This window comes from Nilaparvata lugens, chromosome Y, assembly GCF_014356525.2.
Source record: "Nilaparvata lugens isolate BPH chromosome Y, ASM1435652v1, whole genome shotgun sequence".
NCBI lineage: Eukaryota > Metazoa > Arthropoda > Insecta > Hemiptera > Delphacidae > Nilaparvata > Nilaparvata lugens.
The window spans coordinates 1386591-1439246 of record NC_052519.1 but is presented as its reverse complement, the minus strand read 5'-3'; the positions used below and the strand labels follow the sequence as shown (position 1 = coordinate 1439246).

At 35.7% G+C, this 52656-nt stretch overlaps 1 protein-coding gene across 1 annotated transcript; it reads left to right on the top strand.

Moving 5' to 3' along the window:
- Positions 1–4281: 4281 nt before the first annotated feature.
- LOC120355168 (putative U5 small nuclear ribonucleoprotein 200 kDa helicase) lies at positions 4282–47089 on the top strand. Its single transcript, XM_039443492.1, has 5 exons — positions 4282–4293; positions 8296–8472; positions 13480–13722; positions 16465–16588; positions 46822–47089. Exons 1-5 carry the CDS (start codon positions 4282–4284, stop codon positions 46905–46907), a joined length of 642 nt encoding a protein of 213 aa, XP_039299426.1. The 3' UTR covers positions 46908–47089.
- Positions 47090–52656: the final 5567 nt, after the last annotated feature.

Genomic DNA, 52656 nt, shown 5'->3' with positions numbered 1-52656 from the left:
ATAAAATTTTTATATGGAAAATTATAGTAGGTACAAGAATAAAAGCATTCTACTAGCATTCTACATTCGAGTAGCCTACTTAAGCTAGTAGTAGATTTGATTTTTATTGTAAAATATAATACTGTACATAAAATTTTCATATGAAAAATTATAATAGGTACAAGAATAAAAGCATTCTACTAGCATTCTACATTCGAGTAGCCTACTTAAGCTAGTAATAGATTTGATTTTTACTGTAAAATATAATACTGTACATAAAATTTTTATATGGAAAATTATAGTAGGTACAAGAATAAAAGCATTCTACTAGCATTCTACATTCGAGTAGCCTACTTAAGCTAGTAGTAGATTTGATTTTTATTGTAAAATATAATACTGTACATAAAATTTTTTGTCTTGGATTGGAAGTTTTCAAGAAAGACTCTATTATGCTATTCAATCTATCTATCCATCTATGCATGTAACTGGTTCATGAATTTGAAACATGAAACACCATTATGTAATGCACTTACCAAATGCAGTCCCAAAATAAGCACTACCAAATGCACTTCCAACTGGACAGTTGGGTTAAGCAAGCTTCAAGCTAGTTGAAGGTTAGCTGACATTCCCCTACACTTATGGAGGCTTATAACATTAATCCATTGTACCTTGTTGTTCAATATTGTTCTTTCTCTATAATTAAAAAAAATAAAATAATTTTTTTCTCCACAGATGCAAATCTTAAACCACAACCACATCTGCAAAGAAAATTAGTTGTAAATAGGCTACAATAGGACATGGTTGACGGCATCAATTCTACTTACTTATTATAATTCACTCTATAGTATTCACTGATTTTCCAGATTTGAATGGAATAAAAAGCTTTTCAAAAAGACAGAATATAGGTTCAAAGTTTCGATCAGTGATTTACTTGTCAAGTGGTCAAATTGACTATATTGATTGTTTTTCATAGAGGGATAAACTGAGAAATAATAAATACAAGTTTTATAATAATTGTTCTGTATCAAAAATTTGCCTGAAAACAAAATTATCAAAATAATCTATCACTTTTAAACAAAGTAGGCTATATATATATATATATATATATATATATATATATATATATATATATAGACATAGCATGTCACATTATTATTGTATCAACGGTAAAATAATACTATTAATTGACAAAATTAAATATCATTTGCATATTTTATGTAGTATTGAAAAGCAGTAGTAATCTACTTAATTGCTTCTTAATTGCATATTTCTTTGATAAATTATTCTTCTTAACTAAGTAGGAATATACAGCCATCTATTATAGAGATATTCAGTTGTCAAGAATCAATTAGTACTCAAAGAAAAATCATGTGTGTAGGCCTACTGGCCTAAATACTAGTGAAATATTAAAAGAAAGATTAATTATTAGTAAGATGATGAATAATAAAGATCAATTATAATGGGAATTATTGATTACACAAAAAATATAAGTACACATTTCAATTTTATTATTATTATTATTAGCTTATGGCTTTGAAGGGCGGGGAGACCAAGGATTGTTCCACCTCGCCGTATGTAGTACAAAGTAAGGGGTTAACCAGACACTATTATAGGAAGCTATCACTTGAAATTTTCGAAGGGAAAAGTGAAAATCAATAAATTAACTTAATATGCTCACCTAAATCAGGGGGATCTGGAACTTGTCAAAAAATCTAAATGGTCGAACAAAAAATACACAGCCTACAGTAACAAATACACAACACACAGGGAAAGAAAACATTATACCATTCATGCCAGAGCTTCTGTTGCATATTTTTCCATTTTCATCGAAAAAACACACTGGCGTCTGCCGAACGTAACTTTATCACAATGCAGCATCTTGCATTTTCCTTTGATGTCTCTCAATAGAATTTGTTGAACTATTCAGTTGGAAAAATAACTAGTAGTTCTGTGAACAATAGACCTCGCGCAGTTAAAAACCACAGCTTCCATCAGGGTGAATTATGTGCTGTTATGATGTGTCGGCGAAATATCGATGTCTAAGCCACTAATGGCTGTTTGAAATGTATCGTCAATAATTATTGATATTAAGTATAATTATTATAATTAGAATGATAATAATTTGTTGTAAAAAACTTCTATCATACCGAGTTGAAATACCTACTTACCGAGTTGAAAGCAGAGAAAAGTCGAGAGAAAATAACAAGCTAACTACTTTAAGTTATCAATATTGAATGCCTCATCGCTTGCAATAGTTCACACGACAGCTGATTTCTGCCAAATAACATTGGGATATTAATTGCATGCATCATTTCATGCAATTAATAGTCCACTCGACAGCTGATTTATGATGAATATATAGTCTATAGTCTATAGTCTATAGTCTATGATGAATATCTATAGTCTGATTTTCACGGTAATACTGGCGTTTGAAAGAGACTCTTTTTCCTTTTGTTTTATCCTGGAAATGCAAAATTTCAAAAAACCTTGTATATATATACGTTGACGCGCAATTTAAAGAGTAACATACCTGTTAAATTTCATTGAAATCTAATGCCGCGTTTCGCCGTAAATGCGGAACATAAAAATATTTGGACATAAAGAGAAATGCGAAACCGTCGACTTAAATCTTAGACCTCACTTCGCTCGGTCAATGAAACTTTGGATATCTGAGTTCTTTTTAAAGTACTATTCTATTCTACTTGTTCTACTGAGCCAGTACCATTTTGATTTTTTTTTTCATAGTACATGGCACTATTGAAATTAACTGTTCTATTGATTTATTCTAACTTTGTCTACAGAATTGTGAAACTGCATATGAGGAGTATTGTATGTTTAATTTGTTTGTTATCCACGTCTGCATCTATTTTCAGTTTGAAGAACTGGATATCAATCTTGATTATTCAAATTTTTTATTCTTCAACATACACACACATTATTTACATAAATAAAAAACAAGATGATACACAATTCTTCTAGAACAATAATGCTCAAGGTAAAAACCTGTGAGGGGAGAAAAATCTAAATTTTCACATGAAAACGTCACTCGAGAATAATTATATCACCCGGCCTCACAACAGAGAGTCTTAGAGTCCTTGACTTAGAATAGTTAATCTCACAGTTGTACAGTCAGTGTGAGTGAGATTTTCTGCACACATCATGCGTGAATACGCCGGATGGATCGACTCGTATAATTTGAGGATGGTGATAATGATGAGGAAACATGGTTCTGTTAAAAGGAATAGTCTCGATCTCCATTATATTCTTAGGGATTTGCTTGTGATCATGTTTCTATAATTTTATCAATTCGATCAGCCTTCAAAAATTTAGGTCAACTTATACATTTCAACTCACGTTGCTACACGTTTCAACTTAGCAAAAGGACAGAGGGGATTAGTATTATTATTCTCTAGAGCCCTGGAAATATCTCTGTTATTGTTCTTGGTACCTTATACAAAAGGGACTCCATAATACAAAAACAAATCAGTCCTTGCCAAACAAAGCTAGATGAAGAAGAAAAAGAAGAAGAAGAAGAAGAAGAAGATGACAGGAGAAGAAGAAGAACAAGCGAGAAAAAGAAGAAGATAATAGAAAAAGGAGACAGAAGAATAAGAAAGAAGAGGAAGAAGATGAACAATAATAAGAAGAAAAAATATAGATAGGAGAAGATTATAACCGTTGAGTACACTATTTTATCTATAACCACTCTTTTGACGAATTGAAAACTTATAAATTACTGGTGGTACTCCCATACAGTAACAGTCAGGGGTGTATTCGAATACCGTTGGATAACATCTTTCCAATATTGTTACATTCATCTAGAAGTATATAATCTGTTCTTTCTTACATTGATATCACTTATGTATAAGTTACTGCAGAATTAAAATTATTTTATATTGACTGAACAATTAAAAGTCACATTGAAATAGTAATAAAAACATTTACATGGAACTCAATTTATTCATTAAAGGCAATCTACATAATTCTAATAGGTTCTGATAACACATAATGATAAAATAGGTGTTCAATGAATTAATGAAGCCTAACAACTTGAAATATATATCAAATTATTTAAGATTAAATTGATTCTACCTCGGTGCAAGTCAGCTTCACATTTGTATCATTGTATCGAATTATTAAATATTTGATGATTTTGGTAAAACAACATTTTAATCCTGGACTAGTAGTTCTATGAACAGTAGACCTCGCGCAGTTATAAAACACAGCCTCGTCTCATAATGTCCATAAGAGTAAATCCTGTTTGTATGTTGTGTCGGCAAGATGTCGGTGTGAAAACGCCTAATGGTTGTTGGGGTTAGTGTATCAAAAATATGCTAACATCAAAATCTAATCTCCTTCAGCTTACTGGCAACAGGTCAGACCGAGTTGAAAGCAGATAAAGGTCGAGAGAAAATACTATGTTTTCTTTCCGTTATTAATTGCATGCGTCATTGCATGCAATGAATAGTCAACACGACAGCTGATTTTTTACTAAGTTACATTGATATATTAATTGCATGCGTTATTGCATGCAATTAAAAATCCACTTAACAGCTGAATTATTATGGATGATTCTATTCTGATTTTTACTGTAATATTGGCGTTCGAAGGAGACTTTACCTATTGTATTAACCTTAAAATGCAAAATTTTCAAAAAACCTTGTATATACGTCGAGGCACAATTTAAAAAGAAATATACCTGTCAAATTCATGGTAATCTATTGCTGCGTTTCGCCGTAATTGCGGAACATATAAACATAATGAGAAATGCAAAGCCGTCGACTTGAATCTTAGAACTCATTTCGCTCGGTCAATAAATTGAAATTTTAATAAACCACAAATATCCTGGATGAAAAGGGGAATCAATTGTTTTGTATAGATTTGAATCTGAATGTATAGGATCCACTAAACAGTCTACTAAGTTCATCATTTTTTTCTCCACAGGAGAAACGTTTAAAGCTGGCTTCAAATGATGTCACCACATTATTAACATATGTAAATTATATATTTATATATGTATGTCACGTGGATTGAAGGAGCGTTGTTTGTGACGTTGTTTGTTGATTGAAGGAAGATTCTATTTTACTATTAAAATAAATCATAATGTAATTTACTTATCCACTTCGAGATTTACATAGTGATAATAAGTAGGAAATGAAATGTATAGCAAACACTTCAGTTGCTATGTAGGCTACTGTATTGTATTCTGTAGTGTCTTATTTTTACTGAAGTGATGAAGTATCAGAAAATACTATCATTCAGCATTGTTATGTATTATTTTCAATGTCATTTTTTTCTCTTTCTTTTCAATAATTTAAAATTTGTTATTATTTTAAATAAGTAGATAACTTAACTATTGTTTGTTTTTAATCATATTATTTGTATTCATTTTTTTCGTATTGTTATAATACTTGATAGAGAGTTGAGTGTAAGAGAGGGTCGACTGTGCCCTAACTTCGCTTTCTAAGAAAAATAAAAGCAGTCATTCTATTCTATTCATGTCACCATAATATATATGTATATATATTAAAAAACAGATGACATCCAATTATTAGAGCAAATGGAATGCCTTCATCTTCATGTGTAGGCAACACACCACACCAACCTTGTTCCTGTGAGGCTGACCTTGTCTCTGTGACACTACACTTGTTCGAATAGGACTCTACCCCTCTTCTTGTTCCACTGACACTACTTGTTCCAGTGAAACAGACCTTGTCTCTGTGAGACTCACCTTGTCTCTGTGAGACTCACCTTGTCTCTGTGAGACTCAACTTGTCTCTGTGAGACTCACCTTGTCTCTGGCCTACCCTCAGTTGAATGTTGTAACCTATTTGGAACGAAATTTATTAACTCTGAACTAATATAATGTAATTGATTCTTGAGAGTGTTCACACATCGGCCAATATGAATAAAACCAGAGCAAATGCTCATGAGCAAGAGCATGGAGCATAAGATTTTGCTCTGAGCAAAAGGTAGAAGCAAAAGCATTTGCTCATTTTTATATGAATAAGCTTTAACTTATACTCTTACCTTATGCTCCTGAACTCTGGAGCCAATGCTCACTTATTTAAAGATTTTTCATCAGCTGATTCGCCACACTTTGTTTTATAGCTCACGGAAGCGCTAAATATGCAAGTAGGGGGCACCGCTTGTGTTTGCGTCGTCTGCTCTGTTTTCTATTTATGAATAGAGTTTTGGGTTAGTTGAGTTTAGAATTTTGAAATATTAGCGTGAAAAAATGTCATCTCTATTATAATCTTCAGCATATTCTTACATCTCTATAATAATCTACAGCATAATCTTATAATATCAATAGCCTTCTTATAATCGTCTACACTCTCATCTTCTTAAATGCCTATTTCCTATTCTGTGATGGTTATCTTCATATCGGATATCTTTTGTATTTATCCTTTTGCAGGAATAATTATGGTGATATATATATCATGGTTGAATCTAAAAAGAGTTTTATAGTTTTCAACTATTGGTTGTGATCGTATCTGGTATAGTTTCCTCTTACTCACACGAATTAGTTGAGCCATTTCACTATGAGCAAAAGGTGAAAAGCTGCTCCAGAGTATACTCACCTTTTTTTGAAGCATTTGCTTCAAAAGTTGAGCAAATGCTCTAGTTTATTCATACAATTTTGAGCAAAAGCTTTTACTCTTGAGCAAGTGCTCAAACTATTTTTTTGATGAGCATGAGCAAAAGGTTTTGCTCACGTTAATTCATAGAAAATGAAGCAAATGCTTCATATTTAAGAAGTATAAGCAAATGCTCAACTCTATTCATATGGCCCATTGATAAAAAGTTTGGCAGAGCTCATTTCTTCATTGTAAAGGAGGCCCTAGATGGTCTTCTATCATCCTCATCAAATGTACAGCAGTAATAGGTTTAGTAACAATAAAGCTCTGTCCTCATAATGCTGCTGCAATTTCAAGCCATTTCCCGTGACTCTACCATTGATTCTTATGAGAGTGTTCACACATTGAGAAACTATTCGGCTAATCTTTCTCAATTGTAACGAAGGCCCTAGATAATTTTTCATCAAAAATATGATTCAATAGATGATTATTCTGTAGAGAGGATTATAGATTAGGGAAGTGGTTAGACTTAGTGGATAATCTATTGCTTAGATAAGTTAAGAGTCATTGACCTGGTACTCCCGTTGGAAGGGTGACCACTTGAGCCAACTCCTCTGAATATGATTCATGAGTTGATTATCATCCACTAGCAGGTATCTTGACTTGACTTGATAAAAAATATTAAGCTGTTTCCATACTTTTCATCGATTCTTAAATGACTCTTAATGACTCTTATTTTTCGACTCTTAATTCATCGACTATTTAAATGTCTTCTTCTCTAAGCGCTACAGTCCTGGGTGGATCTTGGCTTTCTCAACTATTTTCCTCCATTCATCTCGCACCACCGCTTTTCATCTCCAGCCTCTCACTGACATTGACGGCAGGTCATTCTCAACATCTTCCAGCCATCATCTCCCACGGTCTACCTCTCTTCCTTGTGCCCAGCTTCCCGCCTTCAAGCATCTGTTACTCTATTCTATTGTCGCTCATTGACTCTGTATATAGTATAAATATGGAAAAAGAGGACCTAGATAGAAGAAGAATGAGAAGATATAAAATAAAACCATTGAATACACTATTTTATCTATGAACACTCTCAAGCAAAGTATAACAAACTGGAAGCATGACTGATTGAAAACTTGATGTAATAAAATCTTAAAGAATTGAAAATAGGCCTATAACCATCCTCGGTAAATTGAAAATCTATATGCAAAATTTCAAGTTCATCAGTCCAGTAGTTCAGACGTGATGATGCGCCATTCGTGAATTTCCTATCCCGTACGCACGTGTATTTGATTTGATTAAATTTTCTTCCTGGAGACTCTTAAAAGAGTATAGGAAATCGTCAAGAAGGACTATTTGTAAGAAATAAAGGAATACACATAAACATATATATATGCATCACATTCTACAATGTACATTTCAATTTAACCCTCCCAAAAGCCTCATTCTCCATCCATAAATTCTTGAATACTGTAGTATACCCCGTTTGCTAGATATTTTTTCAATAGCTTTTTGAAAATATCCTTATTCTCATTTTCTCTCAAAGACAGTTCTATCCTTTATTATATTATAGATAATGTTCAAGTATATATATATTTTTTTCAATAAAATAGTAGGCCTACATAATTCTCAATTTAAAAAATAGTTGAAATTAGTCACAAATCAAATCTCAACATGAAATAATACTCAATTGAATTCTCAATTTAACAAATGCATGTGATTTGTTTTCCAGGCGATTCGGCTGATACAAGCATGCGTGGACGTGCTGAGTTCAAACGGTTGGCTGTCGCCAGCTGTGGCCGCCATGGAGCTGGCACGAATGGTCACCCAGGCCATGTGGAGCAAGGAGCTCTACCTCAAGCAACTGCCGCACTTCACCAGTGACATTATCAAGCGATGCCAGGACAAGATAAACTAGTTATCAACAAATTTCAGTATTAATTAATTTAATTCTAAATACTATTTCAATAAAAACAGTATTTATATATTTTGAGATCCCTCTAGCTATTAGCTATCTACTTATTAGCTATCCCTATGCTCAAGCGCCTCAGCAATATATATTTCTTTACTGAGGTGCTCTAATAAGATATTTTCGCCACACTGCACAGGAAGCAACTGTTTTCCAGTCCCTACGTAGATCTGAAAGACATTGTTTACAGACGACTCTCGTCTGACGTCAGAACAGGTTTCTTTCCGGCCTAGGCCGGAAAGAGTACCCTTTCCAACCGCTAATGGAACTAAGAAAGGTGATCAAAAAACTTCTCATTATTTGTGTTCATTATTCAATAATTGAAGCATTTATAATAATATCATCTTATTGTCATTTGAAAGAATAAAAAAGTATAAACTCAACCTCTAACATAATTGAACATCATCTTTTAGGTTATTTAGACAAATCAGAATAAAAAATAGAAATACTTGGACAATTTCCTGATATTTAGATTACTTCAGATTTGCTAGAGCTATCACCTTCCACTTCTGCTTTCGGAAGTGCTTAGTAAACAACTATTCTAATGTATATATTGTTTATTTTTGTGTGTGGCGAAAAATAGCGTTCGCACCACGAGCAAAAATGTTTTTCCGGCTCTCAATCTTTTCTAGTCTAGACTTGAAAACCGATTTCGAGCCGGAAAAATCTCATTTTCTGCTCTAGGTGCGAAATATACTATATAGCTTTTTGGTGTGAGGACGGGCGGATCACCATTCTATAGTGAGGTCCACGTTATAATGGCAGTGTTCGATTAGCAATGATATTGCTGATATGATCTCTTCTATCATACCCCTTGGTTCTGCGAAGAAATCTCATCTCGGCTGCCTGCACTCTACTCTCAAGTGGTTTTGTTGTCAGCCACGATTCGCTGCCGTAGAGGAGGATTGAATCTGCGATTACCCTATAAAATTTCATAATTGTGTCTTACCCAGCTTCTTTGCCCAAGGTCCTGCTGATATTTCCACAAATTATTTGGAACTTTCCTATTTTCTTTTCAGTATCCAATTCTTCTTTGTAACTTATATCACATTCTAGATATGTGTATTCAGCCACTTGTTCCAGCACTTAATTGTCGATCTCATAGGATATTTGCCTTTCTTTGTCACCTGGTCATATGGGACATGTATATAATAATATATATATCTCATATTGATCAGGATTTTAGAGTTTCAAATTTATAATTCAATGAACAGTAATTTTTCATTGACAGTAAGTTTGTTTATTTGTTTTCGCTACACTTGGATGTAATTACGCATGGTTTACGTGCGTCATATGGAGGCCGAAAGTGATTGTTTTCCGGTAAAACTTTACGGCCCTAGGGCTGTAAAATGACCTTGAATAACAGCTGATCGTGTTCGATCTCACAAAAATCATAGAGAGATAATCTCATAACGACTGTAATAATCTATATAATTATGTATCGTGAATTGCGGTATTATGTCTATAATATATTTTATAAATTACTGTTTCATAATTTAATATTTATTATTGTGTTTTTGATATCAAACAATAGAGTACGATGATATCTCCATAGCCTTAAAACAATATAATGTTGGCTGCATTGTCCATTGTCAGAAAGGTACGTATCACAAGTATTTAAAAGTGAAGAATCAAATTTGAAATCAAAGTAAAATAATTGTATCAATATTTAAATATTAGGTAGAGTAATAATTGTTTCTTTTTTATTATCGAATTCCACTTCTTAATAAAATACAATCAACAATTATAAGAGGAAAATACAGCAGAGATCTGAAGTTTAAGGTAAGCCTACTGGTGAAACTCAGCCTTGACTGAAAAATTCCTAGTAATTTTTCCGTAATTCATTATTAAAACTTTAAGATAATTTTTCTTCAATATCAAACCATATAGAGAAAACATTAGGCCCACTCAAGATTGAATCTTCGAATGTTTTCTCTATGATTTAACTATTTTCAGAGCAATATTTTGTTGTGAAAATGCCGGCAAATCAGCTTCAAGTTTGCCGCTATACACTATATTATAGTAGCCTACATACGTTACCTGACTTACAGGCCCCAATGGCCGAGAGCGTGAAGGCGTAATACATAAGAACTCAATGCTCAGTGAGTTACAAACATGATCTAGGTTCGAACCTCGGTCAATGACATTTTTTTTGTCGATGAATTTCGACTTTTATTAGCTATTTTTTATATTAGTTACCGTAATTTAAATTTCAATCAATTTTTTAGATATATATTTTGAGACAAAACTGTGAAATATGCAATTATATTAATTTTTTAATCACATTTTCTCAAAATAGTAATGAAAATTCTATTCTTCCATCTATCCATGAGATATTGCACCAGGCGCAAAGCGCGAGCTATAAAAATTCAAACAATTATTTGAAATATTAATAATAGTATAAAAATATTGTCACTATTGTAAATTATTAATTAGTAATATTGAATTAATTGACAGTGAAAGTTGTCATAACCAAGATTCAAACTATCAAAATAGGCTGTTTGAATTTTATTTATTTTTCAATTTCTTATATATTGGGAAGTTTTTTTTTTGGTGTGGCGAAAAATAGCGTTCGCACACAGGCAAAAATGTTTTTCCGGCTCTCGAACGCTTCAAGTTCTCGACTTCGTCTCGAACTTGAAAACCGCGATCTCGAGCCGGAAAACGTACATTTTCGACCCTAGGTGCGAAATATACTATTTCGCCCCACTTGGATGTAATGAGCTGGTTTCCGTGCGTCATATGGAGGCCGAAAATGATTGTTTTGTGACCAGGCCGGTAAAAGTTTTACGGCCCTAGGGCTGTAAAATAACCTTGAAGTCAGCTGATTCTGATTTGATGTGAACGTGTTTACAAAATGCTTTATGAAACTGAATCAGTTTATGCTTCTAGAATTGAATAAGTATTCTGCAATTAGATACTATCATTTTATTTGGATGAATAAAATACAGATAAGATATATATCATAAACTATTCAAATTCGATTCTCAGAGTAGGATAGAACTACTAACCTAGACTTCCGAAGTCAACGACAACAAGCATTGTTGACGTTGACATTCAGATTACCCAAATTTCAAGTGTGCTAAAACATCTGATCAAAAAACTTTTTATTATTTTGTGTTTATTATTCAAGAATCAAAACATTTATAATAATATCATCTTATTGTCATTTGGAAGAATAAAAAGTATAAACTCAACCTCTTACATAATTGATAATTGAACATAATCTTTTAGGTTATTTGGACAAATCAGAATAAAAAATAAAAATACTTGGACAATTTCCTGATATCCAGATTACCTCAGATTTGCTGGAGCTATGACTTTCCTGTTTTGCTTTCGGAAGTGCCTAATAAACAATTATTCTCATATTTATATTGTTTATTTTTCTGTGTGGCGAAAAATAACGTTTTCACCATGGGCAAAAATGTTTTTCGGGTTCTCAATCTTTTCTAGTCCTCGGCCTACGGCCTCGAACTTGAAACCCGATTTCGAGCCGGAAAAGTCTCCTTTTCGGCCCTAGGTGCGAAATATACTATTTCAATATAATTGTTAAGATCATTATATGAGTGAGAAAAAGTGGAAGTGAAATTTTCAAGTGGTCTAAAAAGCGAGTTATGGGTTGTAACAAACGTGCGCTTGTAATAGATAGAAAAATTTTATTGTATACTCGAGGTGACTTTCAAGTTTGGCATTGACTGATAGTTTATTTATACCCAAAAATTATATTTTTTGGAGAGAGCTCGTTTGATAGGACTGACAGTAAGTCCGGCTGATCTAGTGAAAAGGATAGGCTTGTTTTTTTATAATACAGTTTTTCTGTCACAGTTCGGGCAGTCTGAAAAGAATTGTATTATTAGAGGAGACAAGTTCTGAACCCTATTCATTAGTTCAGATAATTTGGTTTTTTATATTAATTGTAAAGTCGCGTTCATCAGTGAATTCCAAGCGGAAAGCCATCTCGAAAGGTAGGTGCTTTGTTAAGATCCATTTCATTTCATTTCCACAAAAATTTAAATCTTTGCAGCCAAGCGAGTAGCGTTCATATTTATTTTAATTAAGAATTGTTTTTGTTTTCTATAATTATATTTCCATTTGAAAGAGCCCAATCTTCATATTTAACCTTATTATCATATTTAACTAGTAGTTCTGTGAACAGTAGACCTCGCGCAGTTATAACGACGTCCCAAACCATAAGCACTTCCAAACTGATACACTAACTATTTATTTGATCAGATCATGCTTACACAAGATTTAATTATCATATAACGCTTTCTTAATGTAGCGCGAGAAAACCAGAAGACATCTGGGCGCCCAGACGAGCTGTTATAAGTTCTTTGCATCCTATTTAATAGTGCATAAAAATTGCATGCAATGAGGCATGCAATTTATAGTCAACTCGACAGCTGATTTGTGATGAATAATTCAATAGTCTGATTTTTACGGTAATATTGGCGTATGAAGGAGGCTCCTTTTTCCTTTTATATTATCCTTGAAATGCAAAATTTCTATAAACCTTGTATATACGTCGACGCGCAATTCAAAAAGGAACATGCCAGTCAAATTTCATGAAAATCTATTACCGTGTTTCGCCGTAAATGCGCAACATAAAAACATATAAACATTAAGAGAAATTCCAAACCGTCGACTTGAATCTTAGACCTCACTTCGCTCGGTCAATTAAGAATTGTTTTTGTTTTCTATCATTATATTTCCAATTTAAATAGCCCATATGAATTACCATATTTAACTAATGTTATCAATTTAATTAAAGTGTTACATATCATGTTCTCCCATTTTTGTTATCATTTACCCAGCTTACATATTTGGTGAAGGATTCTCTTCACCATTACACCTTTAAAAGCCATTATTTTAGTTTTCCGATTAGATAACTTTTGGTAATGTAGCTATTTATTATTTAATACCTTTTGTTACCGATGGATGTTTCAGAAAGTGGACACAGTGTTTGACATGATGGAACTGGAGGACGATGATCGCAGCAAGTTGCTGCAACTGTCCGACGCGCAGATGGCGGACGTTGCACGCTTCTGCAACCGCTACCCGAACATCGAGTTGAGCTACGAGGTGCAGGACAAAGATCGCATCAGCTCGGGTGCCTCGGTCAACGTGCTAGCCTCACTTGAGCGCGAGGATGACGTCACCGGCCCTGTTATTGCGCCCTTCTTCCCACAGGTCAGTCGATTGCTTGTCGCGGTTAGTGACGGGAATGTCAATGTAGCCGAATTCGTGCAGGTCAATCCGATTGCACGTCAGGGTTAGTGACGAAAATGTCAATGTAGCCGAATTCGTGCAGGTCAATCCGATTGCACGCCAGGGTTAGTGACGGAAATGTCAATGTAGCCGAAAACGTAACAAACTATTTCTGAAGTAGACTGACATACTTTGTCGTGGTTAGTGAAGGGAATGTCAATGGCCCATATGAATAAAACCAGAGCAAATACTCATAAGCAAGAGCATGGAGCATAAGGTTTTGCTCTTGAGCATTAGGTAGAAGCATAAGCATTTGCTCATTTTTATATGGATAAGCTTTACCTTATGCTCCTGAACTCTGGAGCAAATGCTCACGTATTTTAAAGATTTTTCAACAGCTGAATGGCTTTTGTGCCCTTACTTTGTTTTAATAGCTCACGTAAGTGCTAAATATGCAAGTAGGAGACACCGCTTGTGTTTGCGTCGTCTGCTCTGTTTTCTATTTATGAATTGAGTTTCAGGTTAGTTGAGTTTAGAATTTTGAAATAATAGCGTGAAAAATGGCATCTCTATAATAATCTACAGCATAATCTTATAATATCAATAGCCTTCTTTAATCGTCTACACTCTCATCTTCGTAAATGCCTATTTCCTATTTTGTGATGGTTATCTTTTGTATTTATTCTTTTGAGTTTTATAGTTCTCAACTATACACGATTTAGAGGTTTTGTTCACCCACATCACAGACTAAGCCTGCTGGAGAGTGGCCCGTTTTATATGGGAATGGAAATATTTAATTCAATCCCATCTCACATAAGAGAAATTGATGGCTTGAAGGAGTTCAAAAAAACACTCAGGGAATTCCTTATTGTATTGTGTCCGTACAGGTTAGCAGACTTCCTTGTTGAATAGTGTTTGATTGATGTATGTTATGTGGGATCTGTTGTGTTGAATTGAAATAGGAGGGATGGTAGATATTAGATTAAACTTTGATGTGTCATATACTGCGGGATCGTTGCTCCCTTAATGCAGTTCAGTAATTGTGATGAACAAGAAAAGTAAAGTAAAGTAAAGTATTGATTGTGATCGTATCTGGTATAGTTTCCTCTTCCTCATACGAATTAGTTGAGCCATTTTACTATGAGCAAAAGATGAAAAGCAGCTTTAGACTAGAGTCATCTTTTTTGAAGCATTTGCTTCAAAAGTTGAGCGAATAATGCTCTACTTTATTCATACAATTTTGAGTATAAGCTTTTACTTTTGAGCAATACTCAAACTATTTTTTTGATGAGCATGATCAAAAGGTTTTGCTCACGTTTATTCATAGAAAATGAAGCAAATGCTCCATATTTTAGAAGTATAAGCAAATGCTCAACTTTATTCATATGGCCCATTGTAGTCGAATCCCCTCAATTCAGTCGGATTGCATGTCGGGGTTAGTGGACGTGATGTTAATGTAGCCGAAAACGTAACAAACTGCTTCTAAAGTAAACTGACTTCGTTAGTGGCTTCCTTATATCAAAATGAAGAAAAATGTTTTATAGTGAGGTCCACTTTATAATGGCAGTGGAGAAAGATAGGAGGACAGCATTAGATTCTCGGTGTTCTAAAGAGGATAACAACTGATACCTGTATATCTGATGTAATATCAACTGTTCATCATTGTTTAAATTAATCGATCATATTTTATTTGTCAAGAGAATATATTCTTCAATGATGAAATAATGAATTTTCATAATAATTGAGGTTGGATTTTTTTTAATTAATTATGTCTCTACATTGTTGAGAACCGATCGGGCAACGTCGCGGAGCAAGGAAGGGAAATCATCATCTGCTTCGTCTAATGATGGACAAGGATAGCAACAAATACATTATAACGCCGACCTCACTATAGCTCCGTAATGTTGCCAGATCGTTATTCAACAATGTATAAATATGATAATTAACCAACTATCCGATCTCAATTATGAAACTTTATTACAAATTAGTTAATCTTGACGAATAAAATATAATTGATTATTGTGATCAGTTAATATTACAACAGATATACCAGTATCAGCTATATTTTCCTAGAAGAAGGCAGTGGCAAGGCATTGGCAACACTGTTCTCCTCATTTTCTACACTGCAATTATAACGTGATTCTCATTTTATACAGGTTGTTTCTGAAATGGACCGACGTACTTCATGAGTGGTTTCTTTGCATAATACTAAAGAAAAAAGTTTGAGTGACCGTGGGTCCTAAAATGCTTTGTTGTATAGTGAGGTCCACATTATTAATGACAGTATTTGATCAACTTTGGTTTTGCTATCCTTGTCTATCATTCAACAAAGCCGGTGGTACTATCCTTTTCTAGGTCCACAACGATGCCAATTATTTTTTTGACAGTGTAGAAATATAATTAATTAATGCAGAGAATCGGCATCGCTATTCTTCCACTTTATCCACTGCCATTATAACGTGAACCTCACTATAGAGATAATAATTGCAGAAGATTCCATATTTTTTTCTTTAAATCTTTCATGTTGTGTTATCTAAATTTGGGAGAAGAATAGCACAAGATTACCTTATTTTTCTTCTTCTCCCTATCATTTTGATGATGCACTTAATGTATAAATGAATTAATAATGTTATAAATTTTAACGGCCTCGTGAGGTACTATTCTAATGTTCTATACTGTTTTTCAATAATACTTGTGATAAAATGTTGGATTTTGTGTGGACAGAAACGCGAGGAAGGCTGGTGGGTTGTGATTGGTGATCCGAAGGCCAACACTCTGCTCTCAATCAAGAGGTTGACACTCCAGCAGAAGGCCAAAGTCAAGTTGGACTTTGTTGCTCCAAGTCCAGGTAACTTGTTTCAATGATAATTCTCTACTAGCTCTATGCGTGAAGCAAATGCAATTAATGAATAGTCTATACACAGTTTCAAATTACTGCTCAATGTGGAATTCAGCACGTTTAAAATTAATTGAATCCAGATTATTGCTGATTTTCAACTAATAATTATTACTATCCATATTATAATAAAGGAAAGGCCCAAAAATATAATAGGCTTCCTCAGGATATTAGAGACATGGCGGACTTGGGAAAATCCAGAGGATTGTGAAAGAGGCTGTTGTTTGAAAGGCCATACTATTCTGTGGATGAATTTCTACAGGAGTAATATATTGTTCCTTGTCTTTGATTCAACCCAGGCACCTTTGAATGATTGCGTTCTTTAGAAAAATATATTTTATGTAACTATTGTATAATAATTACAGTATTTTATGAATGTGATTGTTTTATGTGTTGAGAACCTTCCCAAGGTTTCTCTCTCTTACCTCTGTCCAATTGTCAGATATGTTTAGGATGCAATTATAAATTGAATTGAACTGGCTTATACACGTACGGGATAGAAAATTCACGAATGACGCATAATCATGTTTGAACTATTGGACTGATCAATTTGAAATTCTGCATGTAGATTCTTAATTAACCGAGGATGATAACAGGCCTATTTCAAATTCGAAAGATTTCAGAACGTCAAGTTTTTAATTAGACTCTTATGGATTCTATAGCGGGTTACCTGCTAGTTTTTAATAAAGCTTGAGCTGTTGCACTCTTCAAATGATTGTGTAAACGTGGTGCTTTCTGATTAGTTTATATTTTGTGACTTCTACAGACTCTATATCAGTACAAACTGACTCCATACGATACAGACTGGCTATATACGATACAGACGGACTTGACAATATAGAATGACTTTCTACAATACAAAACTATTATTTAAATTGAATAAAAACACACATATGTTCTACAAATTTTCCACACAATTCAACTGTGTTTTTATTTAATTATTGAACGTTTCTACAATATTGACAATGACTCAGTCGAATTTTTATTATTTGAATGAAATTACCCTCATAAATTAAATTCATTTTGGCTTCCTTTCTCCTTCCTCTTCATAAAGATCACTATACCCACTTGAAATCCCAACTCGAGTCTACGCAGAGGCCATAGTGCCCATGTTGGTTTATTCCGTAATCTATTATATGAAACCTCAATTTATGTACTTGATTATTTGTATTTCATATTATTTTTTAATTTTTGTACTTACTGTTTGTGAATAAAGACAATTCTTGATTGAGTGACTACTTATAAGACATATTGCTTTTAAACGGCATTTGATAATAATAATAATAGTGGTATAAAAAGGGGGAGTCTGGTGCACAAGTGCACCAGACTCCCCCTTTACCTCAAGGTCATCCAGGTCAACCACCCCTAACCTCAAGGTCATCTAGGCTAACCACACCCACCTCAAGGTCATCTAGGTCAACCACTCCACCTCAAGGTCATCCAGGTCAACCACATCCACCTCAAGGTCATCTAGGTCAACCACACCTACCTCAAGGTCATCCAGGTCAACCACACCCACCTCAAGGTCATCCAGGTCAACCACACCCACCTCAAGGCTATCCAGGCAACTAAACCTAACTCAAGGTCATCCAGGTCAACCAAACCTACCTCAAGGTCATCTAGGTCAACCAAACCTAACTCAAGGTCATCTAGGAGTGAAAGGAATAAACACTTCATAATGGAACAAATTCACACTGGACTAAGAAGAGAGTTCGCAGGAAATGATTTACACCACATATATCCTGCTTATATTTTTATTGGATGGAAAGGATATGCGGTCAAGAAGTAGTGCAATTTCTAGAACAGGAAACCATAAATAGCTAGAAAAAAAAAATTAAAAAAAAAATAAATAAAATAAAATAAAAAAAATAAAAAAAAAATTAAAAAAAAAAATTGAAAAAAAAATAATTTATTAAAAAAAAAAAAAATTGAAGAAAAAAAAATAAAAAAAAAATAGAAAAATATAAATAGAAAAAATTGAAAAAAATAATAAATAAATGAATAAAAATTGAAAATTGAAAAAAAAAATTAAAAAAAAAAATTGAAAAAGAAAAAAAAAATTAAAAATGAAAAAGAAAAAAAAAATTAAAAACACATAAAATTGGGAATAAATGGGAAAAAAGGGAGAAAAAATTCTCTCTGTATCCTGAACTGGGTATAAAAGGAGTTGTTCTTCAAGGAGTGGGACATTGTGTCTAGTGCAGTCGTGCCATCAGTACATGACCCTACTGGATGAGGAGTCGAAATTCGAAGGAAATTCCAGTGGATGGAGTTTGCTTATCATCAATGGATTGCTCATCAGAAGTAGACCTCAATCCATAACACAAGTCATCCAACCACAACCAGTCATCCAACCGCCACCAGTCGCCCCACTATCACCGCCAGTCGCCTCACTATCGCCACCAGTCGCCCCACTATCGCCGCCAGTCGCTCCACTATCGCCACCAGTCACCCCACTATTGTCACCAGTCATCCCACCATCGCCACCAGTCGTCTCACTATCGCCGCCAGTCGTCTCACTATCGCGACCAGTCGCCCCACTATCGCCGCCAGTCGTCCCACTATCGCCGCCAGTCGTCCCACTATCGCCACCAGTCGTCCCACCATCGCCACCAGTCGCCCCACTATCTTCACCAGTCGGAAGAAGTATCATATTCTATATAATTTAAGTCTTTAAACATGAATCCTCTATGGTGTTGTGGTTAGCAAGTCAGCTTCCCAAGTTGGAGGTTCCAAGCTCAAATCCAATGCGGTAAAGGTAAGTATTAAAGGTCAGTATCAACAGAACCAGAGGATATATTTTTTTGTATGTAGTGGGTAGACTGGCCACCACTACCAGTCACCCCGCCGCCAGTCGCCCGCCGCCGCCGGTCGCCCAACTGGTCGCCCCACCAGTCGCCCGACCGCCGCCGACCGCTGCCGGCCGCCGCCGACCGCCACTGGTCGCCCCACCGCCGCCAGGCATCCCACCGGCCGAGGACAAGAAGGCTTCAATTTTGTAGTAGCCCTCATCACACCAATCAGCTAATATTGAGTGTATTACCATTTGTAATATGTTAATGAAGAAATAAACCCTCATTGGCTGATCCACTGTCTAAAACTACTTTCATGTAATGATAAACATGTATGAAATAAACCTCATTTTATGTGTTAACCATTGATTGAGAGTTTCATTAATTCATATAGGTAAAAAATCACCTTACTTTACTTTAGGCGACCCCTCTCCACCTCCCTCTGTCACACGACCAATGGCCGCCAGCATTAAGGACTCTAGCTCAAGATGCTCATGCACAACCTGTCACTCTACATGGTCATGGAGGCCTATCACTCCAGATCAATATGTACATGGTAGACCTACTGGATCAAGATGTCCATGAGAGACTCTAGATCAACATGGCCATGCTGCTCTAGAGATCAAAATGGTATTGAAGATAGATATTTTCAATGACTCCCACTCCATGCTCAGACATGACATATTCTCATATAGGTAAAAAATCACCTTACTTTACTTTTGGCGATGCAATTTCAGCGACCCCCACTCCACCTCCCCTGTCATATGACCTTGGCACCACCCATCACTGCTCTTAGCCTGGATGACGTCACATTGGATTACAACCTTCTCTGCTCATATTGCACAACATTATGCAACAATTTTCTAGTTATCTTTGCACATGCGCAGTATCCTTCTCCTTAGCTGTATCCCTATAAATACTCCAGAATAATTGACATTTGCTCAGTTTGATAGTAGCAGCGAAGCAGTGAACATGGCTTCTCTCAAAGTGTTTAGTGTTTCACATTGGATTACAACCCTCTCTGCTCACATTGCACAACATTATGCAACAATTTTCTAGTTATCTTTGCACATGCGCAGTATCCTTCTCCTTAGCTGTATCCCTATAAATACTCCAGAATAATTGACATTTGCTCAGTTTGATAGTAGCAGCGAAGCAGTGAACATGGCTTCTCTCAAAGTGTTTAGTGTTTCACATTGGATTACAACCCTCTCTGCTCACATTGCACAACATTATACAACAATTTTCTAGTTATCTTTGCACATGCGCAATATCCTTCTCCTTAGCTGTATCCCTATGAATACTCCAGAATAATTGACATTTGCTCAGTTTGATAGTAGCAGCGAAGGAGTGAACATGGCTTCTTCCGAAGTGTTTAGTGTTTCTCAGCTCTGAGGTAATAAAATAAAGCCTACCAATGAGCGGTTTGGTTTGTGGCTGCTGACAGAAAATCTATGCAATGACAACCTTATTACAGACATTGAGAAAATTGATTACACTGCTGGAGAAGAACTGTTGGTGCAGGATGAATCAAATCTTGTGCCTATAACAGAACCTTTTTGTGACAATATTATGCTGGTAAAGGTTTGTGGTTTGGAGGACTGCCAAGAACTGGATAAAAGACGTTTTATTCTAAAGAAGGAGATGTGTGGATCATTCAACTTGTACTTGAGAGGAAAATTCTCCAAAATGGAGTCAGCCAAGCATGGAGTTAAAGCAAAGTTGCCATACTCATTGGACAGTGGAAGCAATATGTCAAAGAAGATTCTACAACTGCTTGGGGAGGACAACTATAGAGAAGTGCAGCAGAAGTACTACAATCCAGTGGGGATACCATACAAAGTAGAGCTTGCCGATGTCCTCATTGCTACATTAATGGAGGAGTTACCAACAATATTGGAGCAGCTTAGGAAGGAACATTTCTATCTCTGGACTTGGACATAACACAGGACTTGCTGGAATATTTAACAATAGTGGAATGTGTGATTTTCTAACTACAAATCATTGTTTTTGTTTCCAAGGAGAATATAAAGAAGACTATAATGTAATTGTGAATAATGATGGAACTGTTGGAATTGATTGCTTGACTTGGGTTAATAATAATGTGAGAGTAAAAATTTATAATAAGTTTATTTGTCAAATGACAAGCCCTGGTGTAAATAAGCAGCTAGGTAACCATATTGTAGACTTTATAGCCTGTCCAGATACAAGATTATATGAAACCTTTACCTCTGACTTGGCTAAAATGCATGGTATTACTCGTTTGGAAGCAACAATTTATAACTACAGCATTAGAAATAACTATAGCTCTAATCAATTTGACCCTATTCAAGATTGCTTGTCACTCATAAATGACAGTAAGAACTATTTCCAAAAAGCTCCTATATTTTCTGTATCCTTAGCTAAAATGTGGACTAAACTGACAAACAATTTAAAGAATAGTTGTTGTTTGGTTTTTAACAATCTCTTACAATATGTTTACTGGGGTAATAGCAATACCAAGAAATTGAATGGAAGTACAATTGAATCTGCCTACCAATCCACAACAACGAAATAAAATAATATCCTATGTAATCTCTGCATTTTGCTTCAATCTACTACCCATTAATTATGTGGAAATCTTTGAGGATACAGACAACAAGGACAATATTAGTTTTATACAAAAGTGTTATATTGAGAGTGGTGAGACTTATTTCTCCAAGTCAACCACAGCTTTCTCTAAAATATCCAAAGAGTTTAACCTAGAGGAGCTAGGTCTTGCAAAAACGAGTAATGTAACACCACAAGTTTTGAGAAAAAGAACAAATGTTAACTCTAAGCTTGCACCTTTTCCTGTTAAGGAGATAGAACCTTTGTCTCCAATCACAATACTATCTACCAGAAAGCGTAAGCTAGAGTTGGATAAGATTAATCTCAAACGTAGAAAGGTAGAGTTTTTAGAGGCTACAGAGAGCATAAAGAAGCAGCACAAACAACTTATAGAATTTGAGAAGGAGATTGAGAGCTTAAGAGAGCAACTTGAACCATATTTTCATTCATATTGGTGGAATTTTGAGCCTAGTGGGGTTTATAATGTGACTGCATTTTCTGTAAATAATAAGGGAAAATCTCCATAAGTAGAGGGAGGTTGATACTTTGAAGCCACTTTTTTGCTCGAAATCCCCTCCCCCCTCTCACCCCTCGTCCATCCCTCCTCCCCTTCCACCCGCCTGTAGGGTGGGGGGGTGTTCTAAAAATAGATTTCCCCTTCCCCCTGACCAGTGGTGGTGAGGGGGATAGAGAGAGAGAGATATATCTTTCTCTCTCTTTCTAAAAATAGATTTCCCCTTCCCACTGCCCAGTGGTGGTGAGGGGGATGAAAAGAGAGAGATATATATCTTTCTCTCTCTTTCTAAAAATAGATTTCCCCTTCCCCCTGCCCAGTGGAGGTGAGGGGGATAGAGAGAGAGAGAGAGAGAGAGAGATATCTTTCTCTCTCTTTCTAAAAATAGATTTCCCCTTCCCCCTGTCCAGTGGAGGTGAGGGGGATAGAGAGAGAGAGAGATATATCTTCTCTCTCTCTCTCCTTCCCCAGGTGAGGGAAAAAAAATTTCCCTTTTAGGAGGAAAAATTCCCTCTCTATAGTGACAGATTGAAGTGAATCCATATTTCTACATCTAATGCTATACTGACAGATTGAGGTGAATGCTAGATGAGGGAAAAAAATCTCTTTGAGAGGGAAAAATTTTCTACTGTCAATTAAAGTGAATCCATATTTCTACATCTAATGCTATACTGACAGATTGAAGTGAATCCATATTTCTACATCTAATGCTATACTGACAGATTGAAGTGATCCATTTCGCTCCAATGCTATACTATGATGCCAGACTCACTTTGAGAAATTCCTTTGGTGTCAGATTAAAGTGAATTCATATTTCTACATCTAATGCTATACTGACAGATTGAAGTGAATCCATTTCGCTCCAATGCTATACTATGATGCCAGACTCACTTTGAGAAATTCCTTTGGTGTCAGATTAAAGTGAATTCATATTTCTACATCTTATGCTATACTGACAGATTGAAGTGAATCCATTTTGCTCTAATGATATACTATGATGACAGGCTCGAGAGAGAGAGGAGGATACGGTCCCCCTTGCTTCTCACAACCAGCATTACTGCTTTCTTCTTCTTTTACTCGTGACATCTCTTTCCCGCACTCTTCTTTATTACGAAAGGCGAGTAAGGAAGAATGTTATACTAAGGAATCTAGATACGCTCCCCTCGCTTCTCACAACCAGCAGTCTAGCCACATGCTTTCCCCTTTTTTACTCGCTCCATCTCTTTCCCGCACCCTTCTAAATTCCTTTTTTTGCTATTACGAAAGGGGAGTAAAGGAGACAAGAAGTAACTATCTTCCATTTTGATCGACCGTTCCTATACTGGCAGATTAAAGTGAAACGTTTCTCTCTGCCCCAGCATTATGAAAGGTGAGTAAAGGAGACAAGAAGTAACTATCTTCCATTTTGATCAACTGTTCCTATACTGGCAGATTAAAGTGAAACGTTTCTCTCTGCCCCAGCATTACGAAAGGTGAGTGAAGGAGACAAGGAGTAACTATGTGCTCTGCTCCCTGTGAGGTCCCTTTCTAAGCCCGATAACTCCTGCATCGAAAACCGTTACATGAAAAAATGTCTAAATCGATTTATGTGACAAGTGTTTAGTCGTTAAAGCTACTTCTCTCAATCACACAAGTGTTTATACAATCAATCACGGAGGTGTAGACTGAAATTTGAAACTGCAGGTGTTCACTCTCTCTCATAATATGTCAACCTTTTACAAGATTTATGCATGTATCAGATTGCTATGTGCTTATAACATTGCTTGAATAATAAGAATATTATTTCAAATCTGAAAGGTGAATGCGATTTGAAAAGGGGAGAAATGATGCTTGGCCACCCACATCTGTAGGAACACCTGCTAATGTAGGAGGGAGCGAGCGCTTGCCTGCACGGCTGTGTGTGTGTGTGTGTGTGTGTGGTGTGTGTGTGTGTGTGTGGTGTGTGTGTGTGTGTGTGTGAGTGTGTGTGTGTGTGGCGGAAAAGACTAGTGAGCATGCTCACAACAAACTATAAAAGAGGCACTCACCTTATTTGAATATCATTCACAACAGAGCAGCTGAAGCATTTCTTCTTCTTCTGTGTGATATTCATTACGAACTTATCAACAACAACAACAACAGGTAAGAATTGAAAACAATTTTTATAGAAACAATATTACAATTTATTGATCTATTCACACATACATACAATTCGTAACACATAGGTCATATGTATACAGATATAAAAATTGTTAAGCAATAACAATTTTTATATTCGACCAATTTACCGACTTATGTGTTACTAGCAACACATAATTTTTACAGTTGATGTTAAAATGTTCTATTTTTTCTCTGCTAATGCAGGAAGCAAATCTTTGAGTCCCGCACCCTCCACCTCCTTCATTAACGGCACGAGTGAGGAGTCCTCGTCCATTACAGCTCGTTTCTGTTGAAAAATATTTGATTAGTGTCTTATTTGTTTCAGATCAAGATCTCTACATCAGATTATCATCGAATTGTCATCATCGAATTCTCTGCATAAAGTGAGTAATATCAGTTATTGAAATAACATTAATGCATGATTTATTACTTTAAACAATAATTTGTAATCAGTTCAAATAATATTCCTTTACATTCTAATCACTTCAAATATATTGGTAACATTTATGCATGATCGATTAGTTTAAACAATAATATCTCATAATACCATTTCTAATCAGTTCAAGGAAATATTGCTTGCATTCTAATCAGTTCAAATAATATTGGTAACAATGTTGCATGATTGGCTACTTTAAACAATAATATCTAAGCAGTTCAAATATATTGGTAACAATGTTGCATGATTGGCTACTTTAAACAATATATCTAAGCAGTTCAAATAATATTCCTTAGCATCAATTTCTATTCGGTTCAAATAATATTTCCTTTGCATTCCAAGCACTTCAAATAATATTGGTCACATTTATGCATGATTGAATACTTTAAACAATAATTTCTAATCAGTTCAAATAATATTTCCTTAGCATCAATTTCTATTCGGTTCAAATAATATTTCCTTTGCATTCCAAGCACTTCAAATAATATTCAGATCAAATAATATTCATATCAAATAATCAAAGACTCGTATGTGCACAGATTTTTTAACAATCAATCACGGGAAAAAATCTGTGCATACACAAGTTAATAATATTTGTTGAAACTAACCTTTGTTTGAATGAGCACGTCCTCCTCCTCTCCCCCGCTAACCACAGGCTTGTGCCCAAACACCAACTTCCTCTTCGCCTGCTTCTTCCTCTCATCACTTCTGTTTATATAGCATACGTTTCTCTCTCTGTTCCAGGCACGTGCGGGCGAGAGCGTGTCACAAGAATTTCTCCCTCAACAACACGTGCTCCCAGATCGTTATCAGATTGTAAGTATCCCTCACACGATCATTTTTTGAATAGCATCCATGTGTTAGAAGGCAAAAAAAAAAATCTCGTCTAGAACTCACCATGAGACTTCACCTGCTAGAAGCTGAAATCCCCCATGTCAACTCACTTAAACATATTTCTAATATTATTAAATATTTCACAACATTTCAAGATAGAGGCTCACTTTTTTGATTAGCATTCTCGAATGATTGATTTCAGTTCAGTTATTAATATTTCATGGCATTTCAACATACAGGAATAGCATTCTCGATTCAGTTATTAAATATTTCACAACATTTCAAGATAGAGGCTCACTTTTTTGATTAGCATTCTCGAATGATTGATTTCAGTTCAGTTATTAAATATTTCATGGGATTTCAACATACAGGAATAGCTTCTCGATTCAGTTATTAAATATTTCACAACATTTCAAGATAGAGGCTCACTTTTTTGATTAGCATTCTCGAATGATTGATTTCAGTTCAGTTATTGAATATTTCATGGCATTTCAACATACAGGAATAGCATTCTCGATTCAGTTATAAATATTTCACAACATTTCAAGATAGAGGCTCACTTTTTTGATTAGCATTCTCGAATGATTGATTTCAGTCAGTTATTAAATATTTCATGGCATTTCAACATACAGGAATAGCATTCTCGATTCAGTTATTAAATATTTCATTGTTTTCACAGCATTTTCTCACCTCTCAACTCGAGTTCCGAACCTCATAACCAGTTGAGCTCTCGTCGAGACAACACAGCTGAGAGGAATCAATCTGAAAGGAGTCAAAGGCGGTATCTACACCTGAGAGGAATCAATCATACCATAGACCGGTATCTACACCTGTAACCCGCTATCTACACCTGTAGCCCGCTATCTACACTCAAGGAGATTCACGCAGCATCAACCACTACATGTAAGTACATTTTTACTTTGATTTTATCCTCTGAGGAGGAAAATAGTCCTCCAAGGACAGTTTTTCTCCTCCGAGGACAGTTTTTGTCCTCCGACGACAGTTTTTCTCCTCCGAGGACAGTTTTTCTCCTCCGAGGAGAAAAAACCTTCTACAATATACTGCATGCATGCGATTTATCTTAGAATATGATAAACCGGTACATCCATGCCCCGCTCTTCTTTCTCACACTCTTCGTATAAACAAAACGGCAAATGTATTACTTTTTCAAATGGATTTTCCATAATATATTTGCAATAGACACATTGCAGATAGAATGGATTTTTATGTAAGAAATAACCATTTCTCGCAAAATACTCTGCTTTATTGCATAATGATTTACAAAAGTCACAATGATGATGCTTTTCAAAATACTCTCCTTGATCGGATGAATCTTCACACAATTAAAAGTTGAATATCTTTCTTCATATTCTCGTAGAATATATTATCGTAATTCTCCTCTTCAATTGTTATATTATCTTTCCTTCTACAGTTTGGACTGTACCTTGCATGTTCTATTGCTGGTATGTCACTTTCTTCTTCCCATTTTCCCAAATAAATGAACAAAATACACATCGCACAATGTCTGGTGGAGATGAGAATATAAATCCCTCTTTCGCCATGTTTTCCGCGGACAAATGCGGAGAAGATTTCAACCATCTTTTATCAAAAGATAATAATCTTAATCTTTCATGCAACATTATGTGATCTTGAGATATCATTTTCACACACCCTTCTTCTACCAATGACAATTCACAACTAAACATGTTGTTGTACTCTATCTCATCCTGATCGTTTTGTTTTTCAGAATCATGCCGAGGGAACGCAGACTACGCGGCATCAATTCAAGCGCAGCCCGCCATCGCATCACCCTCGATGACGAGGATATCGACATCACCAGCGTGCTTGAGAGCTTGAAACGTCGAGTTTTCGATATAATTAGGGAACATGCGGCACGCTATGATGGGAATGTTAAGTGGTTTATAGTCCTCAACGTTTTGCTGTATAAATTAGTGGTGATGGATGACAAGCAGGTTGGTGACTCTGTCTCATCTCTAATAAATCTACATAGTTACTCCAACATAGCGCTAAACGTGCTTGAGAACTATGAAGATTTTAATGAGCATTTCATGTTAGCTGTGAGAAAAATCCTCACATCTTTTGAAAATTTCGTAAGACATGGGAGTGGATGGGTGCTGAAGAGAATTGAATCACTGGATGTGAACGTGATTGAATTTAATCCTATATACACATCCAGTTTCATTCAAACACCCCAGTTTTTGAAAAACAAAAAATTGTATTATAAATGTGAAAAATCTCTCTGACGAAAAATGTTTTTTATGGTCAGTGCTCGCGTATTTCCATCAGAAGCCAAGGAACTCGCGCTTGACTGTAAAGTATTTGAGCAAGTTTGCTCACACACTTAATACGCGAGGTGTAAATTTCCCGGTGACGACACGCGATATTAAGAAATTTGAAATACTCAATCCGGACATTGCAATTCACGTCATCGCGTATGACAACAAAAAGTTTGTCCCCTTCCGTACAAGCATTTTCCGCACTCGTAAACACCAAATTAATCTTTTAATGCTAAAAGGTGATGCAGGAAAAACTCATTTCTGTTTATTAAATACCGCGAACGGGAAAAATGGGCTATCTCGTCTTCTCTCCCACCTTTCAAAACACAAGGGTCAAGTACACATTTGCAATTTTTGTTTCCATAGATTTACATCAAACAAAACTAAAAATTGTGATGCTGAAGCAAAATTTGTTGAAACATGTGGAACTTTGTTCCAAGTTTGAATCTCAGCGCGTTTCATATCCTAAACGCGGAGAGACAATTAAATTCAAGAAACTGGGTGCGACGTTGAAGAAAAAGTACACCATTTATGCGGATTTAGAAACATACGTTGTGAATATTAATGATGATGACAATGATGATTGCGATTCTGATGAAATTACTCGTAGTTACACAAAGAAAACGGCGCGTCATATTCCCTGCGGGTATTGTTTCATTGTTATAGGTGTTAACGGGGAAATCGCCTAAGGACCTGTACTCCATAGATCGAGTAGTTTAGACGAAAAAATCATGGAGAAATTTCTTCAGGAAATTACAGATCTCGGTGACATTTTGTATGAGGATATGAAACGAGAAATTCCGATACAAGCTTGTTCCGAAAGTCAAGAGCATGAATTTCAAAATTCAGTAAACTGTGGGCTTTGTGCTGAACCGTTTTTAGACAGCGATATTAAATGTCATCACCACGCGCATGAAACCGGTAATTACTTGTGTGCGGCACATGTTTCTTGTAATTTAACAGCTCGTACTCCGGAGTACATATCGTGTTATTTTCATAATTTCTCCGGTTTTGATTCGCATTTTATTCTAAAATCGCTCGGTAAATGTAAAAAAGAAATTTCCTGCATCGCAAATACGTCAGAGAGATTTTTGACACTTTCAGTAGGCAAGATTTAATTTTTAGATTCCTACAAGTTATGTCTGAATCCTTGGAAGTATTGGTGCGTAATTTGGTAGAAAGTACAGACATGGAAAAGAAGTTTGAACGATTATTTTTGGTGTTTCATGATCCACCTCGCGAACACAGACAGCTCTTGTTGAAAAAAGGAGTATATCCCTACTCGTACATGAGCTGTCCCAAAAAATTCGCGGAAACATCGCTTCCCCCCATCGAATGTTTTCATAACGACTTAACTGATACACCTCTGTCTCGCGAAGAATATGAGCATGCGCAAAGAGTGTTCTCAACATTCAAGCTGAAAAATCTGGGTGAATATCACGATTTTTATTCATGTTTGGACGTAATGCTATTAGCGGTAGTTTTTGAATCCATGAGGTCTACGCTTTTTAGCTCATACGGCCTCGATGTGACCCATTTTGTCTCTCTCGCGCACTTCACCTGGAATTGCATGCTGAAACACACTAAAGTCGAACTAGAATTGATTACTCATCCTGACATGCATCTTATGTTTGAGTCAGGGATGAGGGGTGGGGTGTCATTTATCGGTAAACGTTATTGCGAAGCAAATAACAAACATCTACCCGAAACATACGATCCTTCAAAACCGTCTAATTATCTGCTTCATATCGATGCAAACAGTTTATACTCGGAAGCTATGAGCCGAAGCTTGCCTGTTGGAAATTTCAAATTCCTCTCAGAGGAAGAAATTTCCAGCCTTGATTTCGCGAATTTGGACAGCAATTCAGAAACCGGAAATATAATAGAATGTGATCTCAAGTACCCTCAAGAGTTACATGATAAGCATGCCAGCTTCCCCCTCGCACCTCTCCACCAAACGCCCCCGCGCGAATTGCTCTCGAACTACCAAACAAATGAGAACGGTTAAACTGGAACCAAAAAGCTCATGAACACACTTTTCGATCGTGAAAAGTACATTGTTCACTATGTCAATTTAAAGCTCTACCTTCAGCTCGGTTTGAAATTATTGAAAGTGCATCGCATCATTAGCTTTTCCCAATCTCCCTGGCTGAAAAGCTACATCGACTTCAATATCCGGAATAGACAGAACACGAAAAATAAATTTGAAATATCCTTCTTTAAGGCCTGTTGCAATTTGATTTTTGGTAAGACAATTCAGAGTAGTCGTAAGCAAATGAATGTTAAAATTATCACGGATGAAAAACAGTTAGATAAGTACATTTCAAATCCACTATGTAAACGCTGGCAAATAATTAGTCCGAACGTGATCGTGGTTTTCTCTTGTAAGTTGGAACTTAAAATGAACAAACCTGTCTATTCCGGCTTTTCTGTACTGGAGTTGAGTAAATTCCATATGTACGATTTTTTCTATTGTAAATTACAAAAAATTATTCCGTGGGATCGTATAGAACTGTGTATGACTGACACCGACAGTTTTCTTCTAAACCTTAAAGTCAAAGATGTATATCAGTTGATTAAAGAAAATTTGTCCCTTTTCGATACTTCTAACTATCATCCTTCCCACCCTTGCTTTTCCATGGAGAGAAATAAAGTTGTAGGAAAGTTCAAGGATGAGACCGGGTCAAAGCCTGTCCATAGATTTCTTGGACTTAGATCCAAACTTTACTCATATTTAGTATGTAACGAGAATGAAGAACCTGTAAATAAATGTATAGCAAAGGGTGTACAGAGCGGAGTGGAATGTAGAAAGCTTAATTTAATTTATATATGAAATCATTGTTTGAACGTAGTGAACATGTAGAAAAATTTAATATGTTAAGATCCTATAATCACACCATGTATCAGGTTGAATGTGCAAAAATCTGTTTGAGCCCTTATGATGATAAGAGAATGATTGAGAATAAGATTATGATTTATGAATAAGAGAGATTGCTGAGAATGGTGTTGATACTCTCCCATTTGGACATTATAGAGTGCCCACAACACTCTAACTGATTGGTCAGTATGTCCCATGACAATCATCCGACACCACTGATTTTGATTTGTCTGTTGTAAATATCATGAATATTATTAGATCTAAGTTAGCTTTAGAGCTTCATAGCGTACCACGTGTGAACTATCCCACTCGCAAATATGAGTTGAAAAGTGAAAAAGACTTGCTCCAAGCCGATCTCATTGAGATAACAAGTTTATCACGTTTTAATAAGGGTTACAAATATATCTTAGCTGTTATTAATTGTTTTTCAAAATTTGCATATTGTGTACCATTAAAAGACAAGGCAAGCCAATCTGTATTTAATGCTCTCGAGCCAATTATTTCTAAAAATAAAGGAGTTAAGCTGTTCCAAACAGATCAAGGAACAGAATTCTTTAATTTAAAAGTTAAAGCATTATTAGATAGATATAGTATTAAACATTATCATGTTTTTAGTGATAAGAAAGCCTCCATAGTTGAAAGGTTTAATAGAACACTTGAAGCAAAAATTTATAGATATTTAACTGAACATGGAACCAAAAACTGGATATCACAACTAGACAGTTTAGTTCGAGATTTTAATGCAACAATGCATTCATCCATTAGAATGAAACCTGAAGATGTGGGGAAAAAAGATTGTAATCATGTTTTAATGTCATAGAATTCTGCATTCAATAGACGATATAAATTGAAAAATTCAAAACCGAAATTTAAGCTAGGAGATGTTGTATGAATCTCAAAGAAAAGGGTTCTTTTCGATGAATTATAACATAAACTGGAGCGCAGAGTATTTTGTAATTATTCTATATTTCCTTCTCAACCTGTACGTATAGCTTGCGAGATCTAAACGGAGAAGTAATTAGTGGTAGGTTTTATGCAGAAGAAATTAAAAAAACACAATTAAATGAATCGGAGAGACAAGTGTATTTGATTGAAAAAATATTAAAACGTGATAAAAAAGGATTGTTAGTGAAATGGATTGGGTTTTCAACGCCTAGTTATATTAGTAAGGATCAACTATTAGATGAAAAATAATCTTTTGTAATCTATTGTAAATATCATGTAAATTTATTGTAAATAATCTATTGTAAATATCATGTACATTTATTGTAAATAATCTATTGTAAATATCATGTACATTATTGTAAATAATCTATGTAAATATCAGTACATTTATTGTAAATGATCTATTGCAAATACATTCCATTCAGTGTAATATGACAAAGATTGGTGTAAATATAATACGTCTCTATCAAAAAAATGCTTCTCAGTTTCATTTTAATCTGAAGTTTTATTTGCTAAGGCTCAAGCAACACATGCGTTCTCGTGAAGAGGGTGCGGGAGAGAGAGGGGGAATTGAAGTGAGAAACTTCTATCAGTGCATTGAAAGGGGAGAGAGCGAGAACCTGTCACTTGCATCCCGATGTGATAAGCTATACACAGCCATGTGGTGTCTTGCGCACAGCCTCCTCCTTGATAACTTACGAAAAATGATTAGTTCCTTATCAGATCGCATGCTGTACACGTGACTAACATGAGTAATATCCCGATAGTAAATTTCGACAATGTTATAAGAGAGAAAGAAATGCCAACATGGTGTAAAAATGGTAAGTTATTACCACATAATGCAAGGATCCTTATAATAGGCTCTTCAGGTTGTGGCAAGACCAATTTACTATTTAATTTAATTTTTTCAAAGAATGGGTTGAGATTTAAAACTATATACTTGCACACGGAGAGCGAGTATCAAGATAAGTACTTGTTTTTGAGAAAAGTCTTTTCAAAAATGAAGGGTATTGAATTTCATATAAACAGCAATTCGGAATCTATAGCTCACCCCAACAAAATTCAACAATTTTCTCTTGTCATATTCGATGACTTCCAACTTAATCACGTACCTCAAATAAGAGAATATTTTACCATTGGTCGACATCGTAATATTGACACAGCATATTTAATTCAGAGTTATGGAGCTACACAGAAACATTTCACTAGGGACAACGCAAATATGATTATAATCTTCAAGGTAGATTTATTGAGTCTGAAATTAATTCACAGAGATCATGTTGGAGCAGATATTCCTTATAAAGATTTCGTTAAACTTTGTCATACAGTTTGGAATCGTAAACCTCATAATTTTCTAACTATTATGACCGAGTGTGGAATTAATAATGGCAAGTACCGAGATTCGCTCGATACGTTTCTTACCGTTCAGTAGAGATTAATTCTTTGTGCAGTCATGTTGTCTAAAACACGCAGCAGGAAGCTGAATAGAAAGGACGTTGGTTTAATCGAAAAGATTAAGAAATTGAGAAAAGTAATTAGAGAGAAGCATAAAAGCTTAGTCAATTTTGAAAAGCGATCAGAGGAATATAATAGGAAAACGCTCTCCCCGTTGATAGAGCCCATAATTGAACTGGGAAAAAACAAATTCTCACACTTGGTGTAAAACCAAAAAAGGAAGAAGTAAAAGAGGAACAAGAGAGTATGCAAATTGATGATAATGGAGAGGGGGATGAACAGAGTTATGAGAGTTCAACAGACAATTTTTTAAGCTCGACTAAATTTGAAAACAGTTTACTTGGTTCTAGCAGAAACGATGATGTGCTGTCACAATATCTAAAAACGTTTCATGCGGAAAAATTGAATAATTCAATCAGTTATGGAATTTCATATAATTCAAAAGATGACGTGTATTATATTGGAAATCAGCAAGTAATATTCGATAACGGTTATATAGATATTGATAGTGAAAGATTTCGATTAACACACGGTCTACTTGAGTTATTATTCAGTGCGAGACCAAACTCAAATCTTTATAATGAGAGAGATCTGGATAAGTATAAAAAAATCTTAACACTTACAGGTATACATTTAGATCGAAGAGGCTATGTTAACGAAATCAGGGAATTGAATCGCAAATGATTCAAAAGTTATTTCCAGTAAAAAACTTAGTAAAAAGAAGAATTGGGGTTTATTGAAATTTGCAAAAAATAATTCTCATGATAGAATTATCAATAAGATTTGATAATTTTGACGAATTAGTGGAAAGATTAAATTTACTCTATTCCTCAAAAGCTAGTGGGAACAGTGGGCATGATGTGGAAATCACGTCTATAATTGAAGAGCTAAAAGAAGCAAAATTAATTGTTTAGTGTCACAATGACTCTACATCGATTCGGATGAATTGATACGGGTAGTGCTAGCGGAGCTCTTGCTAATCTTACGTGTGATATTGACTCGATAACACAGAAGATAATCGAATCGATAAATCAACAAGGAATCAGCAAAGCTGTGAAATTTTATTTAGATTCGCAAATAACCAAACTCGTTTCGGAAAATACAAAGAATATTGGAGTGAGCATAATTGAAAGAGAAAATATTCTAAGTACATACAAAATTTCAGTGCTAATATCGATAAAGCTATTGGAGAGAGAACTCAAACTCTAGAGAGTGCATTAGGAGAAGTGAAAACTTTAACAGACAGCTTTTCATCTCAGTTGCTCAGTATTAACAACGATAAAGTTGATAAGGCTTATTTAGATGAAAAATTAAAAGCCATATCAGATAAAATTAAGAATTTGGAGGTGCTGGACAGAAACTATCTCAATACTAAATTGAAACAACTTAGTACAGAAATTTTTACTAAAGTAAATGAAACACAACCATCGCCAATTGATAAGCAATATTTAGAATCTACTTTGCAGAAATTGATTAGTTCTTCATTATCGAAGGAAGAGTTTGAAAAACGATTATCTGAAATGGCGAGTGCAATAAAAGCTAATATTATGGAGGGTATTGAGCAGTTTATCACAAAAGATGCTATTGCTATTCTAATTAATCAAATTGCAGAAAAGTATGCAACTAAAAATGATATTGGAGATTTTAATAAGAAAAACGAGATGGCAGACACTGTGAAAAGCGTTCGTGATGAAATAGCTGAGGCAATTAAAAATTCGGGAGAGGGTACTGTCATGAGACTGCAATGTTCGGCTCCATTCATTGACTACCTAAGTCTATTCATCCACAGAATCGCATTCGATATTGTATCAAAATATGCCGAGGTGTCTTTCCATATGAATTGGATTGAGGCCAAACAACATAACCTTACAGAAAATCAGGTAGTGCAAATTATTACAGAAAAAATGGATTTGGTGAAATATAAAGACTTTATATTGGGCCCGAAAACATAAAATCTTGAGTTGAGTGTGAGAGAGTGAACGATATGTTGTTTCAGTCTAGACATTTTTGACTATGATTAATTGTGGTGTGAATTCATTTCCAACTCGATTGAAAATTAAACCAATTCAAGTTGGTGTACCATAACCTCAGTTAATGTTCAACCATTGAGTTGAAAGGTAATGGAAAATGGTATGTAGGAGAAAGCAGAGTTCGAGGAAACGGGGTAGAGGAATCTTGAGTTCAGCAGCAAGAGTTTTTAAAGGTTTGGCAGGTAATGTGACATCAACTATTTTAAATAAGGTAATTGATAACCTTGGGGAAGAATATCATATTCCGGGATACGAGTACTGCGGACCAGGAACAAAGGTTAATGAAAGGTTAAAGAGAGGTGATCAAGGTATAAATTCGTTAGATAAAGCTTGCAAGGCCCACGATATAGCCTATACTCAAAATAGTGATAATAAAACTCGGGCGGTAGCCGACAGAGCTCTAGCGAACGCTGCATGGGACATTTTCAAAAATCCTCAAACACCCCTTGCCGAGAAAGCACTTAGCTATCTTGTTACAAACATCATGAAAGCTAAAGCGGCGTTTGGTGGGTCTTTGAGAAAGAAGAAGAAGAAGAAGGGGGAGAGGAGAAGTTATAGTAACGATATTAGACGCAAAGCTATAGCTCAGTTGAAAAAGCATATTGCAGGAAAAGGATATTTTTTGAAGCCTTTTCCTCAAATAACTAGTGGTGGCAGACTTCTACCCCCAGCCCCACCAGCATCATATGGAGTGAGTTTATTCCCTCAAGTTAAGAAACGTAGAACAACAAAGAAGAGTGGGAAGAAGAAGAAGAAGAAGACATGAATATTGAAGGAGAATTGAGTAATTATGATTTGATTGATTGGGCGAAATTATTACAGATTCAGCTAAGAGGCATATTATGCTAGATGCATTACCCAAAAAATTCTAAAAAACGAGAATGCCATTGTGAATTTACCAAGGGAAGCGAGGATGGCACACATTGGGTAGCATATAAGAAAGTTGGCTCTAATGTTTGGTATTTTGATCCAATTGGAAATTTACAACCTCCATACGAATTGGACAAATATTGGAAAAAGAAAATGGAGTAAATATATTTTATAATGTAGAGCATATGCAACCATTAATAGCGATTTTTGTGGTCATCTTACATTATTGTTTCTTGCAAATCAGTTGTAATTAAGTGTTTGTGGTGAACACACAAGATGGTGGTTATTACATTACGATCTAACACAAGTGATCTCTATGAACATTTACAAGAAATTATAGAATTGGATAAAAATCGTGAATGGGAAATTGGATTGATTAATTTTTCCAGTTACAATAGTATTGCAAACATTAACAAAGGAACAAATTCCAGCTTCAAATATGGTGATAGATTAATCGAGTTGGATACTGGTGCATATGAAGTTGAGGATATTATAAAATCTTTAAATCTTTAAGAATAAATTGAATATTGATGGCAAGAAGAATAAACTTATTATACGTGCAAACGTAAATACTATGAAGATTGAAATTCATTCTGATAAACCCATTGATTTAACACGTTCTGATTCGATTGCTAAGATACTTGGTTTTGATAATATTGTTTTGCAGCCAAATAAATGGCATTATTCCAAACATTTGGTTAACATAACAAGCGTTGACAGTATTGTAGTTGAGTGTAATTTAGCTTGCGGCAGTTACTCTGAGGAAAACAAAAACATATAATCTACGAATTTTTACCAAAGGTTCCTAGCGGTTATTTAATAAACGAAGTACCATCACCGATTATTTATGTACCTTTGAATACACATCGAATTCAAACTATTAATGTGAAGGTAACGGACCAGAACGGATCGTTTATTGATTTCCGCGGAGATACAATTACAATTAGGTTGCACATACGTGAAAAGTAATGGGTTATCTTATTTTCAACCCACGTTCGAATAAGACCAATCAAGTCATTAGAGAAAGGAACACGATAGCGACAACACCTAAAAACAAACGTGCTTTGTCGGCTAAAAGCGCGAGAATATTAGAAAAGTTGGGTTTTATAGTTGATTGGCGACATGTTAGGCGGGGGAGCGGCAGCAATTAGTGAAATTCTGGATGTGGAGACAGACCTTCAGTTTTATAATGATATTACTAAATTCCAATTTCACACTCATACAGTTTATTCGGGACAGGAAATAAAAAACTCTGACGAGGCACGTATTGGCATAAATTCTTTAGATGTCTATTCTTTACCTTGTAAATCATTCATATTGATTGAGGGAACAGTTAACTGTACAAAACCGGGAAAAGACCCAGCCGATGCACCAGTTGCAGCAGACTATAAATTAAGCAGTAACGTAATCGGTAACCTTTTTGACGAAATACGATATGAATTAGCAGGTCAGCAAATTTCTAAATCAAGATTGATTGGATTAACATCCACAATTAAAGCTATATTGGTGAAAAATACTCTCGATAAAAACACATATCACTTGGCTGGTTTTGACAGAGCAGGATATGAGCTAACGGATAATACATTCACTTTCTGTGTTCCGCTGAAATTAATCCTCCCATTTTTTGAAGATTTTCAAAGAATAATTTTAAATTTGAAACAGGAACTCGTCTTATTGAGGTCACCGACAGATCTAAATTGTGTTGAGTCTCAAAGTGGAACAAGCGTTAGTGTGAAAATTACAAAACTGCAATGGCGGATGCCCTACATAACTTTAGAAGATCATGTAAGACTGAAATTTTTGAGACTGCTCGATGCTGACACTCCACTGAAATTAGGTTTCCGCCATTGGGAAATTTGTGAATTACCAAATTTGCAAAATTCACTTAACCATTCTTGGGCAGTTCGTACCACATCGAGTTTCGATAGTCCAAAATATGTTATAATTGCATTTCAAACTGATCGTAAGAATAAAATTAAAAAATCAATATCCAATTTCGATAGCTGCAGTATTTACAATGTTAAAGTATATTTGAACAGTGAGTATTATCCATATGAAAATCTGCTAGGTAAGAAGGAAGTCTTATACCAGATGTTCCTGGATTTCGTGCCCTCGTATTATAATCATTCAATCAATAGCGAACTCGGAACAGAAATCGTTTTTAAAACGTTTTGTGAATCAACACCGCCGATTGTTGTAGATTGTTCACACCAACCAAGTCATTTGAAATCATCGACAGATGTTCGTATTGAAATGGAATTTAAAAGTGCAGTACCTGCAAATACTTCCGCGTATTGCGTTTTAATTAGCGATCGTGTGATGGAATACATACCTCTCACGAGCATGGTGGAAGAAGTTCAGTAATTTTATTGATAGAGCGCACCGCCTATATAAGGTGTGCATTCTGCTCAATTTAGTTCATTATCAGTTTCACCTTTGAACAGACAACATGTCCTATTCTTTATGTTCTGATATTTTGGACAAGCCACAAACTCGCTCTATTGGTATTCAGTGCGATCTTGATAGTTTCTATTATAAGCAGCATGGTGCAGTACCCGAAGCCGCTGTAGTGGAGGAGGAGGGGAACGAGAAGAGAAGACGAAGGATTCGAGGGTACACCGAAGCCGCTGCAGGTGGAGGAGGAGAAACGAGAAGGATTCGAGGAGTCCGCCGCCGCCGCTGAGGGGGGAGAAAGACAAAGCCGCGCGAGGTCGTCGAAGAGAAAGAAGTGGACAAGGGAGTGAGTGCGAAAATTGCTACGGTCAATCTTCACTGGTTTGAACAAGATTGTAATCAAATTATTGTGAAAGAACTTGCCATAATTGATCAGTTTAATAATTATATTGTGTTCCATTTCAAATCACCATTTGCAAAGACAGAATTGAGTGCAAAATTGTATAACGATGTAACATGGTTAGAACGTCACTATCATAAAATAAAATGGGAAGATGGAGATTTAGAATACAGTGAGTCATTAATACGTGATTACCTTGCAGGGGTCGCTGACAACCGTTCTCCCCGACAACCATTCTCCTCTTGATTTTGACCGTAGGCGACAGCCAATACCCTGCTGAAAATATGCCAATGCCGACAACCATTCTCCCCGACATCCGTTCTCCTACTGAAAAGAAGGAGAAAGTCTGTCAGAAGCGTTCCCGACAACCGTTCTCCTCGAGCGCTTCCGACAACCATTCTCCCCGACATCCATTCTCCTACTGAAAAAAAGGAGAACGTCTGTCAGAAGCGTTCCTGACAACCGTTCTCCTCGAGCGCTTCCGACAACTGTTCTCCCTGACATCCGATCCCCTATTGGGCATTGACTTGTAGCAGGCGCGAAAGTAGTACCATCACAGACTCTTTTTAACACATTCTATGAATTTGATTATTGGAAGTAAAGCTTGTTGATGTTATGATTTATATAACTGCAAATATTAGAAAAGAGAATATTATATTCCCAAACTCCTGCCATGAATGAATGAATATTTTAATCAGTAAAAATACAATCAAAACAATTTGATGCTTCCTGTTAGATTTAGGACTAGAGTAATTAATGAGGATTTCGAGCCTGTAAGGTGTAAGGGATGGATATAGAGCTATGAAGTTAAAATTAATATCAATGCTGCGGCCTTGTCATGCACAATGCTTTCAGATGACTATTAATATATATTTTGAACATTTCATTTCATATATATTAATTCCAACATTTCAGAACTTTTGAAGTAATGTGCATTGACATTGCACAAGAATATTAATTTGAATATAGACTTAACAAGATGATCAGAATATCAGAACTTAACAAAGACGATCAGAATCAGAACTAGTTTTATAGTATCAGAACTAGTTGTATAGTACAGTATCTAGTAATCTGGTTTAATAGCATGATACATAGGATTCATGTGACTTCATTTTCAAGTTTCAAGGGGAGCCAGCCAGAAAGGTGATTTCATGTGATGTGGTGAGGGGAACGTTTGTCGGGAGCATTCCCAACAACTGATCTCCTCGAGCGCTTCCGACAACCATTCTCCCCGACATCCGTTCTCCTACTGAAAAGAAGGAGAACGTCTGTCGGAAGCGTTCCCGACAACCGTTCTCCTCGAGCGCTTCCGACAACTGTTCTCCCTGACATCCGATCCCCTACTGAAACCTGCTCGAAAAGGAGAACGGTTGACGGTGTTGACCGGCGACAACCGATACCCTAAAACTGGTTTGAAAAGGTGATCGGCTGTCGGGGAGAACAGTTGTCGGGGAGAATGGTTGGCGCGTTCCCCCTTGCAGCTTATGAGAAAATTCTCACAAAAGGAACTGAGAAAGCAAAGTTTTCAAGAAGATTGCATAGCAACGTTCAATGTATACCAGAGGATTTTCCAAAACCTGATTTCAGCTTTTTCACTAGTTCATGGTGTTATGCTGCGTGCAACATTCATAAAAATAAACCACATTCTCGCTGTGCTTTATTCTCTGCTCAACATTATAATTCTTTGTTGTTTGAAAATATGTATCAAACAAATAATTCCTTGTGCGAAAACAATCGAATGCAAAGTAGGAAAATGGCTCCAATGTACACAAATTCACAGAAAAGAAACTTTGCTCGTTATGGATTCTTCTACAATGGAAAGGATCTACAGTGTGTTTATTGCCTGCATGCATTGAGACTGCATAAAGCGCGTACATGTTGTCTATCGTGAATTAATGAAGAAAGACCGCTTAATTACTCTATAATAGTTCCTGCATATACTTAGTTTTCTTCATTCGCTCAACAACATGGATCCGAGAAAGTGGTTGGCTGCTGACAATGAATTGGAAGTGAGGTTAAAAAACTGTATTGATTGGTACGATGAGTGTGAAAGTGCAATTAGGAAATCAACTCCTAAAAATTATAGTTTGGCGAAGCAATTGAAAGACATTTTTCTAAGCACGGTTAATTTAAATGATATAAGAGACTATCTATGTTATTATCGTCCTCATAATTTGTGTATAGATAAGCTAATTGGAATTGAAGATGAAATTATAAATAGTTGTGTCGAAATGTGTAAATAAACGTTTTCTGCCTTCAAATGATTTTTCATTCCAATATCCCATTGACGTTTTTTAGTTTAGTTGCTGCTTAGAGCTAGACCAGACAACACGTGTGGGGTGATCTTTAGTACACGAGTCGTCTCGTGCATATCATCAATTTAGAAATCTTTCCCCCTCATTCGAGACACGTCAAACATCTGCGAGATGCAGTGTTATGGTTTTTCAAAATTCAAAAAATTATCTCATCTCTTGTTGTCAATTTCATTTAATGAATTTGATTCAATTGCGAAGAATATTAAATTTTCAACAGGATGTCAAGATGTTGATTTACCATTAACAAAAACAGAAAATGTACACTTTTCGATTCTATCTGAGATTTCGAACTGCTCAATATTCTAGACAGCGGACATCTACATGATGATTGTACAAATGATTTGTCATTATCCGTTGTTAAAAATTCCGATGAACTTTGGAAATGCTTGTACGATATTGCAGATAAAAAATGTAAAAGAACTTAGATCAATGTAGAGATTTATAGCATTAGATGCGAGAGAATTTCTCAATTCAATTAGATGTAGAGAGAGAGAGAGTCATTGACCTCACTCTGGATTTGCTAGTATAGAGTAATATGGATTCACTTTAATCTGTCAGAAAAGGAATTTTTCCCCCTCATCTATACTGGGAGAGAATTTCTCAATTCAATTAGATGTAGAGAGAGAGAGTCATTGACCTCACTCTGAATTAGAGTAATATGGATTCACTTTAATCTGTCAGCAAAGGAATTTTTCCCCCTCATCTATACTGGGAGAGAATTTCTCAATTGATCCTTATCTCCTTTCCTTTCGTAATAAAGAAGGGTGCGGGAAAGAGATGCCCCGAGTAAAAGAAGGAGATCTCTCTCTCTTGAGGCCGTCATCGTAGTATATCATTAGAGCGAAATGGATTCACTTCAATCTGACAGTATAGCATTAGATGTAGAAATATGAATTCACTTTAATCTGACACCAAAGGAATTTCTCAAAGTGAGTCAGGCATCATAGTATAGCATTAGAGCGAAATGGATTCACTTCAATCTGTCAGTATAGCATTAGATGTAGAAATATGGATTCACTTCAATCTGTCAGTATAGCATTAGATGTAGAAATATGGATTCACTTTAATTTGACAGTAGAGAATTTTTCCCTCTCAAAGAGATTTTTTTTCCTCATCTAGCATTCACCTCAATCTGTCAGTATAGCATTAGATGTAGAAATATGGATTCACTTTAATCTGTCACTATAGAGAGGGAATTTTTCCTCCTAAAAGGGAAATTGTTTTCCCTCACCTGGCCAAGGAGAGAGAGAGAAAGATATATCTCTCTCTTTTCATCCCCCTCACCTCCACTGGTCAGGGGGAAGGGGAAATCTATTTTTAGAAAGAGAGAGAAAGATATATCTCTCTCTCTCTATCCCCCTGACCTCCACTGGGCAGGGGGAAGGGGAAATCTATTTTTAGAAAGAGAGAGAAAGATATATATCTCTCTCTTTTCATCCCCCTCACCACCACTGGGCAAGGGGAAGGGGAAATCTATTTTTAGAAAGAGAGAGAAAGATATATCTCTCTCTCTCCATCCCCCTCACCACCACTGGGCAGGGGGAAGGGGAAATCTATTTTTAGAACACCCCCCCACCCTACAGGCGGGTGGAAGGGGAGGAGGGATGGACGAGGGGGGAGAGGGGGGAGGGGATTTCGAGCAAAAAAGTGGCTTCAAAGTATCAACCTCCCTCTACTTCCATATGTAGGTGTTTTAGGGGAAAAGGAAGGCTCGAAACATGTGTACATTGTAAAAGGGTATCACAAAAATGTTTTTCTTAATGCATACAAAGCAATAGAAGACTTTAAGAAAGTGGGTTATTTTGTAATCCCATACAATGATCAAAAATAAACTATTTGTCCACCAAGGGGAGAAACTATTTGTGAAATTACCACCAATGGCATGACAAGCTATAATGGTAACACATTTCCAAAAATACGAAATCTAAAATTTTTGTCAGATGTATGGAAAAACTTGGAAGACACCTCATTCACACAGACAGAAGTGGAGCAATTCAACAACATTACTATGCTGGAAATTGAAGGGGAAGTAAAAATAGGACAGTGCAAAAGATTAGAAGAGTTACCAGAAGGTACAGAGTTGGTCATTATTGCAATGAAAGAGGTGTACAATAGAAACAAGATACTGTATATTTTACAGTTTGAGAGCCTAGAAGAATTGTATGTGCCTAACTATTGTTTGGAGGAGGAATTTGAGAGCTCTAACATTGATTTGAATTATAAAATTAGGATTAAGCTAGATGTTCTAAAGCATTATCCAGGTAGACATAAGGGAAGAGTTGTATTTTGTATTTAATTTAAGGTATTGTAAATAGTGGAAAATGTAACATCATAATATTAATAAAGAAATTATTGTAACTTATTGTACTTTGATTATATATCCCAACAATCCTATCCACACCTACGTTTGGGGCTCTTGGGGGGTCCTAACCTAACCTAACCTAGCCTAACCTAATATGTAATGCAATAACTGCAATAATAATAAATAATAAGCATATAGCTTCTATTGGTGGAGAGCCCCTTACAGGTGGATCCATCTTGCCATATGAGCCATGACATTGGATACATGGACCCTATAATTTTAGGTGGACTCCGAGCCACCATGGAAGACATTAGTGCAGTGGGCATGAACCCTACAATTTTAAGCAGACTCCGAGCCACCATGTAAGACACTAGTGCAGTGGGTGTGCACTAGGTGCAGTAGGTGTGCACTAGGTGCAGTAGGTAGTGCGCAAACATGATCATACTAGATTGTTGCATAATGTTGTGCAATGTGAGCAGAGAAGGTTGTGATCCAATGTGACGTCATCCAGGCTAAGAGCAGTGATTGGTGGAGCCAAGGTCATGTGATGGGGGGAGGAGTGGGGGTCGCTGAAATTGCATCGCCGAAAGTGAAGAAAGGTGATTTTTTACCTATATGAAGATGGTGTAGTTTGGAGTTTTGAAGGCGACATTCTGAAACTCTTCTTGTTCGAAGAAGGTCTTATCAAGGGTGCTGCGGAAATATGTTGCCTCCAATACTAGATTGAACTTCATAGCTCCATGTGTCTGCAGTTGTTGACTGATGATGTGAAGAATTTTATCCGTCAGACTGCTCAGAAAGGTGTGAAAATCTTTGGCAGGCTCATCCTTGTATAGTATAGAGTCGTGAGTCGGGATTTGAATGCCTCCTCCAGGACAACAAACTCGTCCACAGAGTTTGCTGTTTGCTGACATCGTGCAGCTTTGCTCATCTGGAACAATGCAGAACAATATTTTATTAGTATGGTATGCAGTATTCAACTCTATATATAAATCACTATCGACAGATGTGGGGAGGGGGGGATGAAGGCAGTGAATCAGTATCTAGGATTGTGGGTCAAGGATGGAGGTTCATAGGTGTTTATGTTCTAGAGGATGATGGTCCGGAGCTGTATGGTGGGGTGGGGTGGGGATGGGGGAATGTGAATGGGGATCCAGGATCTACTTTGTGATTATACGGTTTTTAGGTTAGGATGAATTACAACCATGTGAATGGAGGTCTAGGATCTACTTTGTGATTATACGTTTTTCAGGTTAGGATGGATTACAACCATGTGAATGGAGGTCTAGGATCTACTTTGTGATTATACGTTTTTAGGTAAGGATGAATTACAACTTTGTGAATGGAGGTCTAGGATCTACTTTGTGATTATACGTTTTTTAGGTTAGGATGAATTACAACCATGTGAATGGAGGTCTAGGATCCACTTTGTGATTATACGTTTTTTAGGTTAGGATGGATTACAACCACCAACTCAAAAAACCTAATTCATAATTAAACTCTTAACTTGTATGTATTGGAAACTAATTCATAATTACACTAGTCATTTTTGAATATGTATTTTACTCTATGTATTGGAACCTAATTCATAATTAAACTTGTCATTTTCAAATTTAATTGTCAGTCTCAAACCATCTACTTCAAAATTCTACTCTTTTGGACTCAATTGTTGAATCATGAATATAATATAAATATATATATATATAACTATAAAATGCACTGGTACTTACTCTTGATGTTGATAAAGATGAAAGTAATCCAAAACCAATACACCGAAATCACACACACACACGTACTGGTGGTACACACACATACTGACGGCACGACTGCACTAGACACAATGTCCTACTCCTTGCAGAACAACTCCTTTTATACCAGTTCAGGATCCGGAGGGAATTTTTTTTCCCTTTTTTCCCATTTATTCCCGATTTTATGTGTTTTTAATTTTTTTTTCTTTTTTCTTATTAATTTTTTTTTTCAATAAATTATTATTATTATTTTTTTTTTCAATTTTTTTTCAATTTTTTTATTTTTTTTTTTTTTATAAATTATTATCTTTTTTTTTAATTATTTTTTTTTTTTTTTAATTTTTTTTTTTAGCTATTTATGGTTTCCTTTTCTAGAAATTGCACTACTTTTCGACCGCATATCCTTTCCATCTAATAAAAATAGAAGCAGGATATATGTGGTGTAAATCATTTCCTGCAAACTCTCTTCTTAGTCCAGGTGTGAATTTGTTCTATTATGAAGTGTTTATTCCTTTCACTCCTAGATGACCTTGAGGTTAGGTTTGGTTGACCTAGATGACCTTGAGGGTAGGTTTGGTTGACCTGGATGACCTTGAGGTTAGGTTTAGTTGACGTGGATAACCTTGAGGGTGGGTGTGGTTGACCTGGATGACCTTGAGGTGGGTGTGGTTGACCTAGATGACCTTGAGGTGGGTGTGGTTGACCTGGATGAACTTGAGGTGGGAGTGGTTGACCTAGATGACCTTAAGGTGGGTGTGGTTGACCTAGATGACCTTGAGGTTAGGGGTGGTTGACCTGGATGACCTTGAGGTTAGGGTGGTTGACCTGGATGACCTTGTGGTGAGGGGGGAGTCTGGTGCACTTGTGCACCAGACTCCCCCTTTTTATACTACTAATAATAATTAGTGATTTGGTATGATAGTAAAAAGCAACCAACAAGGCTCTTCTTTGATTCATTGGTATTTGTTGAAAATTCTAGTAAATATGTGAAATATTTATAAAATCGAATTATAGTACCATTAAAAATAATAATACAAATTGTATATTATTTGTTATTGTTTTATCAATTTTAAAGGGCACTATAATTCTATTTTATAAATAGAAGAAAGTAGCCCCGAATTCATACATTTCAAAAATGTGAAATATTCTCTAATAACGTATTTCGGGGCTACTTAATTTGTTAAAGTTTTTAAAAACAGAAGGGTACTATGGAATTATTCTTTAACTAATGTGTAATATTGTTCCAGGTCAACATTTCTATGCGCTTTATTTCATGAGTGACGCGTACCCAGGTTGTGACCAGGAGTATGAGTTGAAAATCGATGTTGGATAATATGAATCAGCCGAGAGTGAAAGTGATTAGATGAAATAATAATAGTTTAGAAGATTGTATATAATTTCATGGGTGAAAACACATTTTACTCATTCCCCAACAATATAATGTCTAGTTTAAGTTGTTTTATATCTGTATTGAGTGTTCTTCTTGATAGAATATAATTATTATTTTATTCCTCGAGAGACTTGACTTTTGTTCTGGATACCTCAAATGCTAATTCATTAGAGTTTATTAGTGTAAGTTGTTTCATAATATATGTAAACTAAGGGCCATATGCTAACTCTACGTTTAACGCTAAACCTCGTTTACTTGTAGATATGGTTGCATTTATCATAATGTTTTTCATACGGGGTTTAAACGAACAGCTGACATTTCTCCGTTTAAGCCGAGTATCTGCATAAGGGCCTAAGTAATGAAGAAACTCCTCAATATTAGTAGTTCTGTGAACAGTAGACCTCGCGCTAAGTAAGTTACATTGACCTGTTGATATGTTTTCTCAAAAATTAATAAATAATTTATCAATTTAAAATGTCTAGAAAAAATCCTAAATAAACATAGAGCTTTTTGTTCTATCGTACCGTGACGTGTCGTCCCGGAATGTGAGTGTGAGCGCTGTTATCAGGTCTGGCTGCAACTGTCTACAACGTTGATGGAAAGATACATTTTCAAGATGTTCGATGTTTTTGAATGGGTAGTATTAAGGTGCGTACGGATATATGCGCCGCGAACATGAGCAATTCACTTTTAATCAGCTGACTATATCTGTATTTTTACAGAAACGGTAAGATACAGTTATAAAAATCTTGGCATCAGCTGATTGAAAGTGAATCGCTTATGTTCGCGGCGCGTAGATCTGTATGCACCTTTATAGTCAACTAGACAGCTGATTTATGATGAATAATTCTATAGTCTGATTCTTGCTCTAATATTGGCGTATGAATGAGGCTCCTTTCTCCTTTTATATTATCCTTGAAATGCAAAATTTCCAAAAACCTTGTATATACGTCGACGCGCAATTTAAAAAGGAACATATCTGTCAAATTTCATGAAAATCTATTACCGCGTTTCGCCGTAAATGCGCAACATTTAAACATTAAGAGAAATAATGCCAAACCGTTGACTTGAATCTTAGACCTCACTTTGCTCGGTCAATAATTTTTTTCATCAATAATGTGTTTAAAATGAGGTGTTTTGGCTGGGCACGTTTAACCGTCGGTCCCAGCTGCCTAATAACAGTCGTGAGGTCATGTCAAAGGCCCTCATTGATCAGGTGCGAGCTGTAAACTCTGACACCAGATCTGAGCCAGCCAGGTCACTCGATATTATTAATATTATCATTATTTTCACTGATTACTATTGGAGTGTACTTGCAAACTGAATTCCGTGAAATACTTTTTATTATAGTAAGGTCCTCATTGTAATGGCAGTGGAGAAGGAAGATAATCCTGACAATGTTCAGCCAGTACATAATATTGCTCATTATTGCCCAGTATAAAGATTGCTCATATATGTAAAAGTGTCACCTGGTCATATGGAACATATATATGAATAATATATTTATCTCATATTGATCAGGATTTTAGAGTTTTTAAATTAAAATTTCAATGAACATTATTTTGTCTTTGAACAATCTTTGTCATCGACAGAAAGATTGTTTATTTCATTTGTTGTCAATATTAACATTAGCTTCTCTCTGTTTCCAATAACAAACGTGCCGCTTGTGCGACAGATAAAAATATGTACCTACTTGAAATGGCTTTCATGTTTGGCATTGACTGAGATTACATTAATACCCAAAATTTAGCTTTTGGGGCAGAGCTCGTTCGTTAGGACTGTGAGTAAAGTCCAGCTGATCCAGTGAAGAAGGCTGGATTTCGTTTCGTTTTATAATTCAGCTATTCTGTCACAGATCGGGCAGTTTAAAAATAATTGTATTATAGTGGAATAAAATTGGGCAAGTAAGCTCCAAATCAGCTGTTTTTCCCCCTCCCCTTCCCCCCCGGCGTCGTCCCCAACCCACCCCTGGCCTAGGCAGGGTTGGTGGGGTCACATGACAGTTGGTTAGTGACATCATCAGCTGTTCAGTGACGTCACTTGACCTCGAAATTTCCCGCCACAACAAATTTCCCTCCTTTGTTTCTTTCTTCTAACCTCAAACTAGATTTTTCCACCTGAAAATCTTTTTTTCCCGCCATAAGCAGGGGTGCGCGCGCGCGCACGTTCAGTGTCACCAGTGCAAGAGAGTATTGATTTGATTTCACAGACACACTCAATTGTATGTGTTGTAATATGAAAAGACAGTAAGTGAAGTTTGGGAAAAGAAGAGAAGAGAGAGAGATACAATAAAATAATATAGATTGGTTTAACACACACACACACACACAAAGTACATTTATATATACAATAGGTATTACATAAAATCAATTACATATTCATGGTCAATTTCGAAATTGATTTTTTGATGTAGCCATGCAAAGCGTGGACAATCTGCAATGAACATCTATAGTTATGTCTATCAGCACCCAACAATGATGATAATGATGATGAAGCCAAAGGTAAATCATTATTAACACTATTTTGCTGTGTTGTAGATGCAAGAGATTCTTGTATACATAGACGTATTTCCTCCAATAATGTAAGTAAATAATGTTCTTCACAATAGACATGTGAAACTGAGCTACTACATTTCTTTAACAGTCCGTCAAGGTTTGGTGGACTAAAATCAGAAGCATACTCACATGAAATATCAATAATTCGAACATAATCGTGAATTGTGTTTGAGAGAAACAAACCATCTAATTGTTTGTATAGGAGAGTCATTATCTTAAACCCATGAACATAGATTTCTATTCCATTTCCATGCCTTTTGGTTGGATTGAACAACCACCCTTCAATTGCATCAACAATAACTTTTTTAAAACTACTGTGGGGTAGTAATTGCTGTTGTCCTATTAGACCACACTCCCCCCACCTCAGTCCATGTTTATTTTGTGAACCATTATTATGATTGTTTGTACTTGTTGACAAATAGGTATTTGGATACAGTTGTTCAAAAAAATAATGACTAGTCACTACACTTTGGCATCCACCATCTTCACTTGACTCTAGAATTACAAGTTCTTTTGCAACTAGCTCTCCATTATTGTCTTTAAATCCTTGAATGTCTATTATATAGACACTACTACAATTATTAAGAGAACTTCTAGATGCTGTATCATGATGAGCAGGATTAATTGGAATTGCAGGTGCTGATGGTGAAGAAGATGATGTGTCATTCATTAAATTTGATGCAGATGAAATTTCCATTGTGCTATGTGCAGTCACTTTCTTAATTAATTTGTCCAACATTATAATCTGTAGAGGACAAAAAAAAAACACTGTTATGAACCATAATATTATTGCATAACTCTTTTTGTTAGTATAAAACAAACACAAACCAAACAATTTTCAAACATTACAACAATGAAAGTCATTGTATTAACATCAAAATTGTTCACCCTAATCCTGCTACATAATGTTCTATTATGTGTAGCTAGACTAGCAGATTAATACTATAGTGATGAATTTCTTCAATTACGAACCATTGGCGGACTCGATGAATCCAATAAGTTTTTCTTTCGTCAATGTATTTTGGAAAAGATTTATCTACACAACAATCATCATCACCATCAGTTCCATCCATCAGTTGGAAATGATAATAAAGATGTGGCTGATAACGATGATGATGATAATGATAACAATATAACTACTATCCTAAATACTCTCAACACTTGGTATATGGCTGTTGCAGGGGGTTTCAATTTAGATTTTTTTCTTTGTTCTCGAGTAAATTGTAAATATGACATGCACACATGTCTACATGACTAATTTCCATTTATAGATTTTCTTGGAGCAATTGTCAATAGTTCAGTTGTGAGTTGTGATTCATACTGTCACAAAGAGGTGTTGTTTAGCAATATCACAGAAAAAGAAGAAGAAGAAGAAGAAGAAGAAGAAGATAAGAAGAAGAGGTGTACACCATATCTTCATCACACTCTACATCACCCTCAATAGCTTGCAGTAGTGCCAACCGGTTAACTTTGTTTTTTATCAGCTAACCATCATTATCATCTTACGAAAAATGTGGTGTTCGGATAGAGAAATAAAGTTTATTTGTTTGAGTCAAAATTGTTGTCAATACACAAGTGGTACAAGGTGGATTGTAGAAGTTGTGTTTGATTTCAACAATACACATGTTAGAGAACCAATTGGGTTCTGCAGAGAATTTCCTAAGCATAATGAGCAATACTTTCTTCCATGCCACCAGTATCCTTTCTTTCAACAATGGTCAAGGATGAGTTATCGATTTTCCCACAAGTAGAAGGTATTGTGAAATGGTAGAAGCCATTGACCCTGAACTACATGCTTGGGTTATTATAAATATTTACTCAATATAGTCTTTGTTTATAAATATAAAGGTATACCTATCTGTAAACCATTTCATTTTCGTGTGTGTTATTGGTGAAGAAGAAGTGGTGTTTTCATAATGGAGAATGAGAAGAAGAGAAAAAAGATTGACAATGAAAAGACTGTATAGCCAAGGAACTACACAAACCAGCTTTGAAAAAAACCCTACAAGACAGGTGACATTAAAGGGGCTAAAAGATTTACTACAAGCCGACTTGGTTGGAATGATTCCATACTCACGTCACAACAAAGGCTACAAATACATTTTAACAATAATAAATTGTCTGAGCAAGTTTGCACATGCAGTACCAATTAAAAATAAATCAGCCAATGGATAGTCGATGCATTATTCCTATACTCGATAGACATGGCAGCACACATAACCTTCAACTGACAGTGGAAAAGAATTTATAAACTCAAAGTTTGCCAATCTAATGAAACGCTATAATATTAATCACTATACTAGCTATTCTGATAAGAAAGCCTCAATTATCGAAAAATTCAATAGGACATTAAAACAGTCAATGTGGACTATGTTTACCGAACGGGGATCTTATAAGTGGATAGACATAATCGATAGCTTAGTTTCCAAATACAATGAAAAGGTGCATAGAACAATTGGAATGCGGCCCATCGAAGTAAATGAAAAACATGAGCAACTACTTTTGGATAAAATCACTGAAAATCATCGTAAATTCCGTCAAAAACTGACAACAAAGGTGGTAGTGCAAAATTTCTATCCAGGACACTGGCAGAAAATCAAGCCCAGTGACAGAGTTCGTATAAGCAAGTATAAAATGATATTTGACAAGGGCTACCTTCCGAATTGGACAAACGAACTGTTTACGGTCACACGTGTAAGACCAACACTCCCTGTAATCTATGAATTGGAAGACTACCGTAAACAACCTATAAGAAGAGGATTCTATGCTGAGGAGCTGTTGAAGACCACTGTGCCCCAAGTGTTTGAAATCGATAAAGTTATAAAGAGACAGGGTAATAAGCTGTTAGTCAGTTGGAAAGGTTATGATAATAGTTATAATTCTTGGATCAACTGTCCTGATCTGATCTGATAATGATGATAAGGAGAAGAGGAGGAGGAGGAGGAGAAAGAGGAGGAAAAGGAAAAAGTAAAAGAAGAAATAGTGTACTTGAACTTGTTGAAACTAAACAAAGCTACCAGTTATCGATTTTGATTGTATTGTTAGTAGAAATTTGAAACAACAGGGGGAAAAAAAACAACTACGACACAGTTCTCTATTTCCAATCATGTGAGATGCATTATATGTGGACCATCAGG

Bases quoted from the DNA above. Each gene is read 5' to 3' on its own strand.
- LOC120355168 (XM_039443492.1), top strand. The intron at 8,473-13,479 runs ATAAACTAGTTA...TGGATGTTTCAG, and splicing joins TCAAGCGATGCCAGGACAAG to AAAGTGGACACAGTGTTTGA. The intron at 13,723-16,464 runs GTCAGTCGATTG...TTGTGTGGACAG, and splicing joins TTGCGCCCTTCTTCCCACAG to AAACGCGAGGAAGGCTGGTG.